The sequence below is a fragment of the Numida meleagris genome, chromosome 6 (assembly GCF_002078875.1).
Source record: "Numida meleagris isolate 19003 breed g44 Domestic line chromosome 6, NumMel1.0, whole genome shotgun sequence".
Taxonomy (NCBI): Eukaryota; Metazoa; Chordata; class Aves; order Galliformes; family Numididae; genus Numida; species Numida meleagris.
In genome coordinates this window covers 16,791,805-16,862,339 of record NC_034414.1, presented here as the reverse complement: position 1 = coordinate 16,862,339, position 70,535 = coordinate 16,791,805, and the positions used below count along the sequence as shown (strand labels likewise).

Genomic DNA, 70,535 nt, shown 5'->3' with positions numbered 1-70,535 from the left:
ACAAGTGGAAGTCCTTGTCTCCCTTGTCTTCAGAAACACCTCTCTAAGCAACTTGACGTAATGTGCTCTTTCTCTCTCTCTCAGCTCTTTGAAGAATTCAGGAGAACTCTGGCTTGATGCCTACCTCCACAAATAGGAAGACAAGGCTTGATGGTGCCATTCACAACCTGCCATATCTTTGCATCCCCAGCAAGACTAAGAGCAGGGACAATGAAGAACTCTAAGGAAAAATAAAAAGGATAAGAACAGAAGAATCACATTCCAATAGATATGAAGTTATCTCAATTTTTCTTCTGGTCTTTCCAGGTATTTTGGTTCAGATATGTTACAAGTGAGTAAGGCCAGCAGGAGCTGGATTGCTATATCAGGGAGGAATGTTTTGTAACTGTCTGAGTAAACATGGCCAAGAAGCAATTCTGAGCATGTGTTCAAGTCAGATTATGGAACAGTGCAACTGCACATACTTAAGTTCATGACAGAATCTCCTCTGAACAGTTGTTTGTTTTTTTTTTAAGATTCTCCTCTTGTGTATGATTTAATGCTTAGTATAATGCTTCCTTATTTGAAGTTATTGGAAATTGCACAGGATTTTGGGTTAGCTCAGTGCTGTCAACAATGCACTCGAATAATAATAATCTACGAATTATGCCTGGAATATAGTAGCTGTAATATAAAGTTGAATAACATCTTAGATGTTTCTCCCATCATTGCTCTCTAGAGTATTCTCTTTGTTACAACACCAGGCATCCTCAGATGCCAGGAAAAAAATACCTCTCAGTCTCACTGCTCTTTTCAATGTTTCTTTATTCACTGATTGGCTTGTGTACTTTGTGTAGTGATGAGCCACGTATAAACTTCCTTTGCTGAGTTGTTTAGTATTTGTAATATGCATCTCTAATCATATATTGTCCTCACTTCCATTCCTGAGAAGTCAGCTGAGAGTTTCTTGTAGTGAATAAGCAGTGGAAATGTGCACTGTACATCATAAAAGTCTATAAATGAACTGTACATTTAGAATAGAGTCATCGCCTTCCACTCAGCTTTCCTTGTAACAATGAAGATAAGAGGTTCTGCGCTACAAACAAGGGACTTGGAAGAAAAGATGAGGTACAGAGATAATCTCCTACTCACCAATCCCACCGCTGCTCTGAAGGTGTGTGGAGGTTCTGAAGGGGGCACAAAAAGGCACTCTGAGGGCCCTGGGGCATGTGGGAGGATATGCAGGTGTACTGATAAGCAAAATGATCGCTCTGGCTTAGATCAGCAGGTAAAACAAGGACTCTGGAGGAGCCAATAAAATAAGAACATTCTTGGATCCTAACTCCAGACTTAGCTGAGCCTTGGCTGACACACACAGTGATAGCATAGGGAAAAATCTTTGGGATGGAATTTTTTTGCAGCCTGGCAGGCAGCAGTGGAACCCCTAGGATTTGCCATTCTTCCACCCCTAACCCTTGGCCTCAGCTGAGCCTTGGCATTAATTCTTGTTAATGAGGAGGAGGATAGGGTAGAGTGCATTCTCAGTACATTTACAAATAACATAAAATGGAGGATTGGCTGACTCACCATAGAGCTGTGCTGCTATCCAGAGGGACCTTGACAGACTGGAGAGGTTAGGCTTTGTAGTTGAAGGCTAGGGTTAATGCCCAGAACATTACTGAAAATCTTGGTGTGCATCAGAAAGCACTCATAGACATGTCTAGAGCACAGAAAATCCCTCCAAGTCCGTAGGTGCACATCACAAGACTCATGTTGACTGTAGAGGAGAATCAAAATGGATGCAGGTGCACCTGGTGCACTTCACAGCTCTCTCAGATTCAGGTGAAGCGCACCAAAAGCACCTGGCCACTGTTCTCATCAGAAGGCACGTGAAAATTACTAGAAATAGGTCAGTTTCTTGGTGACAGGTAGGTTTAGATTTGGGTTTTGGACATGAAGGGTTAGGGTTTCATTAATAATTTGGACATTTTTAAGGTTGGGATAAATAATAGGAAGTGGGATTGGCATTCTGAGGTGCTTGGGGTCTACCAAAAACACTTCCACTTTCTTATATGTCAACAAAAGACACACAGAGTTCTCCTCTGGTATCCAAACTGCATTCAGAGTTCTGGTTTGCCCATAAAGTCACTTGAGATTCAGGTGTGCACCAAAATTCATTCACAGACCTTCCCGGAGCGCAGTAAATCTAACCCAGGCTCACGGTGTCCACCAGAGGGCTCTCCTTGACAAATTCAGAGAGCCCAAATGCATACAGATGTCCCCGATGCTTCCCCTGAAGCACACCTGAAAGCATTCAGAGTGAGTCAGCATCTGGATTAGGGTTAGGTTAGGAGTTTAGAAGTAGTTTGGTATTTGGGTCTCCTTCAGGATTAGGGCTAGAGTTAGGGTAATGATTACAGATAGGGCCAGGGATTAGCATTCCAAGGCACCTGACTTTGGTTTAGAGTTTACCATTAGAGTTGGTGTTTTGGATTAGGGTAAATTTTAAGGTCAGGGAAGGTTTAGGATAATTGTCTGGAATAGGCTTAGCACCGAGGGAACACTTCAAGGTATTTTTCATCCAACAAAAGTACACCAAAAGGTGCTTGGAAGGCCACTGTACTCATCAGAAGGCACTGGAAGACAAGTGGAGCTGCTGCAGGTAAGAGTGAAGGGAACCTCAGCAGTTTCCCACAGCTGAGCTCTCTGGGTAGGAAAGTAGGAATCCAGTTGTAATTTCAAAAGGAATTCACCGGCAGGTTCTTCTGTCTCCAAAGACAATAATTTTCAGCAGTCTAATTTTTTTTTTATATTGGTATATGTCCCTGTGAATTGAAGTGACCTCAGCCCCTCAATCTATTACAGCTCATTATGATGGCTTCAATGTATCACCAGGAGTATATAAGTGCTATTATCTCTAGCTCGGGCCTTAAGGGATTGTTGCACCTTGGGACAAGGAGCTGGGGATCCAGATCTAGTCAGTCTGTATGGATTTTGTGTTGTTTGTTTTTTTTTTTGTTTTTTTGTTTTTTTTTCAATGAGCCAACAAGGAAAGATTGGGGTAATTACTTGGTCCTGACGTACTTTTCCTTTCCTCACTGAAGCCTGGGGGTGAGAATGGCATGGAGAATTGAGGATGTAATTGATTTATCCATCATCCTGTCTTCTTTTTGTATTCTCTTTTTCTATTTTAATTGCTTGTATGTTTTTTCCCATGGGGTAGGTATCCCATCTGTTCTGTCTTTTGGGACTCTAGACCAGAGTAAAGATATGAACACAACTTTCTGGTAACTTTCTTCTGTGGTTTATTCACAAATCATAATATTCTCTCCTTCCTTTCAGCTTGTTATTCTTTCAACTGTGTTTAATGCCAGAATTGCATCACTAACTTATTTTGTCTGGACAGTTTCCAGGATCATTATGACATCTCCTATAAGATTAAAAGGTGCCCTAGATGACAGTCTGGATTGTAAAGTAAATACCTCTAAATTGGGCTTAGTGGAAGAGTTGCAAATACCTTTTCAATAGCTGAATCTCTCAAATGATGCCCCTCTATATGTATACTTCCACGTCACCATTCTACCATTTCAATCAAATGGGTAGGGTTGCTCTATGGTCCCCCACAACCACTCCCAAAGAGATTAAATCAATTTTCCATTTGCCTGTTCCACTTTTAAGCATTGAGTCACCACTGGATATTGGGAAATCATTTCCAGATGCATCACTTCTTGGGGATTCAGTTGTATCCAATCCATTCCTTGGTCCGACACAAATGGTAGTCATTCTTCTAATCTTTCCCCAGGCCTCTGCCAGTACAAATCAGCCACATTCTGCAGCTCAGTCTGAGTGTAATCTTGCATTGACATTGTATGTTGGAGCAGACATTTTTATACTTAGACGCTCCTGTCCATTTATCAGAGAAATCCCAGCTACCTCCATCCCCAAATTCACTTGGTTATTGAAGTACTTGCCCCCTATGCCCCCATTGCCCAGTGTAGTTCCTGAGTGTGAGTACTTGTAGCTCCAGCATGTCCCTCAGTTTCTGGGCTTTGAGTTTAGATAAATTCAATCAGTTCTTCAACATTTCTAATTTTGCCTGAAATTCTCTTGCTTTCTGTGCTCATTTTCTAGGGTACAAACACATCCAGGTGCCTAGATTTTCTAGTTATGCACATGATTCCCATGTTTTACTTAGCTCAAAGTCTAAGGTTACCCCCTTGCATTTAGACTTCAAATTTATTTGAGCACATCTAGGTCTTCATTTTTTCCTTTTCTTTCATTTGCTTTCTAAGGTCTCCCCCTGCTGCTGAAGGTAAGGTAACAACAACCAGACACAATTTAGATCTTGTTATCCTCTGCCCTGTTCTTCTCCTTGCTTCTCTAAATATCCTCAGGGGTGAAGCACTAGGTTAATTTCTTCTCAGATTCCCAAAGAACCAGGGCATGTAATAAATACTGTGAGACTGATCCCCACGCCTGTGTGCCACGCCGGCCTGGTGCTCTGACATATTCCTGCTCTCCACTCAAAATAGCATTTCGTATTGGAAGACTCCAAGTATCTGTCTTTGCTGCCTAGGGGTTCTCTGGGAAGCTTTCTAGGGCTGCTTCAGTGGAGTAGCTGGGCATGCAGCAAATAAATTTGAATATAAAATAAAATTGGAACAAGCTGCCCACAGAGGCGATGGGGTCACTGTCCCTGGAGCTGTTCAAGAACTGTGTGGATGTGGCACATAGGGATGTGGTCAGTGGGCATGGTGGGGGTGGGCTGGGGGTTGGATTAAGCGATCTTAGTGGTCTGTTCTAACCTTAATGGTTCTATGATTCTAAATCACAGCTGCTTGAGACTGCTACATGAGTTGGCTCTAGTGATTTGTTTCACATAGCAGTCTAGCTCTTCTCTATTTCAAAGCCTGCTGGTTTTGCCTTTAAACTGTTGGATTTTTCTGTTTTACAGTCAACTGAGTAGTTAAATGAACTAAATATTTCTGGGAACGTTTCGCTACTTTCAAGAAATAGATGTGCCACTGACTAACTACCCCTGTAGACCACAAGCACACCTTAGTTTAATAAGTCATTTACAGGTGATTCTTGCACAGTGTTGTGCCTTATGTGCTGGCTCTACGCCACTCAGCAATCTGTTCTGTAACTCATGGTGTGTTACTTCTTATCCTCATGCCTTAATAATACCTATTTTTGTGAAGATGATTGTCACAGTTTTTCTTCATAGAGGCTTATTTGATGCTGGGTTTTGGATTTTTGTTGAAACCAATGTTTTTGGTTGTTGCAGAGCAGTGCTTACACAGAGTCAAGGACTTTTCTGCTTCATGTGCTGCCCTGACAGCTAGGAGCTGGGGGTTGGACACAGCTAGGGCCGCTGACCAAAGGGATATTCTGTGCCGTGTGACATGCTCAGAAATAAAATCTAGGGTAAAGAGAGAGGAAGGGGAGGATGTTTGGATTCATGATGTTTGTCTTCCCAAGAAGCTGTCATGTGGGATGAGCCTTGCTTTCCTGGGAGTGGCTGAAGTAGCAGAGAATTCCTTGTTTTGCTTTGCTTATGCACGTAGCTTTTGCTTGAACTGGTAAGCTGATTTTTATCTCAGCCCATGAGGTCTCACACTTCTACCTCTCCAATTCTCCCCTGCATCCCAGAGGGTGAGCAAGTGGCTGTGTGGTACTTCACTGCTTGCCAGGTTTAAACCATAACAAAGTATTTTGGAAGATTATCAGGTGGAAGCATCGATCAGAGAAGGGTATATCAAATACCACAACTGCTCCAAAAATATACATTCTTGTACCTTTCTGTCTCATTTGTCGCTCCTGCTTTGGTCATCTTGGAGATTAAGTCCCAGATCCCATTAGATGTTTTTGTGGTAGACTCTAAAACCTAGAAACAAATTTTAATATAAGAACTACTACTGAATGCAGTTGTTTAATAAGTTATTTGATTTCATTTGGGTAAATCTGGAAACTGTCATTGGATGGACAACCTGAAAAATCTTAAAAGTGAGGAGTACAAGTACAAGATTTTGTATTAAAGCTGCTCTAGCTGTTAGGGATTATACTTGGTATTGTTCCCAGTGGCTATCAAGGTATAGGTTTAACTTTAAGTGCATGAACACTGTCACTTAATGCATATGGAATTGGTGTCTTTTTGTGGGTTGGAGCCAGGTACTCAACCTCTCACAGAACTGACCTCTCTTTAGAATGGGAAAAATCCATCATTGTAAATGGTGGAGTGGTGCCTCAGAAGTCAGGTATATATTCATTTAAATGTAAACAAGATACAGGTGCAGTAAGGATAACTAGTAATTTTAATGAAATGCTGCAGATTCTTTAGGCTGTGTATGCGCTACATGTTGTAATCCTAAAGGAACATGGATGGGTTTGAATGAACTTCTTGGGATACGCAAGGCAATCGGCTGTAAGAGCCGGAAGTTCAGCAAGCTAAATAGCAGTCTTGCAATGCCGGCTTATGTCCTCTTGGGGCATCTTCACTCATGAAGCCAATGCCATTCAGACGGTGACTCACGATAAAAGTTCACCGTAGGCTCTCGTGCATCTCCATACCGTGAAGTAAAGTGAACTGAGTAGGATTTCAAAGGAGATTCCATCAAAGTGCAGGCATTTCTTTGGAAACTCTGTCATTGTAATAAGATTGAGGTTGAAATGAGTCACGGCAACTTTATTGCTACAATAAGGTAAAATGTTTTGCTTTCAAGTTAATGTTTCACACCTCTTTCTCTTGAAATTAAATGCCTCATTCTTCCAGTAGCTACATAGATACAGCATGGACTATAGCCAGAGGTTCATGTGTGTGACTATCTTCCACAGCCTGACACATCCTTGACAGTGCATGAAGTGGGGCTAACTTATGGTCCTGTGCTCACTGGAGGACTGAGCAGTCAGTATTTGGCCATAAATGAGTATCATTGGACCAACTTGTTTGTGGTGGAATCTCTCATTTAATTTTAGATGTCTGAGAATTAACTACATAAGTGTAAAATAGCGTTGCAGGCTCTCCACTTAGCCCCGAGAGTGATGGCAAAACTTGCAGACTAAACTCCAGCTGCCTCTAAGAGGATCTGTTGCCACTGAGGGACTTGGGATTAGACTTAGTGAACCAACAGAGAACCACTGTGTACATGAAACCATCAGTGTCCTGCTTAAACAGTGCAGACTGTGGTCATGCAGGAAACCTGCACTATCCTGGGAAACCCTACAGCTGGGGCAGCAATGCTTTCTATTTACTAGCCACGCGTGTTGCTTGGTTTTCTTTTTATGTTGACTTGTGTAAACCACTTCTGACCGGTTGGTATTTGGTGGCATTCTGTTGAACAAGAAATGATTGAGTCTCACTTGCCCACCCCATCTGTCAGAAGGCTGGAATGTAAACATCAGAGTAGGTGATAGTGTCCTAGCACTGGTATTTACAGAAGGAGAGATAAATACATTGCTAAACCTTGAACCATATGTCTTGTCCAGTTCAAGAGTCCATTCTGGGCAAGGGTACCAAGTGTTTTTGTACCTGTGTCCTTTTCCAAAAGAACAGACTGTTTGAAAAAGAATTCTTCCCTCTGTTTGTCCTTACCATTTGTATTTAAGGGCAGACTCAAAGGATCCACCATTGCTTGACTGGAGAAGCAAGTCTGGTAGGGAGGAGCAGGAATGGGAAATACTCCTAAGTTTTCCCAGTGAAGTCAGATCCTCCTGTCACATACCTAATATTTACCCTACACATACACTGCCTTATTTATATTGCACACGCACCATGCCACATGTGTTGTTTAACATCCTTCCCTCAGCTAAGGTTTGTGGACCACTAACAGCACCCTATGCACATAACTGCAGGCAAGAAGAGCCTTACTGGGTGATTGCCCTCCATGCAATGCTGGCATTTCATTCCACTACTGCAGTTTGCAGGTCCACTGTGGGAAGGCCAGTGGTGCATTCACAGGGCTGATAGTGTTCTCTGTGTAGCCACTTCATTAGAGGAGGATTGTGGAAGTATGTGCTCTGTGGAAGGAAAACAGATTGTATAAGCTCATCTGTGGTGCATTACGAGTATAGCCACTGAGAAGTAGTGATGGATATGGGCAGGATCCCCTTCACAATGTCTAGTGAAATGTAGGGCTGGGTCGTCTAGACAAAGGCCAGGGCATGACAAGTCACAGCTGATTCAAAGGGAATGATAAAAATGTGCAACCTGTGCCTTGGGAATGCCCATCCCTAGTAGTTATGTTGGATCAAATCCTGAAGCATAAATTTCCCAAAGCCTTTTTTTATCAATAGCCACATGAGGGCAGTAAGCCCTATTTTCTATTGAAGAAAGGCTTTTTATTCCCCTCCTCCCTTTTGATTACTGAACATGTTGCAAGAAATCCTTGTTCAGTAACATATGCAACTGTTACCATGGTATTTTAAAACCAGTATTCTTAGAACATGAAATTTTCCCATTTCCCAAATTCTCATTAATACTTTGCTACAAATATTAAGCTTGTATTAAGACTCCCTGATAAATACTGTTCTACTGTTTTCATATACTTTAGTAGAAAGCAGTAATTCCTTGTCTTCTGTGTTGCTTAGAAATATTACTTTTCTCCACTATTTGTCACTGAATATCATTCTAAAAGGTATACTTTTTGGAGGAGAGGTTCAGTTTCAGCCCCTTCTCTGAACAATTCAATTGCACTGTCATATCAGAGAACACCAAGACTTATTGGCACTCTGCGCTTTTAATAATTCCCCACACCAATACCTTTCTAATCTTAGTGACTTTTTCCCTTGATACTTCTGTTCTCTCATTAAGCTGCAGGAACGCATTTATGTGTGGTGATATTCTAGTCATCCAGCCCATCATCTGTGCAGTCCTTAAACTGATTAGCTTCCCAGGCCCAAATGCAAACAAAACTAATTTTCTCATAGACACAGAGAGTGCCAAGGCTCCAGCATGCAGAGTCCATGTCTTTGCAAGAGTAATTCCCTGGCAGTGAGTATTTTGAAAAGCTGCCAGGCAGATATGGCTTGCCTAGGAAGTTGACCAGCCTACAGGTCAACAAACAGCCTTCAAAGTCAAGTATGTTATTTTTCTTTGGATTCTGAAAAGCTTGTTTACAAAACCAGATGATGATCTGTGCTTTTGTTCACCTTCTCTTACTGTTCTCAGCTCTTTCAGTGATCTAGGTGTATGTTTTAGATACGTATGGGTAGAGTTTGTCCTTGGTGCGTGACCAGAAAACTGAGCAGATCTACTTTAAATTGAAAAATTCAGTCACAAATATGGGCAAAGTCCACTGGATGCTTACCTCACTCCAAAAAGTTAGCCAAACAGCACAGGAGTGCTTGTGGACTCCTGTTTACTCTATGTTGCCCATCTTGATAGGAGCTGAAGCTGATGTTTGTAAATAGGTCAGTCTTACATTTTGCTTTCTCTAAGTTTTTATTACTTATCAGGATGGTTTGAGAAACACAAGAAGACTGTAAAACATGATGAAATACTGAAATTCCTCCAGAAATAAATAAATAAATATATTATGGTGCTTTTATAGCTGTTTACCTACAAAGCCAATATTTCACATGCCTTTATTTAAGTGAAGAGTACCATAAATATCACTGGATCCTGCAAGTATAAAGCATTTTTTCCAGACTTACTTTGCTTATATATCCAGATAGATTAGTGCGCTCAGGAAGCATTAATTAGAAAAAAATGTATTTTTTTTTTTAGTTAAATGAAGTACAAGGACCAACATGACAAATTGCTTCTTCTGGAAAAGGCTCCCTCATGCATGAAAGATGATAAATACAGATAGCAGAACAGAAGACTTTAGAATAAAACATCTCGCAAACTTCTGAACCTCCAGCCTTCCTAGTAAGAATAGTAAGACATTAGTAATTCTGGCAATGTTTGCTCTCCTTTTAAATGAACAGATATCCTCTCTTCCAAGTAACATAAATCAGTGCCCTCTGGGTCTGGCTGTTCAGTCCGTTTTCGATCCACCTTAATCTGTTCATCCAGTCCATGCTCCAACTGCTTCTCTTTGAACATCTTTTGGGGCAGTGTCAAAGGCCTTCCGGAAGTCCAGATAGACAATATCCACTGCTCCCCACTCATCCATCAGGCTGGTGATTTCATTACAGGAGCTTATCAGGATGGTCAGGCATGACTTCCCCTTGGTGGATCCATGCTGACTACTACTGATGATTTTTTTTCCTTCCTGTGCCTGGAAATGGTTTCCAGAATGAGATGTTCCATCACCTTCCCAGGGATCAAAGGTGAGGCTGACTGGCCCGTAGCGGGCAAGAAGTCCTTCTTCTTGAAGACAGTAGTGACATCTACATTCCTCCAGTCTTTGGGCACTTCTCTCAGTGGCCACAATCAATCAAGGATTATTGAGAGTGTCCTTGCAGTGACATCTGCCAGCTCCTTCAGCACCCAGGGGTGCACCCCATCAGGGCCCATGCACTGTCAAGTTTGGTCAAGTATTCCCTGACCTGATCCTGACCTGGAAGCCATCAAGGGTGCATCTTCCTTGCTCCAGCTTTACACCCTTGGCTTGATTAGCACCCTGAATCCACAAAAGTAGTTGTGATATTTGCTTCCACAAGCACACGAGGCAACCAGAACAGCTGTGGCCCAACAGTCGTGGCAGAGTCGCACCATCGTGAGACCTGCTCCCAGCAGCAGCCTCCACACCACTGCTGAAACCTGGATGTACAATATAACTATGCAGGGAGTTTCTAAACTTCTTTAGTTTCAATGCAAACAAGACTCATGTTTAGCTTCACCATAGTTTCTGTTTCTCTGCTTCATTTCCTTGGAGGCTTCTCCCTTCTGGGGCTCCCAGGGGTACCTCCCTGGAAAGCTGAAAGCTGTGCTGATGAAACAGTTGTTCTCCCTTCTGTGTGCTGTCTGACACTTTCTTTCTCTCATCTTCCTCCAATTACTGGAGGTCTTTTCTCCCTTCTTACTACTCAGCACTCTGCTTTGCTTGAGTTGGTGGTACTATGGAGGTTAAAGGAAGCAAACGGCAAATAAATGATGTTTTATTATGGCTGCAGATATAGAAAGATAAGGAACTTCAATAGAAAAGGTACAAAGGTAGATTTTATTTGAATGTGTGCACTCAGCCTTGACTGAAGATGAGACTTGTACACATTGTAAATCTACAGGGCCTTAAAATGTCTTGGTTATGCATTATACATCTGAAACAAAGTCTGCAGAATTGAGCTCATATTGCAGCCTGTTTACAGAAATCTACCTGTGCAGTAAGTGAGCAACTTCAGCACAGCTAGTTTTCCCGTTGGTATGGACACTATAAAGAGAAGGAGCTCTCTTTTGGGACTTTGTGTGGTTAGAACACCCTTTTCTTTCCTGAGTGGTTGAGGAAAAGTGCTTGTAAAGAACAGCACTGTGGATCTTAGTTTGATGGCTGTGATAATGGTATTCAGTACTGGATAGCACTGGCACTGGTAATAGATGCTAAGAGGGGCTTGACAGGGGCCAGGTTGGTCTTATCCAGATTTCCTTTATATTCTGGGAGGTATTCTGTAATGCTGAGCAATAATATCACAGAGCAATAGGCAGAATGGTAGAACGTGTCCTCTCTACTGATCACTAAAGAAGGCATACCTGAGTTATTATGATAATTAATAAGGAAAACGCCATAATAAATTGTACATGAACTGTAACCATTTGAAGGGAGAAGACACTGACAAAGCCATGCTATGTAACAAATAGAGATCTAGTGAGAGTTGCAATGCTTTTTCATTTTGTTTTATGCGTTCAAAAGCTATGAACAAAGTGGAAAGATAATCTTCTGATCCATTCACCTGGAGTTAAGTAGTTAAGTAGTCTTCCGCATTTTTTGATGCTGTCTAAAATGGCACGATCATGTGAAATAAAGGAAAGGCTTTCCTCCCTCCTCCCCAGCTGCACAGATTGTAGGTTTTTTTTTTTTACATGACCTTCCCATGGCTCTGCTTAGCATGAGTTATGAATAACACTGAGGAACTCAGCTGATGTGCTTTGTCCCTAAAGTTCATAACGCAGCAAGGAATTGAACTCTCTTCCTTTGTTTTAGGCTGGGTCTCTAGGACTCCAAGCAGCAGATCAATCTTTGTCAGTTTCTGGATACGGTCTGGAAATTACTGCAAGGCATATAATTGGTATACAAAAAAATGAAGTAAATATTCACAAATACTTGACAATGAGATTGTCTTCCCATAAGTTCCTGCCAGATTCTTCAACTGGAACAAATAAACCTCTAAATAATATTCTGAATAACCACTAAACAAACCTCTACCTTTAGCTAGAAATGATGGTGTGCATTTTCAGGCAAGAAGGTTCTTCTTCTCAAAGTTTTGTAGAGTTTAGAGAGTATTCCAAACACAACCATTATTAGGTTGTAACATTCACTATAGCTTTTGCTAATTAACATAGAGGGACCTTCAGTATTGTATTTTTGACTTTTCCCTTACTTTAGAAAACACCCACTACATAGTTTCCTTTCAAAGCTTGGCCAGGCTCCATTTTTCTACTGTCAATATAACCTTAGGCATGTGTTGTAAGGCTGTCGGTAATGCCCTTAATACCTGGAATGCCATCTATCTTCTCACATCTGAGATGGTATCGGGATATCTATATTCCTCAGCCAATGTGAATGCGAAAGACAAAGCCAGGAGTCACAAATACTCTGAGTAAGGGAATAGAGTTGAAACACCAGGAGGAAAGAGAGAGAATTTAAAATGTTCTGTTTTTTATATGTTCAAAAGTCTGAAGATCTGTTATTTGCTGTGGATGTTCCTTCCAAATGGACTGTAGCTATTTTTTCTGTGCTGAGGAATCCCTGTGAGCTCTTCCAAAAGGGTTGTCTCACTGTATGCTAGAGCAGTGCTGTTCATTTTACTTTTACTGTTCAATATGTATTAAAAATATATTAGTGAGACAGTGCACTGCTTGGAATGTGATGTTTGAAGCATGCAGATATCGTTTATTTTCTTTTGGACTCTGCCAGATATCCTCAAATACTCTTGAAAATTCTCAGTAGGGTCTATCATGGTTACTTGATTAAAATTTAACCCTTTCTGAGAAACTCAGCTACCTGCCAAGTTTACGGACAGTTTGGTCAGCGTTACATTAGACTCACATTTATCCACTTCTCGGTGGGTATTGATTAGTGTTTCTGTTCCCTTGGCCTAGGTCATATCTTTGGAGGTAATGTTACAATAGGTAAGAATACCTCAGATGTACAAAATAGTAAGTCCAGACACCAAAAGTGATTTATCAGGTCTAACAATGGTATTAGAAGAAGAGCGCATCTGTTTTCCTAAGACATGTTTCTAGAGTTGAAGTGACGGAGGCACGTATGCCTTCTTCTAGGTCGGAATGCCACAGGATAGGCTGACATCCCTGTTGACAATGCAGTCAAGCAAAATTAATGGTATCCATTATATCTAGTTAAAAATAAAGCAGAGCAAGACATGACAACTCACCCTGTTCTGTTTAAATATCGTTTGGACCAATATTATATTCTCATATAGTATATGAGAAAATATTTAAGAATGAAGGAAGATCAAGCCAGATCAAAATCTCTCTTTCCTGAGACATCACTGTGCTGGCAGAATTTGGTGTTAGTATTAACAGCAGTAGCTGAGATGGTTGACTCATAGCAGTAAGGGCTTGGGAGTCAGGAGTGGTCTGAAACATGTAAGGAAAGGAGTATGTGGTGAGACACTGGCATTACTAGTGGTGTGTGAAATCACTCAGTGATTTTCACTAGTCAGTAAATGGGCAGTATGCAGCTTTACAGTGGCATCATATCTGATTCTTGACATAAAATTCTATATGTTTTGGACACTGCGTTTTGTAAATATCTCCACTTTTCCCGCATCATCTCACACATAAACATGGCTATTCTGTGAATGTGTACATGTATATGTGTGTAAACTGTTTCGCCAGAGGATTTGTAAGGGGCCTAAGTGGGGGTCCCTGCTTTTAAGTAGCTTTTAAGCTGAGGCTTTTGTCCTTGAAGCCCTGGCCTTGTAGCCAGGCCGCACTCGCTGTTGATCTGGACCCTGACCCTGACTCAGTTTTCCAGCTTAACAACCTTGGACTTCCTCATTGCTGCGGACGTGTCAAACGATCTGCCTGACCCTGTTTACTGTCACTGGATCTGTTCTGCTCGCCTTGCTCAGGTGCTGTGGGATAGTGCCCTTGACAGGGGGGGCACTGCCTGCCTTGCTCTCATCCTTGACTCCTGGCATACAAACATACATACACTTACCTGTCTACGAAATCTGTATTTCAGAGCTGTTCTTCAGCTTACTATCAATGTGTTTTGCCACACAGATTATCAGCTGTAAATTGCTATGGGTCACTGAGTTACTATGTCCTAACTATGAAATGTTCCTGTTTAGACATTACAAGAGATAAGAGAGGGGGAAAAAATAATTTTGGTCTTGTTTAAAATGAAAATAGCAAGCAAACTGGGAAAATATCTGTTTAAGCAACTGAGATTGCACACAATAATTTTGTGTGCTGAATATCTTGAATGATTCAATTCCAATGAGCAGAATAATTCAGCTTCAAGGTAATTAAAAAAAAAAAAAAAAAGAGAGAATTGCTTGTTTATTCTAAAACTGGTTGACTTGAGCAACTTATAAAACTCAGTTAACTTAAAAAAATACACCAAAGCAGAAAAATGCAAAACCATATTGGGGATAATCAGTTTGCATTGGGGATAATCATTTTCCAAACCAGATCCAGGCTTAAGGTCTAGTGATATGACATCATTAAAATCTGGCAAAAAAATAGACAAAAGTAAAAACACTAAACAGTAGCTGTGCTGGATAAGAAAAGCTGCTGCAAATAAGCCAAGGTGCATGTACAGAAGCCAAGAGGTCTTGAAGGACTGGGATAAGCTGACCACGGATACACAACTATCATGATGTGTTGAAACTATTTCAGCCCACCTGGGCACAGATAACTGTTACCAGTCACTGATTATTTTCATTTCTTTGGATGGCAAGAATCAGAGTTAACTACTAGGGTGCTTACAGCACCAAGCACATGCTGTCTGTGCTGCACTCATGTTTTTAGAAATTAAATATATGTCAGTTAGGGGGGAAAAATGACTTTGCTGAGCCGTGAAAGGTTACGACAGAAGTCCAGGCCATGCTGCAGGCATGCAGGCGACTACAGTCCCAGTCATGAGAAGCACAACCGCTTTGTGTTCTTACAGAAGAGAAAATATAGTGAGCAGAGGAGATGGAGCACTTCAGCAGCGTGTGTTGCTCCAGTAAGAGATGGACTATGTTCTGAATAGGACAGCCCTACCCCAGGAAGTATCCAACTTGCTTTATCTGGGTTAATGGGTGAGTAGAGCCTGACCCAAGCGATAGTGGCAGTTCCACTGGCAACAAATCACGGGACTATCCGTAATGCTAGGTTTACAGCTGCCAGATAAATAGAGCCAAGTCTGGTTTGACTAAGTCACAATCACACAGCTTCATGTAATGCAATACTTTTCGTATATGGGACTTAGCGCCATGATAAAGTAAGCGCTTCATCTGAGTGCTCCCTTACTCATGACTGCTTGCACAGGTTTTTGGAGAACGAGACAAACAACAGCAACATCTGCTCCCAGCTGACTGATTCCTTCCTCATCACTGTGTAGATGAAAGCGTTGGCTCAGGACTAAGACATGAGGAAACACCAAGCAGAAGGAGAGAAAGCAGGCTTGTGGTTTTGTTTGTTTTAATGTTTCAAAGGTAAAAAGCATCTGGAAGGAAAAAATGGCAACAACAAAAAAAACCAAACAAAAATAACAACTCGTGATATTTTAGGTTGGTTTTATACATAATGAAAAATATGCTCCTTGCAGAACACATGGATGTCAAAGGGACAAAAGTTATCACGTTCAAATTATATTAGTACTTGTTATAGGTAAATACATGCAGATATGGGCGCTGTTGAATTTGGAGGGGTTTTTAGAGATTTCTTTTTCCTTTTTTCCCCTTCTCCTTTTACTAATACTTAAATCCCTCTTCTTTCTCCTCTTGTTTTCTTCTGGGCCTTATGTTTCCTCCTGGAATAATAACATCATCTTCAAACTGCATCATTGGGCACAGAACGCTGGAAGGGGAAATCCCGACCAGCAGCGTAGTGTTTTATTGGTGTTGCATGAGCTTAAGGGTAAAGGAGAGGCTCAGACTGTTGTGTCCGTACATCTGGGTTTCATCACGTCTGTATGCTTTGGCACCCTCAGGCATACAGAAATCGCAGCTGGCAGGAGCGTGGCTGGGTGGATCTGCCCACGAGGGAAAGATTATGGATCCCAACTTGCGCTGCTTCAGAGCCTCCGTGCTGGCAGCGGTGCAGCCCAACAGGTCGTGCCCTCATCCTGGAAGGGACAGATAGCCTTCCTGCTGTAATCACACTGGGACCAAACACATCGTCAGAGATACTCAAGCTCTGACCTCGTATTCAAACTGTTTCTGCCAAGGGACCCGCGAGCCCGCAGCCACCTCCCCACGACCCCACCTGAGCTACAACCTCACACCCACCCCGCAGGCCGCCATAGCGGCTCCCTCACGCCCAACCCACGCGCTCCCCACCAATCACAGCGCGCAAGCCGCCCCCCTCAGCCTATCGCCGTCCGCTTCCCTTCCCGCCTCCGCCCCGCGGCCCCCTTCTCATACCCCTTCGCGTTGGGCCCGCCCCCCTGCCGCCGGCAGCCAATGGGAAAGCGGGCGGCAAGCGCGGCTCTGGCAGGGTGTGTGAGGGGAGCGGCCGCGGTTCCCACTCGCTCTCTCCCGGCGTCGCCGCTCGCTTCTGCTCGGCCGCGTCTGGGTCGTCAAGCACCAGAGCCGGTGAGCGGCGGTACCCACCGTTCCCTCAGCGGGCGGGCGGAGGCCTGGCGGGCGGCAGCGGGCCCCGTGGCGGCGCTGCAGGTGGATGCGGGACTCCGGCTCTCCTCCTGCGGGCGGTGGGCTCCGGCGGCCGCGGGGGGAGGGCGGCGCTGCGGGCCGCGCCCGTCGGGTCGGGGAGCTCTGCGGGGATCCGAGAGCCGCAGCCCGGCCTCGGCCGCTGGGAAGCCGGAGCCCGGCGGCGGGCGGTGCGTGACCTACATGCGGAGTGCGTGCGCGGGGCCGGGGCGTTTTATTCCGTGCTTTTGGGACGCGGCTCCTGCCGTCCGCGCTTTGCTGCGGGGCGGCGGTGCCCGCTGAACTTGCTGCTAAAGGTACGCCGAGGTTTTGCCGCATCTTCCATCTCCGCCTCTCGCTCGGGTGCGTTGCGCTACGTCGTCAGGTTCAGACGGCAGGATCGACCCGGAGCGCGAGCGGCGTTATTTATAGCCCGGCGGAGCTGCCGCAGGGAGCGCCCTTCTCGGCCGGGGAAAAGCGCAGCGTAGGGTCGGGGTACGGGGTCCCTTCCTTCTGCCGGCGCGCTCAGCGGCCGCGAACGGCTGAGCGCGCCGGCAGAAGGAAGGGGCCCCGTGCCCCGACCCTACGCTGCCCGCAGCCTGCGGGTCACGGCTCCCTTCCGCCTCGCGTGTCGCTCCTCGCGGGCTGTAATAGAAACTGAACGTTACGCAGGCAAAGCACGTCGCTTTCCCCTCCTGCCTTTGAGATAGAGTCCGCTTCCCTCTCTTGGGTAACTTCTATCCGGCGCTGGCAGCGCCCGGGGTGCGCTGGCGCGGCGCTGCGGCGGCGCGACCTTTCCCCTACTTCCCGACTGCGGTCACGTGGGCGGGCCTGGCTCGCGGGGGCGCGCCCGACCGGGGCCTGGCTCGCGGGGACGCGCCCGGCTGAGCTGCCCGTCCTCGGGCACCGGGCGAGCCGGGACGGAGCTCCGCCGGCCGGGAGGCGCCCTGCGGATCGAATAATAAACACGTGGCAGCGTCCAGGGTGATGGGAGGGGGCCGATACGCGCTTGGTGGAGAGGATGTTTGCGTTCGCTGCGTGCACGCGCGGTTGGAGAGCTGCGACCGGAGCATGATTGCGTGAGTGGCTTTGGAAAACATTCTGTGAAGGTGACTCAAGTGGAAGCTTGTGTTTAAAATAAAGAAAAAAGTGCGTCTTCTTATATTTCAGAGCCGTTGACTTTTTCCCACGGTGTGCTGTAATACAGTCCCAAATTCCACCTGCTCAGAAAAACAGCATCTACATGACTAAAAAGCATTCCTCTCTTCTGTGCCTGAGTTAATGTTATTTGAACAGTCGATTCAAATATTAGTAAAATGTTCCGAGCTGGCTCTGCAGTATTCCACTCTTGGAATGATCATCAAGAGCAATTCATTCCATTTGTCTTTAGTCACTGGACGTGGTGGTCACCTTTTAGGACTTCTGAGGTGCTGGAAGCTGGGCGTTTTGCAGGGCTGCTGAAAGTGAAGCCATTCTAGAAATATTCGCTACCATCAGGAGGCTAAACACAACTCTTCACTGCACGACCACAGAAACTAATTAGTGCAAAGGAGAGAGAAGTGGGGAAAAAAAAACTGCAGTGGTCTAAATGCCTGGGTAATGTCTTTTATGGCAGCTTTTTTTAAAAAATACCCAGAACCTGGAGGTTAGCTTTTGAGGGTGTGGGAGGCTTCTGCATAGGGCAATAGCTGAGCAGCATTTTGCTTTTTTGTGTTCCTCTCTTACTCAGCAAGATGATTGTGAGTTTTGAGAAGGTTAGAAGAGGTGACTTGCTGGGATGTGTGCAGTCTAACGTGTGTTGCAGCGAAGACTAGAATGAACTAAAAGGCTTAGGAGCAGTTCAGTGTGTCCTACTGCACGTAGAAAAAAAAAAAATGTAAATAGAGACAACTGTAGGAGTTTCAGTTTTAATTGCAGCTGTGGAGCGTTTCAGTGTTGTTGTTGTTATATGTTTGGTTTTGATGGAGCGTACCTCATGGAACCATCCAGTACAGCAGTATGATATTCAGGAAGATGAAAGAGGCCATATGATCCATAAACTGTAGAGATTAAAATTCCTTAGTGTTAGCCTAGTAATTAACATGTTGTCTGCTATAACCGGTCTTCTCTCTACTTTTTACCTGACTGTCATCAGTTTCTACAGCTGGGAAGACACCTTCCTACCTATCATTTCTTTTCTGCTGGAGGTGCTGGTGAGAGCAGTCTGTTCTGTGAACGTGTCTCCAGGAACTCTTAATGGGATCAAGGCTGAGTTTAATGGGAGTTTAAAGCCTGCAGGACAGAACTTGCATTTGGATGTCTTAAACTGCACGATGAAACTAGCCTTTGGGTCTGGCCCCTTAGATCACCTTGCTTGTTGCACAAGCCAGCAACTGCTAATTTCAGCCCTCGGAAATAATGAAGAGCGTAGCAAGGTAGTGGGTGAACTCTCATTCACCATCTCAGGCCTGCTAAATACAACCAGATTAATCCAACATATTCATGCAGCGTAGTGGAAAACGGTCTCAAACTACTCTTTGTGACAGTTCTCTCCTTTGGCATCAGTTTTACTTGAATGCTTCCGGTCTGATCCAGTCCCTCTGAGCCACTGAAATGCATGAATCAAAGCTCAAACTGTTTTTCTCGACTTTCCATTTCAGAGCTACGACTGACCGTTTGCTGTTGCTGTAGCTTAATGGCTATTAGCAGCTAAGAGCACTGGAATGAATCTAGCTCTGAGCGTGTCCTGACCTACTCGAGATCCCAGCTGCTGTGTTTGCGGGACAGAAGACTTCTGTGTGACGAGCAGATCGCAAGTTCCTTGTTGAGGAAGACAGAGCTGTTCAGGTACGTTCTCGTTTCATTCCTTGGTCTGTTTGTTTGTCTGTGGGTGTTTGGTTTTCTTACTGTCCTTCCACATATGCTTGCCACCCCAGTTTAGCCTTTAGGAAGGGGATAAGGAAATTGGAAAATCATTTAAACATTGCAATTTCAAGGGACTACAGCCCTCAGCCACAGGAGAGGCTGAGAGATGGAAGCCAATGATCAGCAATAGCAACAAAAAAACCCCTTAAAATTTACACTAAAAAGCTCCTATCTCTTTCATCGCTTTGCTTAAGTCATTTCAATCGCTGGCCTCGTAATCCTATTTTGGGATCCCTTTGAGAGAACTCCCATGTGAATAATCATGTTCTGCTTTTGGGGAGACTTAAACTGATTGTGGCTCCCTTCAGGTACAGGTAGCCTGGCATGAGAGAACTTGTCAGGTTAACGTAGCATTCAGTCAGTTATCATTTAATGGAAGTTTTAAAGGAGAGCGATCGTTTGGCTTGTGTTTTATTTCTGTCCCATAGTTATTAGGCTCACCCGAGGAGACCTGCTGAATTGAATCCACGTGGTTGTTTATCGCACAGAAAAAAACTTGGCTTTACTCCTCTTGGATTTCTCTTAATGGCTTTGTGTCTGCGGTCCCGTTGGAGTATAATTAATCATTGTAAAGTAAATTGTTGGTAAAACTTGGGCATGTAAAGTAGCCGATGATAACTGCTGCTCGAGCATGATTAGTTATTACTGAAGGTTAGTACATGAGCAAGCTATTTTGAAATAGAAATTCTGAACTGAATAACAGCGTTGGTTAATCTGTATAGTAAGTTCAGAAGTCGTCTACTTGCAAAATATCACATGGTTTATGGATAAGCTCTCTACTCTTTCTGAGGTATCTTGTTACCTTTTTGCAGGACTCAAAAACTCTTATTATGTGCCACAAGAAAGTGGCATTAACTGGTACAAACAGCTTTTTGGTCATGATGAAATATTATATTTCATACTGCATACTGATCATAATTACAGATAAAAAAATTATTTTCCTTTGAGAGGCATCATAGCAACCTTTTTTGGAAAATTATATGTAAGTAAAATTAGACAACTTTGATCTTCTAATTTCTGTTGAATTGGATGCTTGAGCTTTAGTTCTAACTTTGTTCAGCTGCTCATCAGAGGAGCACCAGATGGTTGTGAGTAAAACTGTTATAGGCATCTTCTGGTTAACTGCCTGCCTTACCAAAATTCTGTTAGAGGGTGGATTGTCAGGTGGTGGTGAGGAGGCACTCGTGTAACAGCAGATGTGACTTCGACCACATCCATGCTGATGCTGCTGTACAGCATAGACTTCAGTGACTGAATCTTCTGCAGTTATAGCAAACTCTCTGAAAGCACTTCACTGAAGTCACAGGGCCACAAGTGGATAAGAACAGTCACTGTTTTCCTTTCCAACGTATACACATGTGACGTTAAGTTTCAAGGACTTTTTACTAGGAGTTTGTATTGCTTCCCACCGTGTACATCACTAGCACTTAAGGTCAGCTCCAGAAAGCTACCTGCTACCTTTGAACCAGCCAGCTCTCATTATAGCAGCGTTTAAAATGCCTACATCTATCTGTAAAGTTCATACAACAATGCCTGTGTTTAAATTCTATTGCGGAATCCAACTTTCTGTCCTCCAGATTAACCGTACACTTCTGTCAGTTGCAGAAAACTCTTCTTGAATGTTTGACTGGTGCCAGTTTGTCTTCTAAGATGTGATAGTCTTTCAAAAAAAAATTGAACTGTTTATACATACGATTTCTTCATCAGACCTATTTTTTTTTTTAATCGCATCTACTATTAAAGACTTCTACATTAAATTTCAAAGAGAATCTCTGCTAGGTGATCAGTTAAAACCCTGCTTTTCAGAAAGCTATTGTATTTATATACAACATGAGTGGCACTAATGATGAATTGGGAGTTTTGTTCCGCTGAGTACAGGCCCTGGTGCAAGTGGGATGCTACAGATGCTGACTGCTGGAGTTTGAATGCTTTGTGTTACACTCAGGCCATCCAGAGGAGTCTTTCTACGTCATCAGAGGAACTACGAACTTATCGTTATTTGTTTGAGAACTTTGGCTTTTTTACTATATTATTTTTTTCTTCTGAAGTCAGCATTGAAGAATTGACTTTATCATTTTTATGCCCTGCCTTTTATTCCATGCCATTCCTGGAATGTTACGCTCGGTCCATGTATAGTACATACCTGGAGTATTAAAAAGCAGTAAGATTAAACAAAAGGAAAACGTGCTGTCTGTAAGGCACTTTCTGCAATTTCTTTTTTTTTTTTTTTCTGTTCTGCTTTATATGTAGTGCTTGTTTTCTTCTGGTTCTGTCCTCTTTACACTCTCCCTTTAGGTATTTATAGACATTGATAAGATCCCCCGAGGCTGCTCTTCTCCAGGCCGACCAGCCCCAGCTCTCTGAGCCTCTCCTCACAGGAGAGATGTTCCAAGTGCTTAATCCTCTTAAAGGCTTTTCACTAGACTCTCTGGTAGCTTCATCTCTCTTTTGTACTGGGAAGCCCGGAACTGGAGACCGGTCTCAGCAGAGCTAAGGAGAGGGGAAGGATCACCTCCCTTGACTTGCTAGCAGTACTACTCCTAATGCACCTCGGGACTCTGTTAACCTTTGCTTCAAGGGCACCTTGCTGGCTGCTGTGCAACTTGCAGCAGGCTGGCTTTCCAGCTGGTCTCCATGCTTACACGCTTCAATGCTGGGAATTATCATACCAGGTACTGAACTAAAAGCAGTCTGTTTTAGTGTTTTCATACAGATCCTTATTTGATTATGTCTGTCCTCAGATGTGGAATTTAGTGACCTATCCTAAAATGACAAAATAAGGTAACAAATGAATTTTTGGGGGGATGACCATTTCTTCCAAAAACTGCAGCAAGCTCATCTCCTGAAGGAAACTTTAATTGTTTTTATTCCTTAGAAGAGATGTGTGCACCTGCATGAGGCTATAAGGGCTTCCAGGTGCTTCTGAATCCAGCAGCATATTTAAGCTCTGAGCACAAGGGTGTGTAATGCTTCAAGTCCACCGCCAAAGAGCAGTCTGTGGTCAGGGTGTCAGAGATGTCTGTTTAGGAACTCGGGCAGCATTAAACCTAGTGTGGGGTCCTGTGTGGGGATGTTCTCAGTGAAAGAGTGTAGCAGTCACTGCTCTTCCCAGAAAATTCTCAACCTTTGATCGTCAGGGTAGGATAATTGGAGGGATTTGCTTTGTAAGCTGAGTTTGATTACTGACAGATGTGTGCTCCACATATAAAAGCTAATGTACAAATAGATGTCAAAATATCATGAAGAGAGCTTCAAATTGAATTGTTGAGCTTGCTTGCAAGCATGAGTCATAGAATTAAGTCTTAAACCAAGATTTTGGCAGTTCTGGGCCATATGAATAAGATTTCTCTCCATTTTACCCTGCATTTGTTGATTTGCGTCCTCTGTAGGAAAAGGAGCGACAGATGTGAAAACTATATTTAAATAATGTCTCTTCCCAGTGGATGTTTGGCCTTTATCCAAGGCAAAACGGCAGGGTTTTCCCTTCTCTGAGAGGAACAGGAATTGGAGAAAAATGTATTGGATACGCGAAGCAGCTAAGATGGTTTCTGAGATAAGAGGCAACACAGCTGTCTCATTAAAGGGAGAGGAGTTGCTTTTTGAGATGTGAGTGTGGTGACTTTGTAAAATCATTTTATCTGTACAAAGCCTATGAAATCTATGGAAATATACAAAGGTTCGTATTTGTTTCCAAAAGTAACTGTTTTGAGAATGGGTTGCTTGTTTCCTGCCATGCATTCAGTAATACCTTTGACTTTTTGCATGGTATTTGTTTTTCAAGACGTACATGAAAATTCTTTTGCTGTCTTTTTAGACATTGAATTTTGTACTGTACATCTCTGGGTATTACCACCCCGAGGTGACTTCTTGTGTATCTGACTAAATAGAAGTGTCCTGGATGTGGGATTTCTTGTAGCTTCAGATTTCCTGGAGCTGAGACCCTCGTCTCCTTCAGTGGGTACAGGAACCCGTAGGCTGTAATGCAGAGTGGACTCTTTGGTGTCTGCACCCTGAAATCATTGAGTCTATGGGCAGGAGGAGCTAAAAAGTTAAACCTTGGTAATTGTAGCATCGATATCCAGAAAGTGCAGCAATAGCTGCCAGTGAAGAGGCTTTATGCGTAGCAGACATAGCAGTACAGATTTTGAGTCGTAGCATTCTTGGACCATGATGCCTATCAGGACTGGAACTTGATTTGTATTTTCTCAATTGAAAAGCTTGCTTCCAACCTACTAACGTTTGTTTATAACAGTAGGAAGATTGTGGCAAGCTTTGGTTGGCTCAAGCTGAGGTATGAAAAGGGAGAAGGAGAAGCATTGGTGGCTCATACAGCGTGTTTGAATTGAACTGAAACCAGAAAAGAACAAGGAACCGGCAGCTTTCTCCTTTAATGTTGCTTGATTTTGTTAAGGAGCAGGCATGTTTTGAAGATACGTTAATACCATGAAAAAAAACACTCAGAGGATGAAAATAGCCATTAAGATTGATTGTGAACACATGTGTTCATTTTTCTCTTTTCCTTTAAGTAAGATTGTACAAACTGCTACGCTCTTGTCTGCGGCTCGCTGGTGGGAAAGAGGTTCATCTGCATTAGGACAGAAATATTTTGCTGACCAAGACGCCTGAAGTTAGGGGAAGTCATTGTTTCAGTGTTAGCAAGCCGATGGATGTGGGCGCTGCCTTGCTAACATTGGCAAGTCAAACTGAAAATGCAGCGCATGCTCCTCCGGCCCGTGCCCTTTTCCCTACTTTGTTAGCAAGCACGTGACAGCGGAGGAATGCAAAGGAGGGGAAGTGTACGGCAGCTTATGATTGAATTGGCCTGTGCGAACTAAAAGAAGCGTTCAGAGAAGGGCTCTACAGGAAGTCTTTCTGCTGCTCAGCCATCGTAATTCAGAACAAACAGTAGTGCGGGCGACTTTGTTTTTCTTGAGTAAAGGAAGAGGATGTGAAAAGGAGCAAGCTGTTTGATGGTTTCATATCTTTCAGGATCAAGCAATGCGATTCTATAACTAACCTTGTCTTTGTTTTCTGTTCTTTGTTACTTGATGCAGGATTAGTTCTTGCTGGTTTCACGTTCTTTCGTTTGTACTTTGGCAGTAAGGAATGTCTTCCTTATTGAAGCTTATTTAAGTTTAGCATGACCATTAAATTAAATTTAGTAAAGTAGAAGGCTGACTGTTTACGATTATTGTTACTTTTAATCTTTTCCTACCTTGGACAATAGAAATGCATGTACCTAAGAGGGAGGGTTTCCTGAAATTCTTTCTCTTCAGAAACAGGAGGAGGATGGTTATAAATTCACAGGCTGAGAAGACGTGGGGGACGTGAAAGGCAGTGGAAACTAGCTGACCTTGTACTTAGGCAATGGCATCCCAGAACGTAAAACTCCAGGAGTGAACTGGAGAACCAGCTGGCCCTTCATGAGGCAAATCTGGGAGCCTGCTTTTGCACGTGGGGAGATGGTTGGGTTTATTTTATTATTTTTTTTAAACTGTCTTAACAGCGCTAGACACATGATGAATTCTTTAATTGCTCTGTGCTTTTGCAAAGCCTGTTGAGTCCAGGGTGTACCATGTATTAACTGTTGCCTGTCTCTGCTTTATTGCTCATGCAGTTTTGGTCTTAGTGTAGAGCTGATGGTGTGCAATTCACATGAATGAATACACCGCTGACTTAGACTTCCTGGTACTTGCCTTCAGTAAGGCCATTGTAAAGAAGCAGTTGTTAGTGACTGAGTCATGGAGTGCTACAAATTGCGGTTGTTACCAGGAGGGCGTACAGTGCTTGTCTTGGAACTTGTGTTCAAAACCAATTTTGTTTCTTTGCTGTCCTAATGAAATACTGTACATGTGTGGATCACATTGCGTTCTGTCACGGTATTGTGAGCTTTAGCTACTCTTCTGGAGGCCCAGAAGCCTGATTAACCAAGATTTGAGCCTCTGCCTCACTGCCCAGTGACTGATGGATTTGGGAGGTCTTTGAATTACCATCAGCTCTTCTAGGAGCAGTTGTATTTGTGGAGGCTGATCATTGGAGGCTGTTCTAGAGATAGGTACTTTTATAAATATTGCATTACCCGTTGGTCAGTTACCTTACTAGATATTTTGCAACAGCATTTATCTTGTTCATCTCTCCCTAATGCTCTTTCTACATTGTGTATTTATTTCCTAGTCCTGTTAATACGGCATTCCCAGTGTTTACATTTCTTAACTGTATATTCATACATGAAACTTTGCATCCCTTCTCCCACATTCCAGATGATTTTGACATTGTAGAATACTTAAAGCAAAGAGGAGCGGGACTAAAGTCATAATAGACTGCTTTTGAAGTGCCCTGCTAAACTCCACTTGGTAGCTCTAACGTGCTGTTTAACAAGGGGATGGAGCTCAACTGGAACTTCCTTTTTTATTAAGAAGTCTAAACTTGAGATTTGCAAAAGAAATGTAAACTTCAGCCTTCAGAATTTAAAAGGCATAAAGCAGTTGTTCTTCTATGGTTATAGAAAAATGCCAGTGCCACCCTAGTTCAAGTGGTGTCAATTACGTTATGCTTTATACTGGGCTAGATTCTAGTACCTTTGAAGAGTGTTGAATTTTTCTTTTTTCTTTAACAGAACTCTCTCCCAAAATGGCGGAAGCTCATCAAGCGGTAGCATTTCAATTTACAGTAACTCCCGAGGGGATTGACTTGCGAATGAGCCATGAGGCGCTCAAACAAATTTACCTGTCTGGTGTCCATTCATGGAAGAAAAAGTTCATCCGATTCAAGGTACTTAAAACTAGTCAAGCCTACCAAACTTGAGGGTTATTTAGGTTCTCATAGATACGTGGAAGTTTTGTTTAAGCAAAACTTAATTTTTAGGCCTCTGTGGCATATAAAGTTCCTTACAGCGAATGACTTGTGTGAATTTTAGTTAACAGGGGATGGTAAGGAAGCATCAGCACTGGCTGATGCCGTGTTAAAATTACAGTGTTGAGACTGAAAGGATACTTCTGTTTGGTCTCTTCTATGGAAACAAAATGAAGCAAGTGTTAGAAATTTATAATTATTTCATTTTCTTCATAATAGCTCATATAATTATATAATGTCTATTTGCATAGATCAAAAATATAATTGTGACTTTTAAAATCATGTCACTTGAAGAGGTACAAAACTACGCTCTTGATTTGCGTGTACTTTACCAAAAATAAATTTCCAAATTAGGAAAAAATGTTTATTTTCAATTTCAGTATCTCTTTCAAAAACATACTTTTTAAAAGTAGCCTTAATAAAAACATGTCACAACTTTGAGAAGGACTGTTTAAGTGACAAGTTTCTGTGTCTTGTTCAGTAGAATATCTCTTGCCAGGTATCTGTTTAGGGAGGCCTAATAATGGAATTATAATTGGAAATGTCATTTATTCCAAAGAGCTTTGCTGATTTCAGTGTTTTTACTAAAACTTGTGGCACAATCTATATAGTCTATGAAGTAATTATTGGTAGTGTTGTGAGAATTTCTGGTAGCAATCAAACTTTGTTAAAATCCGTGAAAGAAAATGCTGGATAATCTTGTTTAAAATGAAATGACTTAAATGTATTGATTTTTTGTTTCTTTCCATGGTAATATGAAGTCAACCACTTTGGTATGAAAAAATTATGTGAAGGCTTTTCTTTCCAGAATGGAATTATCACTGGTGTTTACCCTGCTAGCCCCTCTAGCTGGCTTATTGTAGTTGTGGGTGTGATGTCAACAATGTATGCCAAAATTGATCCTTCTTTAGGAATAATAGCTAAAATCAACCGAACCCTTGATACAACGTAAGTAGTCTAAAAACTTACTGTTCTCTAAACCAAATCAGTTTTATGTGTAACTGCTTTTCATTTAAATCCTGTTAAAGTATACCAGTCTTTGAACAGTATGTTTGTGATAGAGTAAGTCTTAATGCATAAAGCCATTAAATGTGTAGGTGGTTTTACCAGTATTACGTCATTGTTGTGTACATGTTTGGGAAGTGCATTTGGCAAGTTCTGTTGCCTTTGTTCTGGCTGTAGGAGAGGATGTTTGGAAAGGAGTTCAATGAGAAGGGGCAAACAGGTGTAAAACTTGTGTAATGCCTGCCTTTGGTACCACGGAATGTAGGTTTGCAATATGAAGTTCTCTTTAAAACTTAAACTGACGTTAACTGACTAATACTGCCTTTTGTTTTAAATAGTGGCTATATGTCAAACCAAACCCAGAACATTGTGAGTGGAATACTTTTTGGCACAGGGCTTTGGGTTGCCCTTATCGTCACAATGCGGTACTCCCTGAAAATGCTGCTTTCCTATCATGGCTGGATGTTTGGTGAACACGGCAAACTTTCTGCAAGCACCAAGCTGTGGATGGTAAGGATATACTGTCTTCCTCTTCTATCTCGGTGTGTATGTAATCTGCTCTCAAAGCCCTAAAGTAGATAATTTTGTAGATATTTTTCTGTCTTGCTTGGGTTTTCTGTGTCATGGAACAAGGGCTGTTAGATATTTTTGCTAATTACTATCATCCTTTTGATGCTATAATTAAACTATTCAATGTGGCCTTGTGGAAGGAAGAGCAAGCGCTTTAAGAATAACATCTAAATTTCCCAGCACCTTGGGACTGTGTGACTCAAATGCCTACTTCCCTGTGTGCAACCACAGCTTAAACTCAGGCTATGGAACAACAACAAAAAAATCTTGTTCTCTCCGGAAAGCGCTACTCTAATTCTTTCTTAAAGTAGAAATGTTGGTATTTTTAGTCATCCTTTCTAAACTTAACCTTACGTTTAAAGTAAATAACAGTATGTCCCTTCAAATGATTTTAGTGGTAGGACTCCAAAAAGAGGTGGGTAGCTTGTTATGTGATTTACCCTTGAGGGTAAGACTGGAATGATGTGGCCTCTCTTGATAATTAAGATGCTTTGGAAAAGGGTTTAGGAGGCTGCCATCTCCCTGAAAGGCTGTTATAGGTGTAGGGAATATATGTATAGGTACTCTGAAAGGTGGAGTGGATTTTTATTATTCAGGCTCAGTTATTGAAACTCTTTCCAGTGTTGATGTAGAAATAATTCAAGTGCTCTCCTACAATAAAATCAGTTTCTGCAGCCTTAAAAAGCAGATGTGTTTAACATGTAATGATGTATTATGGAAGATGCTCGACAACAGATATCCAGAATATACATTACAGTTTAATATTAGTTTGTTACAAATGAAATTTCTAATCAATAGTTTCTCCTGGAAGCAGTGTCAAGAGCCTCATGACTTGAATTTGTACAGTACAGGCTCTGAATGGTAAGGCTTTCTGTCAATTGCTTGAAGCTCTCTGTCTGGGTTTTCAGCATGTCCTACCAAACAGATATGTTAAAGCTGTTAATCTTAGCTTATAACACTAGCCTTAAAGAGTATGAACTGAAGTGCTACTTACCATGCTCTGTTGCATATTATATTTATATACTTCGGTATATGATATGCTGCATATATTCTTTTCTGTTTTGCTGTGTATTACATATGGTTGAAAAACAGGCTACTATATGGGTGTGTGCCCAGCAGTATCTCATCTCTGCTTAATATAAACCTTTATTTAATTCCTTGCTTTTTTTAGGTAGTTCCAACAAAAAAGAAGACTGATTTCCCTCTAAAACAGTACCAAGCACCTTGCCTTTCTAAACCTTTCTTATCCAGGAGGGATTTTCCCGTGCATGTGGTGTTGTTTTTTTCTCCAGCTGTTTTTCATGCTGATTAACAGCATAATAATATACTCACCATATTTTTCTTTCTTCAAATAGTCATGCAGACAGAAAACCTGTGCTGCGATTTCAGTTGCAGCAGAAATTGATTGGCAGGCTAATTGGAAGTCTGGTGGCTCAGCTAATGAAAATATTTCAGTTTCTAAGTAATCAAATTGTCTGATGGGTATTAGGATATGAAATCAGAAGTAATTAAGGATGTGTGTCTGTCAGATCGCTTGAATGATCTCAGATTCTTAAGTAAAGGTGTAGTTGAGAATTTAAGAGAGAAATACTGTGGAGTGTGTTTGTTTTTGTCAGTTAAATAGGTACTCTCTGTCTGAAGAAAACCTCTGCCTTACCTGGCTGAAGAGTTCTGGAATAAAATAGTCTCTAAGTATGAGAAGTAGATTTTTCTTATGAAAAGCTAAGGTGTTTTTTTCCCACCTGGCTTTAAACTTGTCTTATCCGTGCAGTGCAGTCAGATTTCATTGGGCTGATCACGCTGATGCATCCAGCAGATCTCTGTTGCAGGGAGCTCTTTTTTTGCTAGTAACGCTCTGCAATTGTTAATGGCTTTGCTGCATGGAACAACTTCCTGTAGCTGTGCTGACCAAGGAAATGGAGAGGGAGGAGATTGTTTTCGTAAGTAGTGTTTCAGTTGTTTGTAATTTGGGTGAAGAGAGCCAGTTCTAGCAATTCAGTAGTGAAAGGACATCCTCAGTTTTCTTCCGTCTTCAGCCTATTGGAACGTAGTATATTGAACTTTATGCAATATTCTCTGTAGGACGTTGAGCCGAGATTGTACTTGAATCGTTGGTTTAATACTTTTATTTGATTTTACTTTCATGCTGAAAAGGGGTGATTAATATTAATATCCTTCCATGTATAGTCTAGAAGTTGCCTGATCAAGAGTTTGAGCTTAGTGCATGTCACAAGTGAGAAGTATTCAGAGATAGAAGCAGCATTTCTATCTTCGGTCTCGTGGAGAATATGGGATGCTATAAAATCTGAAGCTGAGTTTGGAACTGTTGTCTTTGATTTTTTGTTTTCTGTTTGTTGGTTTTTGATAACACAAGGACTGTGTATAACATTGGCATGATTGCACAACTTGATGTGTTCAAATAGTGCAGTTGATTATCTGGCACAGGCTTGTTCTTAAAGAAACTCCCTGTAAATCTGTACTATTGATGCTGAGCTATAACTTTGAAAAATATCAAAACATGATTCCAAAGCATAATTATTAATGATGGCTATTGTTATCTGGGATCCTTGACTGAACAATTCCTGTTTTAGAATACAGTTGGGGTGGGTTTTTCTATTGGCTATAAGTAAAATGTCAGTGGTTACATTTGCTTTTTAATCTTTGTAGAGGAAAATGAATGAAGAAGTGCACTAAGTAACTGCCTCTATTTTCTGTTGAGATCAAGGTGTGTCATAGATGAACAATATTGCTTAATGACCAGAAGATTGTTTGGGAAGTCAGGAAGTCTCCATGACGCTCTTTTTCTTCAAATGATGTGTTGTGTAACCTTTGGAATATAGTTTGTCATTGCCTTTTTGCCTTTGTTAAACAATGATAAAGGTGATAGTTGGCTAAATTTGGTATAGTATTGCTTACTGGGGAAGGGAACTCCCAGCTATATTATTCCTTATTACCCTGTCATTTTCCTTTGTGGAACATAATAAGTTGAAGCGTATATTTTGGTTTTGTTTTTCTCCAGACTCTTGTAAAACTCTTCTCAGGACGTAAGCCCATGTTGTACAGTTTCCAGACGTCTTTACCACGATTGCCAGTTCCAGCTGTTAAAGATACAGTCAACAGGGTGTGTGGAATTTAATTCATTTTCTTTGGTAACCTTGAATCCCTGTTTAGATGCCTTTGTATTTATGTTGGAGTGTTTTGTTTTTGTTTTTTGCCACGTTTTAAAATCATTACGTGGTGGTATCGATATTATCTTGTGCATTAAAACTTAACACATAGAAATTAAGGGCTGAGACAAACCACTGAGCCTGATGACAGTTTGAAGCTGCCTTGCTTCATGTTGGATGATGTGGTGTCTGATGTAATGCTTTCCAGTGAAGTATGACTTCCGGGGCTTTCAGTGCATCTTGTATTTGTTATATTCGCTAGCATGCATGTAAGCATGTGCTTTCTGACAGAAAATCTTGCAGCAAAGTGTATAAGTAGGACTGCACATCACAGGAGCTGAAGGTTTGAAGGAAACTGAAGGAGAAAGGAAATGGCTTAAAGCTGAAAAGTTGAGTCCTTTTGATAATGGTAAATACGTTCTTTAAAATGCTTTCTTCTCTTGAGAGGAAAATGCACTTTTAGGAAAGTGACCTTTTCCACTTGTGATTTGTTAGCAAAGTTCTGGAAAAGGTCTCATTTTTATAGTTTGCAGGAAAGTGTTTACAAGGGTTTTAACAACACAGCATTTTGCGGCCTTATGAATTGAATCTGAATACTCTCTCTACTGTTCTAATAGTTTCTGTTGAAATGATGAGAAGCTACACATCTGTGAGTACACTGATGCTGATTCTCTTCCTGTATTCTAGTATCTGGAATCAGTCCGGCCACTTATGAATGATGAAGAGTTCAAAAGAATGGATGGTCTTGCAAAAGATTTTGCATTTAATTTAGGACCAAGGCTTCAGTGGTACTTAAAGCTGAAATCGTGGTGGGCCACAAACTATGTGAGTAGATCAGTGGGAAACTTAAACATTCAACAGATGTAATTTGATTTGTTCCCTGTTGCATTTTTTTCTTAATGTTCGTTCTGTCTTAAATGGAGAAGAAAGGAATTGAAACTTGTGCAAAGTGCATTGGAGACCACTTGATTTGCACAGAAATAATTTAATGTGTGATTTTTAAAAACAGAAAGTTGGGTAAATGGAACTTGAAAGAGCACGTCTTTGTTTTGTTCTGTGTTCATCATTCTGGAGCCAGTGATCTACTTGTTACAACTTCTCTTAGGCTGTTTATCCCTGTTAAGATTTATAACTAGACCCTGGATGTAGCTGTCCAGGTAGCTTAGATAGAGGAGTGATTTAGGAAAACTTTTTTTTTTTATGTAGAACAGGTAAAGCAAATGGTAGAGAAATAAACAATTACAACAAATGTTTTTCACCAAAAAGAAAATCCAGATTTCAATATCATAGTGAGAATTGTGTAATACAATTAGAACCATAGAATGGCTTGTGTTAGAAAGGACCTTAAAGATCATCTAGTTTCAACCTCCCTGCAGTAGATAGGGTTGCCAGCCACTAGTTCAACTTGCTTCCAACCCGGCCTCAAACACAGTCGTGGATGGGGCATCCACAGCTTCTTTGGGAAACTTGTTCCAGTGCCTCACCACCCTCATAATGAAGTATTTCTTCCTCATATCTAGTCAAAATCTCCCCTCTTTTATTTTAAAGTCATTACTCCACTTCTATTGTTTTATGCCTTTTCACAGTGTCCCTCTCCAGCTTTCCTGTAGGCCCCCTTTGGGTACTGGAAGGTTGCAATGAGTTTTCCTCAGAGCCTTTTCTTCTCCAGGCTGAACAACCTCAAGGCTGCCCTTGAGCTTGCTGATGTAGTACCTAAAATCTAGCTCTACGTGTTAACTGTAGTTCTTTTAGGTTACCCCAGCATTTGGGATTTCTGATGTGTTTTAAATGTTATATGAAGATGACAACTTCTTCAGAAACTTACTATTACAAGAATTGAATTCTCTCATTTTCTTTTGTTTTCCCTAAATATTAACAGAAATCAATGGAGGAATTTTGTTTGTTTGTATGCTTTTAAGTGGAGGGACAAGCTGACTGCTTCCTTTCTATTTCTGTATGGAGCGTTGTATTGTGGAATTATTAACACAGCAGGTATCAACTATAGAAATGATGAACTTTTACTCATTTTCTTTCATGCTACAGGTGAGCGATTGGTGGGAAGAGTATATCTACCTTAGAGGACGTGGACCAATTATGGTTAACAGTAACTATTTTGCAATGGTAGGTAAATGCTTTAAATACCTTATGGGTCGAAGAAGCATTGTAAAATTTCTGCCATGGATCTTATTTTATTTTTCTTTAGTATCTTCCTTTTTAGACCTCCGTTGCCACTGAGTATATGGCTTTCATTTTTCTTTCTTGAGTATAAACTGAAACGAATGTCTTCTACAGCGCTATCTTCGTAATAAACTTAGCCCATCTGTCAGTCAGGCAGACTTACGCAGTAATGGCTTCTCTTACAGTTTTGTACTTACTGCAACAAGCAATCTTCAAAAAGATCGATGTAAAAAAACCTCATGTGTAGCCCAGTTGTGTGTTCTCATATTTGTAAATGCCTGTACAGGAAGTAAAATTGTGGAAGGCCCTGAGGTTCAAAACCACAATATTTCCTACTTGTGTTTTTAATTCAAATTTTAAGTAGCATTATATGGGGATGACTAACAGCTGTCCTGTAGGTGTTCAGGCTGGTGCTGTTTAAGGTAATTGTGACTATTGAACAAATGGAATTGAACTGAAGCCATCAACTCACTGTACTAGTGTACTTCACGTATTTTAAAGCCTTTTCTTTATTGGCCAGAATAAAGCTTAAAGAAAAAGAGAAGTACTGAGTATATTTCTCAGTGTAATATGATAATAGCTAACTTAAAATTCTTATGTACTTTGCAGGACTTCCTTTATTTATTTCCCACAACCATACAGGCAGCCAGAGCTGGTAATGTTATCCATGCCATCCTGCTCTACCGGAAAAAACTGGACAGACAAGAAATCAAGCCAGTATGTATATCAGTTTAAGTAGCTTTGGTCTTTTCCAGCACGGTTTGTAAGAAGTTGATCCGTTTTTAGAACAGGAGAGGAATGTGTTGTGCCAGACTGATATGTGAGATGCAGCTGAACTTGTGCTCTCAAACATCTTTGTTGTCACCCAAATTGCACATGAGCACAAACTACTATCTATCAGATACAAGCTTCTGTTACACCAGCTAACTGCAGCATTTGAAACGAACATATCTATTTGCCCAAAAGAGAAATAAGATCTTGTGTTTGCATATGTTAAGTATATCACCTAACAAATTATTGATATGTACCAAGCGTGTAATGGTACTTTTGAACTAATGAGTTCTGAAAATCCCAGTAGGAAAATGTTTTCCTAGTTACTGCTAAAACTGACTCTAAAGATGAATTTTAAATTGAGTAGCATACGAAGTAGGTTGTATGCTGAACTTTAAGCTACAATTGAATGCGTACTGATTGCTGTATTTTCATGGTGTTCTTTCTGACTTCTGCTTACAGTTGCTTTGCTTAGTGAATTTGCCAAATGCAGTGAATTTATTTACTTCCTATATCAAGGTGGAAAACAAACTGCAGTATATTGCTGATTTTACTTGTTTTTTAACCTGATGTAATAATAAAGCTGGACAACTTTTTTCTTTTTGTAAAGTTACATTTATCTGAAAAGAAATGTAGAAACGCTTGATTTACACTCAGTATGTGACCTCACGCTTCCTCAGGACACTACGTTTCCAGAAAACTTAAGTATCTTTCAAACAGACGTTGTTTGAATGTTAGATTTGTTTCTATTTCATATTTTATTCAAGAAAGCATCATAACCCCCAGCCCATGTACTTACTCTGTGATGATTCGGTAGATACAGCTTGTTCCTAGCGTTGTGCAAAGAAATACTAAGAAATGTTTACTGAACTGTAGTTTTTCTTCAAAGCATGTGTCCTAGTGAAGTCTTTCTACTGTCTTGATTGTGTGGATGTTACCCAGATAATTGGAACGAATACACAGTTTGTCTAAGAAATCCTATTTGTCAGGCAGAACACTGCATTCAAAAACATCTGGACTTCAGAGAGATTTAGATCCTGATGTGAACATAGTAGTTGTAAGAAAATCTGCTTGAAAGCAAAGGACAGCATTGGAAGAGTGCAGTTGAGTAGCTGTTACTGTTGCTGTAGAAGGTGTTTTAAGCAAAGGTTGTCCTTGTACTTGATGTTGTGAATTCTCCTGCACACTGGCTTCACTGTGTAGTTCTTCAAATATTTGGGCTTTGATAGAAGGGAGAGAAACAAAGTAAATAAGAAAGGGTAGGAGGACTGTTCTTTCTAGTTGTATTGGGTTTTTGATGTCGTTTCATAGGTAGATTAACCAGGAACAAAAGAAGAAATCAAGGGGTATGCTGCATGTGTATGTTTTGCATCCAGACTGACCGTAGAGCACACTGTATTTCTGATGCTAGCTATCTTCAGTGCTTGCTTCTGAAGGGTGAGCTTTGATAAGAGGAAAAAAAAAAAACAACAATGCTGGAATGTCAGTGAAATCTTCCACGTGTAGTTCAAGGGAAAACAAAGAACAGAATAAAATGATGCATTATTGTTCTACAGCCTCTGTTTAACCAGACTGTTTTTTTTCTTTTTAACTTACTAATGATATATGCAAATTTACAATTTAATTTACATATTTTGTATAGATTCTTCTGATGGGATCTACTGTTCCACTTTGCTCAGCTCAGTGGGAGCGGATGTTTAATACCTCCCGCATCCCAGGAGAAGAATCAGGTAAGCAGGGATATCCAAGGAGGAAAAAAAACCATCCTAATGGAATTCACAATATGGGGAATATTTTCTGCTAGAATCCCACTTTCCCAGTTCATGATGGTTGAAAGACACCAAGGCACCAATGCTGCTGTTTCTCAGGAGGTAATGAATTGCCATTGAGCGCATAGATGGTTTTTCCTGTTAAGAATGACTTTGAAACTTCAGTGTTTGTCTCTTCTCTTAAAAGCTGATTTCAGGAAATTGTCTCCCCCATGTTTTTAATTTATACATAACCTTTACTTTTTTTCTATTCTACTCTTTCAGGTTTCTTTTGATATACATGACTTTTCTTTGTGAAGATTGAGTTCTCTCATCTAAGTCATTTTAAAATCTGTCCTGTTTTGACTTTTTTCTTTCAGTTTATAATTTACAACAGTGTCTTAATGTATTCTTCTTGATATGAATGTATGTTCAACCCTGTTGCTTACCTAGGTTAAAGGCAGGTACAATCTTAATCCTGGCAGGCTTTTCTCAGTGCCAGTGTTATCTTGATGTTTTGTATGCACTGTAGGATACCAGCTAAATGAAAGCTAAATGTAAGAAGGACAGTGTCCAAATCTTTCTCTGTAATGCATTAAGAAAATGTATGTTTTTTTATTAGTTCCTGCTTTAACTTCCAGCAATGACCTGATTATTTTAAGTTCTGAGTAGCTAAACTTTTTCATCTTAATGTTGAATAGAGGGAGGTACCTATTGAAGTACAACAGGATCATTTTTATGTGAATCTGTTCCTGCAACTTCTGTGGGACACAAAGAATGTGTTTACAAGTTCACAAGCAATCCTGTTAGCTCTGCGCAAAAAATAATTGTATCTGTAAGTCATAGTTCATCTGTACATTTTCACTGTAAATGTACATATACTCTTAATTCAGGCAACAGAAGATTAGTACATCTTGAAGGAAGGCACATGCATCCATTCATTAACATTACCTATAGATAGAAAAGCAGGGCCACCTTCCAGATACCTTCCCCTCCCCTTGCCTGGACAGATATTCCAGATTTTCCAACTGCTTCTCCTGTACTTCATTTACACTGGCGTGAGTCTTAGTACCTGCCACATTGAAGAGTTGTGTAGAGGCTTAACAAATACAGCGGTCTTGGTCAAGGTTCATTTGACTGTCACGTAGGCTTATGTAACCTGGTGGATTGGAGCTTGAATATCACTGCATCCTGAAGGTCCTAAAGAGCTTTGAGGTTTTGCAAACTTTAAAGGGCCTTATTTCCATCCAGGGATTCAGTTTGGTCCTGACAAACATTTGGTAACTTGTTTGCTGTACTTCAATGTGACAGTCAGTGCATCAGCTTTGAGAATGAGGAACATCCATGTTCTTGAGGCAAATTCTTCTCCGTGTGGTGGTATTTTTTTTTACAGTGACAGAATAGGAGGCAGATCATCTAGAAATACTAACATAAGTAGCCAAGAGATGAAAGAAAATGTTGCTATCCATTTTTCTCATTTTTTGAGAAGCAAACCCTGTACTAATTTCGCAGCAGCAATTTCAGTTGCTGTTGAGACGCTTCCTCCAAAAGCTTGAGCTTTATGTAGGCTAGCCAAAGGTGCCATAAGTATAAAACTGCTTCTGATCAATGGATGGAGCATATATCCCAACACTTTATGGATAGCTCAGAGCACTCGAAGTAGAGAACTCTTTCCTGGTATTATGTTTCTCAGAATAAAGAATTTTAGGCTTTGCCTTTGACATCATCTTTCTCCACCATCTCATCAACTGGTCTCAGATTTATAGGAATGCCAACTGTCCTTTGGAGCAACGAAAGAACTGAATTAGTGGTTTTTGTCAAATGAGTTTACCTAGCTGCTTAGAAAGCTTCACTCTGTGTTTGACACAAAGCCTTCATGACATAAGTTTAGGCTCATTCCAGTTTACCTTCTATTTGTAAACAAAGTGAGCATAAATTTGTTTAAATGAGCTGCGGCTAATTGGTAGTACACGCAGTAGGCATTTGACGTTATATAATGTATTATTAGTATTTTGAGGCTTCAGCTTTGTTTTCACGAAAACAATTTAAAATTCTAGATACTATCCAGCACGTGAAAGACAGCAAACACATTGTTGTCTATCACAAGGGGCGTTACTTCAAAGTGTGGCTGTACCACGATGGTAGACTGTTGAAACCTCGAGAAATTGAACAGCAGATACAGAGAATTCTTGATGATGATTCAGAGCCTCAGGCTGGTGAAGAGAAATTAGCAGCTCTTACTGCAGGAGATAGGTATGGCTATTATCATTTCTTCAATTAATTTTATTATTTGGAAGTGTATTGCTGACATGTTACTGCTGTGCTGTCCTTTGTAATGATGATGTGGAGTTAAAAATAATTTTGCAATAGCAGCTGTGTATGCAGACTCCCCATACTTAGCTGGAGAGTAGGGGAAATTTGCTTCATTTGTGGTAAGAACAGTAATTTGAGGCTTTGCAGTATTAAGCATGTTAAACTCAGAGAAAATTTAAAGCTTCACTGGCATTTTAAAGAATATACTCAAACTTGAGAATGTAAATTCAGTAACTGCTACTACAGAATGGAGCAGTACTTATTCTCTTGCCTCTCATTGAGGCAGTCTCGTTCTCGTTCAGTCTATTTTGACAAATTTCAGTCTTGTCTGATTGTTTCTGGACACTGGAGAGAAAGAGCTATGGGTTTTAATATACTTCCTAAGAGATATTTTAAACTTGGTACTCTAAAACATTTTTTCATTGGAAAAACTTGTAAACTTATAAATAAATGTGGCACTGCTGTATAGAAATTCCTTTGTTCATTAACTTTAGATCTGTTTCGGGCATTTACCATGGTAAGTTTTCATGGAAATTGTCCAGATGCTTATAGTGAAGTGTTACAGCAATGGATATTTATCTGTGAATTGTTTTCATTTTTATTACTGTTTTCTTCCACGTAACAGATGTCTTCTTTTGTTCAGTTATTAAATGTAGATGATCAATATTACATACATTGTGTGCAGCAGAAATCTTGAACTTCTGAAGAATAATGCTTTATGCCTTGCATTTGTGTTATGATATGATAACAGTATTGAATAGTTTGGGTTGGAAGGGACCTGAGAGTTCATTTAGTTCCAGCCCCTCTGCCATGGATGGGGTTATTTTCCACTAGACCAGGCTGCTCAAAGCCCCTCTAGCCTGGCCTTGAGCACTTGCAGGGATGCAGCATCCACAGCCTCTCTGGGCAGTCTGTTCCAGTGCCTCACCACCACCGTGGTGAAGAATTTCTTCCTGATGTCTAATCTAAATCTACCTTCTTTTAGTTTAAAGCCATTTCTCACTACGCTCCCTGATAAAGAGTCCCTCCCCAGCTTTATTGAGGAGGTCCCCTGTAGATACTGAATTAATGCTGAATTGTTTCCTAGTATTGTATGTTTAGAACTTTCCTGTGCTGATATAGTTTAAATGAATGCAAGTAGTAGCTTTAAATTTGATAGAAGTAGTAGGAATGTCTCACAGTGATATTAAGGATGATAAAATATGCACTAATCCGTGTAATCTGGCTGTAAACCAAATTCTTTCTGCAGGATACCATGGGCTAAGGCTCGACAGGCTTATTTTAGCCGTGGAAAGAACAAACAGTCCCTAGATGCTGTTGAAAAAGCAGCATTTTTTGTGACATTGGATGACAACGAGGAAGGGTACAGGGAAGAAGAACCAGTGAGGTCACTAGATGCATATGCAAAATCCTTAATACACGGCAGATGTTATGACAGGTACAGTATTGACTCTGTGAAAAGACCCTTCTCACTTTCAGAGTTTTGCTAATTCGTGTGGCTAATGCATATGAGTAAGTGACTTACAAGCATATAAATTCGTCCATTTTGGACAAAAAAAGTTGTGTGTTTGAATCTAATCTCTTTTTGACAGGCGTGAAGTTAGAGTATAAAAACGTTTTTGAAATATAAAAATTCATAAGGAAACTTAATTTTTTTTGTAGGTGGTTTGATAAAACGTTTACTCTTATAGTATTCAAAAATGGTAAAATGGGCCTGAATGCAGAGCACTCTTGGGCAGATGCTCCTATTGTTGGACACATGTGGGAGGTAAGTGTTAATGTAGAATACAGTGTTAGATGGTTCATGCAACAGCTCTGAATAACGTCAGGTTCCTTTCCAGTCCCTTACAGTTGTGTTGCTGATGAGTGATTATGGACGCGTTTAGTCTTCTATGTTGTCAGCAGAGTTACAAACAAGCAAAACTTGCTAAAAAAAAAAAAGTTGCATTGCCTTAAATTAAAGGTCTTAATTAAAATTTAATGACAGCAGATGTGTTTATAGAAAAGTGATATGTCACCCTATCTAGCTTGTTTATAATATTCTAAATCAATAAACTGTTGCCTGTTTGACACAGCATTTTATTGTGTATATGTACGTGCTCCTGAAATGCTTAAACTTCCTTGTGCAATAAAATCCCATGCCTATTTTTAAAATATAAAAGTTATACTCTGTAGCATTTATTTCCTCTCAGCTATTTTTATGAGTTCCAGATTGGTATGTTACTTAAATTAGCTCTTGTGTTCACTGCCATGAATGGTATAAATGCAATTCTTCTCAGATTTGTTCATCGTGAACATAGTTTATTGCTTGAAATCCTTTCTGAATATTTTTTCTCTTTCAAGCTTAGACCTATAAACAGTTATGACTCCATCACTCAAAATTATTTCAGAAACATTAGCTAATTCTGATTTCATTATGCATCTGTGCAGGTGGAACTCTAGTCCAGCTGATGCCCCAAGTCATGTCCTGATTTTATTATCTGAGTATCCATTTGTATAGGAAGAGAAAGTCCTAACTGCATTCTCTAAATGGGAGAAAGTCAAAACTCATTTGAGGTTGACAGACCAGTCTAGTTCAGACTGGCTGTTCTGGGCAGTGGAAAAGAATTACTCTCTTTTATTTCAGAGAATCACTTGATATGCTTAGTTCATATCACTGTACTTACTGTTAGTTGGTCCCTTGTCTGCTAAGAGTTAGCAAGCCTGAAATAAAGTAAAATTCAGTTTCCTAGGAAATTCTGGAAATTTCATAGTTGGGGAGTTCAGTCCACTAATTGAGAAAGTTAAATTTAGAGATCAGAAATATGTATGCATGTATAACAGATTTTTTTTCAAGCTTTTTATTTCTGTGTTGAACAGATTGACATCCTCAAGATCAAAAACCCCAGTATTTCATTTGAAATCTTGTAAGGCAGAATCTGTCATTTAGCTTGCATTGTCCATCTTGAAAACTAGCCCAAGAGGTCTAGTGTGCACATAAAATGTACTGAAGCACTGAGTGGCGTGCAAATATTAAAAAGAATTAAATATTTCTGATTCATTTTTTTGCAAGAATATGCACTTAATCTGCAATAAACTGTTTTTTGATGAACTGGTTTTGTCAGATAACAGACAGAAATTCTCTAGAATCAAAATTGAACAAAGGTTCAAGCCTTTTTAGGGGGAGGTTTAATTAAAGCCTTTTGTACCACTGTAGTCGACTTTTTTATGTAGATTTGATATTCTCCTGCTTAGAAATGAAAATGCCTTAAAGTAATAGGCAACATTTGAAAATAGATTGTATTTCACTGAGTATTGAAAATGTGTTATCCTAAATGCCTTAGGACTTCAAAATTACATTGTTGTGGAATTAGGATTTAATGTGTTTGCAATTCTGATAATGTATCTTTCTTTACAGAATGTAATGGCAACTGAGTATCTTGATCTGGGCTATTCAGAGGATGGACACTGCAAAGGAGATACCAATCAAAATATTCCCATCCCTACCAAACTACAGTGGGAAATTCCAGAAGAAGTAAGTACACAGCAGATGGTGACTGGGGAAGGGAGCTCTTCTTTTCCTGAACAGTCAAGTCACATCATTATTTACTGAAGACCTTATAAATAGCTTTAATTTCCTTAAGCCCTGTAAAATATGTGTTTCACTTCTGCATGTTACCCAGTTTACTTAAAAAGGCAGAGTTTTTATCACCACTTTTTAAAAATTCTGTTCAGGAAATAGCAGCTTCTTACTAGAAATTTTTTTTAGCTTAGCAACTTGTCAAAAATAAATGGCCATCCGTTGTAAACAAGAACAGTACTACAGTGAAGTTGAAGTTGCTGCTGTGTTCTTATTATGCTTGTGTAATGTTTCCTTGAGATTAGCTGTCTTATATGTGTCAAGAATTCTGTCTATATGTTAATAATGTTTTTTCTTTTTTTCTCCCTGAGTTCAAGATGAACTACCGTGATCCTAATTCATAGGCTGGTGGTGTAGTGGCTGGTGATACGCTTACTGTCCTAGTGATCTGAACAATCTTAATGTTTTTTGTTTTAAGAGCATTTTTGGACTCCAAATGTGTATTGGCTTAAGACTTTTTTTAAAGCTATTTGAATCTTAACTCTCACACAGTTATAGCTTCTTTTTCTCCAAAGGAAGAATATGAAGACAGTGATGTTAATGGCCTATAAAAAGGGGCCACTTAATTCGCATCAGTTAAAAATGCGTGCACTTCTTCTGCATTTCTTTTGGATGCCTTTAAATGCTTGTGCTTGGATATATTTGCATGTAGATAAGTAATTTACTTGTGTATTTCAGTGCCAAGATGTGATCGAGAGGTCTCTGAGCACTGCTAGAGCTCTGGCAGATGATGTGGACTTCTGTTCATTTTGCTTTGATGCTTTTGGGAAGGGGCTAATAAAGAAAGCAAAAACCAGCCCTGATGCCTTCGTTCAACTTGCCCTGCAGCTTGCTCACTATCGAGTAAGAAGAACAGGCTTTATGACTTATAGAATCTTATTAAATTGGCTATAGTATGTTTCTGTACTTGTGATTAGAACACGTGATTGTGTGAAGTACGCTGTACTTTCAAGTAACTTTGCACTGCTTGTGTGAGGTTATTGAAGACATTCGGTGGAAGTTAGAACAAATGCTAAACAGATTACCAGTTGGAAATTCATTGTCCAAAGGCTGACTTGCTGTGTTAGTTAAGAAGCCACTGAACTTTCTAATAAGCTTTTGATAGTTTTTTAATTGAGTTCTCTTTATGACAAACTGAAGAAGAGTAAATATAAAATGTATAGTGTAATCCTTGCTAGTTTGGTCGTTCTAAAAGCATTTATCAAATCTCATTATTAGTTTTATTAATTTCTTATCTGTAAGCAAGATTGCTAACAGTGGGCAACTAATAACTTAAAATGTTGCTTAATTTGTGGAGTGATTCATATCCTGTGTGTTTACTTTGAATGTTACTATTGATTAAGAAAGAGAGGCAAGTCTGACTAAGCCACTAAGTCCTTATTTTCCAACTTTCAAGGACATGGGAAAATTTTCTTTGACATACGAAGCCTCTATGACACGCTTGTTCAGAGAAGGCAGAACTGAGACTGTCCGTTCCTGTACCGTTGAATCGTGTAATTTTGTTCAAACCATGGAAGACCCAAGTGAAAGCGTAAGTTGACTGTTGATCTCTAATACAATCAATACAGCATGTGGCTAGCACTTCTTATTCACTTAAGTTTCTGAATAGTTTTTAATATTTAAAGAAAGAGTGATGCCTTGTTTTGAGAATGGAAGTGTAGCAGTAGAACTGTCTTTTGTCAGTATGGCAGGAATTGAAAGCTACACCAAAAGAGAATAGCTAGTCAGTCATAACCAAATAAGCCAACTTTTATGGATCTCAAATTTCAGAAAACTGATGATATTTATGAATTTCTTGTTAAGTGTGAAGCAAGGAATGTCGTGCCAAACTCTCAATTGCCAGTACAGAACTTTTTTGGGGTATGAGATCTGGCTCTCTTGAATTGCTGCTGTGGAGTTGATAAGCACATTCTGTTAAATCAAATTTAACTTTAACATTCAGCGAGGCTTTATTCTAAGATATTTCTAGAAATATCTTAGAATAAAATTTTAAACAGACACACTTTAGTCTTAATATGGTATTTAACTGGGATTCTGACCTGCCATTATGAAACTGTTGAATTTTATAGAAACGTGGACACTTCCTAACATGCATATACATACAACCATCCCCCTGAATATACTATTTTTGCATTTTTGATGCATAGCTTATTCACATGGGCTGGAAAGCCACGTGGGTAGATACCTTTGCTAGTATACTCAGATTTGAATTTGGTCTTTTTAAATGCTCACTTCCTTTTACTGCTTGCTTCTTATCAGTGTGTTTTTGCATAGAATTTGCATCCTCCATGGACTATCCACAAAGCTTTACTCCAGAATGCCAGTAGTAGGCATGCTTAGCATGACTACCAGTGATTTACAAGTTTTCATCCTGGAGACAAATACGCTGTTCACATCATCCTAAAAATGTGGCATAAAGTAAAGTGATGCTGGCCCTAAGTGACAGGTTACCATATTTTCAGCGTTGCATTTGATATTATAAAATCTTAACAAAATAGAATCATAGAATGGCTTGGGTTGAAAAGGACCTCAAAGATCATCGAGTCTCAACCCCCCTGCCAAGTGCAGGGTCGCCAACCACTAGACCAGGCTGCCCAGAGCCACGTCCAGTCTGGCCTTGAATGCCTCCAGGGACGAGGCATCCACAACCTCCCTGGGCAACCTGTTCCAGTGCGTCACCACCCTCTGTGTGAAAAACTTCCTCCTAATATCTAACCTAAATCTCCCCTGTCTCAGCTTAAAACCATTCCCCCTTGTCCTATCACTATACACCCTCACAAACAATCGATCCCCCTCCTGTTTATACGCTCCCTTCAAGTATTGGAAGACCACAATGAGGTCTCCCCGGAGCCTTCTCTTCTCCAAAATAGATATCTAAAAGTGAGTTTGAGACTGAAATTTTCTTTCAGACCTTGCATTACGTTCATATGCTGTCATTTTGCCTTCTGAAATGGCTCTTGCAGTTCCTGCCTTTCTTTAACTACACTGAGCCTTGGTGTTCTATAGCTTTCTAAGAAACTAGATAGGATTCACTTAACAGGTTTTTTTCACTTTCTTTCATTGTTAGAATGAAAATAAGCAGAAGTTATTCCGGCTTGCTGCTACCAAACACCAGCACTTATATCGCCTTGCCATGACTGGTGCTGGCATTGACCGCCATCTGTTCTGCCTTTATGTCGTTTCCAAGTACCTTTCTGTAGATTCTCCTTTCCTCAAGGAAGTAAGTGATCGTTACTGATTGGTTACAATAAGTAATCGTTTGTTTATTTAGTGTTTTCTGGTATCTGCTTACATATTAATAGAACTCCAATTTTCCTCAGAAAGAAGATAAGAGTATAGATAGCATGGCTTAACATCTTACAGCTTGTTTTTTTTTTTAAATATACACTTACTAATAGACTTTCAGTAACGCCATATTAAAGTTTGCAAGATGTAATCAGTATTACAAAAAAATACTGGCTCTTAGCACATATTCACCACAGGCGACCATGCACTTTCTCTCAGGAATATTCTTTTGGAACTGTAACAGAATTATTTGTTATAATTTAATATGAGCTATGGGAGCCTTATATTGTAACTTTTGTTTTTTACAGTGTGCTGCAGTGACAAGCTTTATTAAACCGTATTTTAAAATTGTGATTTGTGAAATAAAACGTGTGTTCCTGCTTTAAGAATCAAACAACCTTGTGCAGCTTCTGCAGCCTTCCAAGAAACCTCTGTATTGTGCAGATTTTACAAACTTCTAACTTACTGTAGTATTTAACTGGGATTTGTGTGCCACCATTTGTGGTCTTATTAACAAGACCTATTATGCAAAGTTTACCAGCTTATGGACAATTTTAATCTATTTCGAAATAACATTTCTACTCTAAGGAATCTTATTAGTTTTTAGAAATTAACATCAAGATCTCATATGTTGATGGTTTATATATTAGAACAAATTCAGTTGTTTCTGCTAACGCTCTCTTATTCATTCAATTGACATGTGAATTGGAGTTATCTTTTAATAATGCTTTATTGAATATATTCTAAGTTATTATTTCTTGAGAGAGTTGCATATTCTTAAACAACATGTTGTACTTGACTGTATCTTTTTTACATCTAATAAAGGTTTTGTCTGAGCCTTGGAGACTGTCAACGAGTCAGACACCACAGCAACACATTGATCTGAGGAAGAACCCTGAGATGTTAGCTTCTGGTGGTGGATTTGGACCTGTATGTTTACTAAATACAAGTATTTCTTTTTAAAACAGTTTATTTCAGACCCGTAGTACCATAAAGTTGCACATTAAAAGTGCAATATATGCTTTAAATATATGTGTTTAATGTTTTCCAATTATATGAACATGCTCAGAAAAACCAGCATCACCTTTTTCCCTTGTCCCACTAAAAAATGGATCATCGTTAAGGAAATATGCAGTTACCAAATGTGGCATAGGGTTCCACAGCAAGGAGTTCTAATAAACTGGGGGCTTCTATCGCAGTACCTATGCCTGGAGATGTAGTACGTTAAACTATTATTACAGTGACAAGCACCTTATTACTTAAACCAGATTCTAAGGTTGGGATTAGTAGAAAGTAATTATTTCACTGTTTTGTGTTTTTTATTAATAATTCAAAATTAATTAATTTTAAAAAATAATAGTTGCACACGCTTTCCTCTAAATTAAGCTACTCAGATTGGTCTGCTTGTCTTCCTAAATGTGAGTTGTGGCTAGAATAAGAATAGAATGGTTTCCTGTAGCTTTCATGGACTTTCAAGGAGCTAGCGTACTGTTAGAGTTTTAATGAGCTTCTTACTTGCTATAGTATTTTACCAAGATTTGAATATGGAAATTGATAATATTCTTGTTAACTCCGTTAGGCTGACTTTTCCATGCGGTAGACAAGATTCATCTGTTTCAAAAAGCATTTCTATTAAAAGAACAGTGAGAGATGACAGGATTTCTCTTTAGCACTCAGAAATCAGGATAACTGTGTATTTCAGTTGGCTTATCAAGCTGAAATCTGGTTTTGTAGGTGTTAGTTGGTTTGGAAACTTCAGGGACTGTGTAGAACATGAAGGAAAAGTAAGTTTAAAACTTGTTTTTGTAATTTCTCTTCCCTTAGGTGGCTGATGATGGTTATGGTGTTTCTTACATTATCTTGGGTGAAAACTCCATCCATTTCCATGTCTCTAGCAAATTCTCTTGTTCTGAAACGGTAAGAGCCAATCCTTTCCTGTTCTGATATCTGCTTGTAAAACTCTTCCACTCACTGTCTACTAAAAACGTAGTAGGACTTGCAATATACAGTTATACTCTGCTTTTTCTTTGTCAGCGTATGCTGTATATTAATGTTTTTCTCAGCTTCTATAAATTTAGTGACTTTGTGAACCAAGGAAACAATGTAATACTTCACCTTCCTATCAGATGTGAAAACAAGGCCTGAGGTCATGTTTGTGCACTTGTAGTTCCCCAGAACTCATCTGAAATGACTCGTATCTGTCCCGAAGGAGTAAGATGGGTGTCTCTTGGTTTTTATTATTACAGTTTAGCTTTGATTTGCCTCTGGCTGCAGTGGTAAAGATAATAGAGTGGTATGCTCTTTATTCTTTAAATCTCCTTGGTCTAAATAGTTCTGACAGAAGTTGATGAATAAATTTTAATCTGTGCTTGGGAAACTTAATTATCATAATTTATCAGAATCACACCCATCTATTGAAATGTAGTGATGTCATCCATCAATATCCTTCTGTTGTAGAGGTCAGCATTGAGTGAGCTTCAGTTTGTCCTTCCCCTTTGTTTTATGACTAACAAACACACTCAGTTTTGGCAGGATTACATAGGCCTTAACTTGTATGATAGATCTTGGTGCGTCTTGTTAATCATTAAATATTAGAAAATATGACTTTGTTCGTGTGTGGTTCAAATTGTTCTTAGATGCTTCTTAGTTTATACATTAAATTTCCCTGCACTCTTACTTATCAGTCAAGGCAAAAGTCCATACAGAGACAGCAGCACTTATGTGCTTGTCCTTGATATTACTAGGGTTTCCCTGTAGTAGATTTTATAATGTAGCTAATGATTTATATTTGTAATCTTTATTTCTTTCCTGTACCATTCATCTATCTCTTGGAGCAGTTTCTTAATGATTTAAGTAGTTGTGATTTTCATTTTCCATACTTGATGTAGTTCTTCTAATAGATTTGGGATTCCAATAGGAACTCAAATGCAATTTTTTTTTTTTGCTTTTTCAGTATTTCTGGATTGTGTTTTACACTTTCTGGGCACTCTTTTTTTCTTGTGAGAACTGGCTTAGATAAAATCATCTTGTATGAAATAGATGTTTTAGTTTTGTTTTTTTTAAGTAATAATACAAAGGTATAGGCACATTTGATTTCAAAAGGAGATTCTCCAGTTCTGTGTGTAGAGACATAAATGCATAATGTAGAATTTACCAGTCACTAATAGCATAAACATGGATTAATTTATATAGCACTAGAATTTTTGTAGTTTAAATATTCTGTTTTATGGTAATATACGTGATCTAAATCTTTGAGTTCCAAAGTTACAAAATGTTGAAATTCTTTCTTTTGCTTAAAAGATAACTGTTACCAGACAGCACAGCTCATTGTATTTTTATTTATTTATTAAGGATTCTCATCGCTTTGGAAAGAACATCCAGAAAGCAATGGTTGACATCATGGGTTTGTTTCAACCTATTAAAAACTGTACCAAATGATTTGTGTTATTGCCACGAAGCAACCTCACATTGCTGGGATGGGAACACTTCTGAGCAGTGAATGAAAGCAAGGTTTGCGGAAACACTAGCTGGTGAAGAAACTGAGTCACAATTCTATTGATCATCTGTGAAAACCTTAGCCATGGTTTGAATGTTTCATGATTTTTTTTTCAGTAGTTTGGAAAAATTTAGTTCCACAAAGGGCGACTTTTGAAATCTTCTGTTTCTAGGGATGAAGTATACCACTATTGCATGAAGGCATGTATATTCTAACTCCTGCAGTTTTCTCTTAGTTTTTTTCTTTTTCTTAAAATTGAATCTACTTGTGTTCCAGAATGGAAGGGATAAAACATATCAAGTCTTAAACTCAAAGCCTTCAAAAGATTTGATTTGGTATGCACTGATAGCAGAATGTTCTTCAGAGTATCTGCTGCTTTATTTCAACAAATGACAACACTTCTGGCAGTTTACCTTCATTAACTTCTTTGAAGGTAATTTCTTCATAAGATTAAAAGGAAAAACAACAAACATCATCATAACCCAGTGCAACACATCAACTAGTGAGATTCTTTTCTTTTTGGAAAGAAGTATGTGCTACAGTGAGTAGTAAAATATTATGCAAATTAGAAGGTATCAGACTTTTCTTATTACTTACTATGAACATGTTTGCCACATGATTGATTTTATATCCATATGAATGAACATGTGTGCTTCTTCATGCCAGTGCCTTAGTAAAAGAAATATCCTAAACACAGGAGAAAAGCTTATGCTGGGAGTTGTTTTTACATTATTTTTGTGGAGGGGAAATAGTAATGCAGATCTAGTTTTGAAATTATAAACTAGGTGGCTATGATATAAGTAGACTTGAATTTGTTCTGTATGGTGCAGCTAGGTTCAAAGCTATAATGACATGATCTCATATTAAATTGCAAAGACCATTCTCTAGGAAGTGCAGGCATAACTTTCCAGAGCTACAGATGCTCATGATCTCATTTATCTGAATGGTATTAGTGATTTGCTGAGAGAAGAGTTTCTGGGTCCCGGGGAATGTAAATATATTTAAACTCAAGCCTGTTGGATAATCTATGAATCAAGGCTGCATGTAGAGACTGAGCAATTGCAGTTTGCCAGCTTTCAGCCTGGAAGGACCAGAACTATGTGGTCAGCTCTCTACATGAAACAGACTGTGATGGCAATGGAAAATAGCTCCAGAATGGGGAAATTATGGCCTTCTCAAACCTCTGCTGGGAGAGGCCTTTTGTGTCAAGCAGTTTCTGAAGGATGCAACAAAAATGGGGGTGGGAATAGGGCAGACAATTTCACTGAAAAAGGGGCATATTTGTAAATGCAGAAGTAAGAAGTAAAATGAGTACTGCAAAACTGAAGTAACTTGGTGTGATGCTACTCTTCCTCAAACTTTATCGATATCATTATTTTTTTTGGATCACACGATACAGTGCACCCATTAGGGCAAACTTGTTTTTCTGGGAGTAGAAGGTACACAATATTTAGTAATACAGTAAATGCTGCTCCAGAGCTATGCTGATTTTGAGAGCTCTCTGGGCATGCTGTTAAACTGCTCATTAGATTTTTAGATATTTTTTCTGGCCAGTATTCCTAACTTTATATGCCTCTTCATGATGTTTTTTTCACTCTGATCTAGCTATTAAAACACTTGTTATGTGTATGAGGTGGAAAACCTCAGCAAAGATCCTTAATACATACATAAGCAAATACATGCTTACATAAATGTAGGTTCCCCCATAGGGATTGGCCAAAGACACTCATTATTTGATTGGATGAAGTTTGTAGGAAAGGAGACTTTAAAATAAGCCTTACTGCAGCTAACATTTACCAAATTAGTGCAACAATGTTGTAGTGGTGGTTTTGTGGGTTTTTTTTGGAGCTGCAGAAATAATGCACTGTTTTTGTATTGACCACTGACCAGTCTGTGCTTAAATTAACATAGGGCTTCTAGCATTTTCCAAAAAAAAAAAGTTTAGATTTGACTCTCAGGTTTTAAATGTTTCATGTCTAATTGTATTTAGTGCAGTTATCAATGCAATTTTACATTCTTAGAGTAAGTATAATTGGCACAGAAAGTTGTTTTTTATTGTAAATGTTTAAAAGAGTGGTGTTAAATGTATCTTTTTTCTTTACTTTTTTTTTGAGTTAGATCATAATTCCTAAACAGATAGGATTTTATTTCATTCTTTGAAATGCCAACAGCGTGTAAATAAAATCTGCTTTTTGGATGTAAATCTTAGATATCCACCATGAATGTAGGCTGTTAATAACTAATTAATTTAAAACTTGATGTTCAATATCGTGTACATACAGTAAAACTACTTGCTTTTTTGCTCAAAAGCCATAGGAATGTAATTGAAATTACTTAGAATTGAATTACCTTTCTAGGACAGTGTACCTTATTGTTAATGTCTGTATTTTAGAAAAACTGTTCATCCATAACTAAACCTTGAGTCGCTTGTTCTCAATTAGTGAAAAGAGCTCTAAGTGAGGGATGGCTAGGTAGTAAAAGTCAGGTCGGATAATAATAAATTAACCTGTTTGTTAAACACCAGTGTGGAATTGATTGAATCCTTTGAAATATGAATTTGCGGAATTTATTTCAGCTATTTAATGTGATGGAATAGCAGAAATTTGGTGCTTTTTGAGGCTGCCATTGTTTGGGACTAAGGCTATTCCAAACTGAATATTCTTTTAAGGGTTGGGCTTCTAAAGGACTATGAAGGTGTGCAAGCCTGACCTTGAAAATCATGGTTCTAGTTCTGCCTTTGTACCAATTGCTTTCTTGTATAAAATGTATTACTTTAAGCTTTTTCTTATCTTGTTCACATACTCCTGTGGTTGGTTATTTACATTCAGTAGTCTGTCTCAATGTTCTACCCTCTTCTGTGACTTCAAAAAATAAAGTTTTGCAATTATCACTACTAAGTAGAATGTTTAATGTCTTTCGTATTTTCTTTCCAGCTCCCTTGCTGTTGCTGGACTTGTGAAATCATTGTAGTTAAATCCAGTTGGGAACTGTAGCAGGACACTTCAGCTTATGTAAGAGGTGTTTTACATGTAGATACTTTGCTAGTTAACAGAGAGCATTCTAATGAACAGTTTTTCACATTCAGTAGAAACAGCTTAAGTCTTTAGCTATTTTAAGAGGTGGAAATAGCTGCTGGAAAGTTTCTGTGAAACTCCCTGCCTATAGACTAGTAATCAGCGCTGGTTTTAACTTGACAGTGAACGATCTATAAAATCTGAAAAGCAAGGCAGTGGGAAAGTAATTCAGGCCTGGGAAGTTCAAATTAATAACATTTTATTTGCTTGACCTGAAGATTCCTAGTACCTGTACACTCGTTTGAAATTGTATTAATAATGGGGACTACTTTGAGACAGGGTGGTTGTTGTTCAAAAATATATTAAAATTGACAGAGCACTTTCAGAGATGGTTTGGCATTGTGCTTTTATGGGTGTTGCAGCCTCCCTGCATGGAAGAACACAGCATCTTACACTCAGGTAGGTAATGTTGCTGCCGCTGTCTAGCTGGTGCACGGGATTAATCAGCTCATACTGAGATGAATGCACTGTTGGGGTGCCCTGGAGTAGAGAAGACTGGTGGCACTGTTTTGGTGTTGTTACTTGTTGTATGGGCATGTTTTGTTACGCACACAAACCCCATTTCTTCGACACGCTATTTAGTGCCTAAATTTACGTGTAGGACTTGGAGCCTATTGAATGTATCTGCTGAACTCATCCAAAGCGAACGCCTGAAAACAACGGGGTGCCGCTTTATTAAAAACTACCATGACCTGTTATGCAGCTGAAACGCTTTATTTACCAGCATTATTTAAACTGCCGCGGGGGCGCGTGCCCGCTGCTCCCCGTGAGGAGCGCGCCGCCACCCCCGGGGCGCGAGCCGAGCCCGCGGGGGCTCGGCCGTTACAGCGCACGCGCAGCGCCCGATAACGGTCGGGCACGCGGCGGTTTCTTCACCTTCTCTCTGAGTGGGGGGGAAGGCGTGGGTACACCCGCTGCCGTGCTGTGCTCGGGGTGGGGCTGCTAGGAGGTAGGGTGAGGAAGGAGGGCTGGTTTCTTGTCGTGACCCTGAGCCTCCTGCTGTTAGCGTAGCCAAAATCCGGGAATGGCAGTGATAGTAGCACAGATGGGTCTCGGCTGGTGTCGTACTGCAGGCGCTGTAGAGCACGGAGAGCAGGGGAGCGATTTGTCTGCATCTGACGATAGCGACACGGGGAGTATAGGTGATCTGGGTTTACGATGCTGCTCAGCTGTATGAAACTGAGAGTGTAATTACTGCTCTTCAAGCTCTGTGCTTATGTTTGGGTTTTTTTGACTGCTAAAAGCAAGTAGCTAAATTCTATTTTAAGCCCAAATGCCGTGAACGTTGCAACATGAAAAGTTGCGAAGAACTTGTTCTTGCACTAGAAGCAGCTGTTTGTGTTGGTGTGGTGGCTTTTCTGGGCGCTAACAACTGCTTCGAGTGTTGTATTTTTCAGTTTAGTGTTAATTGAGTTAATCGTCAGTACTGTATGCTCTTGTTTAGTTAAGACTATTTCATTGCCTTTTAGATATCTTGAAGCATACTGTGATAGAAAAATTAATGATCTTCAAGTAAATAATTAAGATGCACCTGACTGCCTCTGACTATGGAGAATCAGATATTGTTTGACATAAGATCAGCTATAGATGATGGATTTGTAAATGAAATATTAAATCAGAGTACTCCTGATAGTTCTGGAAACTTCAGTCTGGAAACTGCAGCAATTAATAATCCTGTTGAAGAAGGATTGTCATCTAGTCAAGGCAATCAGTTATACACTATAAATGTGGGAGAGGCTTTGTTGGATCACTTTGAGTATCCTCTTCCCACTGAAAATCAGAATACAATAGCGAAAGTTGAAATACATCCACACGGAAACAGCAGCTGTGACAATGAAGATCTTGAAAAATTCAAAGAATTGAATCTTCCAGAAGAAGCTGAATATACTCATTCACCTTATCTGCCTTCAGATGGTGTCCGTTTCCTTTCTTCTGTAGTGACACAGCATAAAAATTGCAGTGTTCCTACTTCAAGTGTTCTCTCTTCAGAAGGAGCAGTCAATCAAAATGTTGGAACCATACCCGTAAGATATGTGAAATAAGAATTTCTGTGTGTGCTTGTTTGTAATTTAAATGTGGAGGATCACCACATTAAAACTTAAGATGGGATCCAAACAATGTTTGAAGTAATGTCCTAAATTTTGTATTAGAACAAACTTAGTAGTAAACACAGAAATAAATTAATTTCCTATTCCCATAAATAACATGCAGCGAACATACAGTTCTGTTTGCTGTTCTTTTTTGCCCGTGTTTGGAGCCCTATTTTCAAATGGCTGGTATTTTGCTTATTAAGAAAAAATGTTACCTTACAATACCCTCTTCAGTTTTATTTATTACTGTTGGCATTAACAACTATCAGGTAGTTGTACAAAGTAGAAACATTATATTAACTTTTGTTCTTTAGTTCTACAGGTGACACACTTGTCACCTTAGAATGTGTAGTCCAAATGAGTTTGAAATTAATTTATTTGCAATGGTAAACCACAGCCTTTATTGTTAAACATCTGTAGAGGAAGTAGTGTTGTAAGTGGTGTTCTTTGAAGGTAACATCTTCTATGTTGGACTAATTACTGTCTATAAAGATGTGCAGCATTTAACTTTTAGTGATGGTCACAGGACCAAATCCATCTGCTTAATGCAGACTATTCAAATTGAAGATACTTAGATGTGTCTTTCTTTATGATTGTAGAATATCTTCTGGAGAAAGACATTCAGCATTTGCTCTGTGGGCAGCTTCTAGGGGAACACCATGTTTCCTTTGGGAAGCTATTTTGAAATAACTAAGCGTACCAGTTGACATTTCTTTTCAATGTAGATATTTTAACAACTGTTGCTACTCTAAGGTTCAGAAATTCAAAAAGGCATCAAAACCCACCCGAAACTAACAAAAAATCACGTGGTTGAGAATGCGTCTGATTTTTTTTTCTTGCAGTATTCTACCAAGGTGCCAGACTGAAAGTCGGGTGGCAGCTGTGGGGCTGTCTGTGCAAGAAACCTGCTGTCACAGAAATCATTGCTTATGCTGCCTAGCCCACTGCATTTCCCAGGGCCATTTCATCTGGAGATGCTTGAAGTCTACTTTGACATTAACCTTACGTGTTTTAGCTTGCTTTCTGATTTCAGGTTATGGTTTACAAGGATCTCTAGCTTCAGAGATTCTTTACATGCATGTGCAATATTATCAGTAGTTCTTTAATAATCAAAATCTTCAATCTTTGAAACTATTAATAAGTTTCGAGCCTCTCAAGAATATATATGATTAAGGCTTAATAGTTCCTTTCTTCAAAGTCAAGCTGCAGGGAAATGTGTTGGTTCGCCTCTTTTATACAAGGGTCTAAAAATGAGATTTAGAATCTTTCTGACCATCTCTCTTCCTGGTATCCTTACAGTTTACCACACTGAATCAGTTTCCTTCATCTGCTCTGTTTCCTGTAATTATTATATTAGAACAAAATTATAATCACATTATGAATACTAATTTTACTGAATTAAAGCTGATTGGCTGTTTCTATACTGCTTGCTTATTCCCCTAAATTACTATCTTTATTAAGCAGAGAAAGCAGGGAACGTAGATATGGAAAGAAGTTTGTCTGGTTCAGACAATCTCAGTTCTAATTTGAAACTACAGAATAGTTGGTTTCTACTTGTTCCATTTCTGTTTATTTGCTTTATTATTGAAAATTGAAATGTAGATTTCAGGTATGATGCTCTTATAGTTAAAAACATATTAGATCTAAACTGTAACTGCATGTTGAACAGAAGAAGGAAAAGTGATATTCACCTGTCAATAGTACCTGGTAATGCTGGTTACTCTGCAGCATTTATGTGCTTAATTATAATTTGGAAATCTAAATAATTTCCACTGTCGAAGTTCACTATAAACCAGTTTCTGTTTATCTGTATGCCTTTTTTTGTGAAGGAAACAGGTAATATAGAAAATAGTTATAAATAAAACATTCTTTCCTCCAGGTGTTCAGGTCATTAATACCTCCAGTTGCAGGTGAGAATAACTGCATTTGTTATGATCAGTTTAAAGGAATCCAAAACAGTTCTATGCAGTCAAAAAACTTGCCAGATTGCTTTAACGGTAAGTGCTACAAGCGACTAAGTTTGATTTTTTTTTCTAATTTATGAAATTAATTTATTTTAGCTCCTCTTACATTCTTAGAAAAGGATATCTAAATAAAATAATTTCTGGATTTGGGAAGTTGCAGTATGAGCCTCTTCTGATCACGTTAATAGAGCTAAGGAAGTCTGAAGGGAGAAAGTTTTGAAACAGATCAGTGTTTGTTCGTGTATATTCTTGTTGCTTCAACCATGAAGTTCAGGCTTACTTTCAATTTTCTCTTGTTCTTTATAATTCATTAAGTCTCCCAGTTAACCTTCGTATGATAGCAGTATACAGTCTTTCCAGTGGAAGCTGATGTACATATCAGCCTTGCTAAAACTAACGTAATGCCATTGGTAAATGATTTTAACCAGTTGGTCAGGGTAAACCTTTTAGAGACATCAAACACAAATGGAAGCCTGTTTTTCTGAAGTCTGTTACAAGAGAATATTAAGTATTAATAAGACTGTAATGCTGTAGAGACATCAGAATTTCCTTGATACTATGAGTGAGTTCCTGGGATTAAAAACAAACAAAAGCAAACAGATGTCTTAATAAACAAAACTTTATTTTATTTACAAGAATGCTCCGGTGCTATCTATGGCTTGCCTCAGACTAGTGCTTCTGTCTATGATGAAATAGTAAGTATGCATTTGATTTTTAAATTCATGGTGTGTGCCTGGAATTCAATGAAGATTTTAAGGAGTGCCTGTTAAGGTATAATACTTGTTTTTTTCAGGCCGAAGTAAGAGATGCAATTAGAAATGTTACGGAGAATCATGGAGATGGAGCAGTTTTTCAGAGTTCAAACATTGATGAGTCTAACTGCGAGTTACTAGCATTGCATGGTGTAGCAGAGGAACCCAGATATTTACACAGAAATGATTCCAGCCCTCTGGTAATTTATGTCTGGTAATTGATAAAAGAACTCTATACTAAAGGAAATGTTAACTTACTTGTACCCCATGGGCACCAAAAATCCCATGTAGTAAGTTCTGTGTCAAGACTGATTAGACAATGCTTTTCTCAAACTCAGAGACTAAATTTTAATTAGTTGCAGCACTATTTTATGTATAAAATGTTATTTTCTATTTCAAGGCTACATACGGTAATATGAAGATTATTTCACAAAGGAGCGGTCTTGATTTACAGTCACATCTGAATAAATGACATGAAACATTGAAGTGAAATGAGGTTTGTTCTGGATAGGGAACTGAATGTTAGGCCAGCATATTAGAAAACTAGCTAGAACATGTTATGCAAAACCCTATGGAACAGTTTAGAGAACCAGGAGTGCATCCCACCCTAGGCTGAGCAGCTACAGTATTACAGCTGCTTCCAAAACCAAACAAACTGAAAGGGTCAAAAAGCAAACATCTTTGTGTACAATAATCCATTTGTCTGAGAGACTCCAGCCTGTGGTGATACAGATTTATGAAGCACATTGCTCTTAAGAAAACCATTTTGTCTATATGCTTAGAATTACAGCTTCTTAGATAGAAGGTTATCGTTATTTATTTATTCCAGATGATCTGCCAATTGGAAGGAGGTACTCAAATACTCTGTGTAAAGGATTGTGGCATGCAGGATCTAAAAACAATTCATCTAATTCCACAGTATGAAGACCAGCATAATTATCTTCAATCTGGTAAAATCAGAGTTAAAGTCATCTCTAGCATGTCAGATAGCAGATCATAGTTAAAGTGCAACTGCATGTGTTTATTTTCTTAAGCTGCAATGAGGAGAGATGAGCCAAAGCTAGTATAGCTATCATAAGTTATTTTACTTTATTTTGTAATAATTTAAAAAATTACGTATTTAATTGTTATGCAAATGATGTAATGGACAGGTTGAATGTAATTAAATTTTTTAGTATACAGATTAACTTCCTTCGTGAAGGAGCCTGGTTAGCATAAAGCACTTGTTTATAGTTGCATTTACCCTCGCATACCACAAAGTGTCACTGTTTCACTATAAATGAGGAGCATCATTGAGGGCTGCTGGGTGTGCTTTAGCTTTGGGATTCAAAATGTCCCACAAATAATTCTATCATTCAGTGAAGTTGAAATTCCAGCCGTTTTTAAAGAAGATGGTTTCTGAGGTCTCCAAGTTAATTGTTTAGCTATTCAGATGTTTAGTGGAACAATACGTTTTCATCTTAGAAGCAACACTTCTTAAGAGAAGTTTAGGTTTATTTAAATATTTCTTTACCCAAATATAGCTTCCACAGAAACATAAACATTATTTCTTCACTTAGCAATATCTTCTTATTTCAGTGGCGTGTTTCAACCTTGTTGTGAAACCAAAGCCTTTTATTACTAGGCACCATACATGCACCATTCTTGGTGTCAGTAGACGCTGAGTGTTTGAATCTCAGCAGGTGCTCTAGTTATGGAGTGTGTTTGTTTATATTTATCAGAAGAGTAAACCAGGCACATTCAAGTTGAAGATAATGTGGCTATTAAAAAAATTCAAGCTCTTGTTAATTTGCTTCAACATTAGGGAAGAAAAATCTGAGGAGAGCACTGACTTTTTGTTTGTTTTAGTTTTTATTTGTCCAAGCTTTCTTTCATTTTACTGTAAGTAAAAGATGTAGGCCCAGAATCTGTATCTAAAAAGTTTCTTTAAATGTAGGATTAATATTGTAATCTCAGTAAGACTAATGGAGTAGTGCTTACTTTTTTTCTACATCACCTAAGATACTTATTTTCTTAAATGCAGTGCCTCACAGGGACTTGCTCAAAACCTAAGTCTTACAGCCATGGATTTCTTCATAGATTTTTCAGTTGTTGCTTTTTTGTTGTTTGTTTTTTAATAAGCTAAGGACTTCCATTCCAGATACTCTGTCAGAATTCTGGAAATTCATAAAAGAGGAGCTCAGGATAAACCTGTGTTTTGGTTGTTTTTCATATCAAAATATTACATCTATGCTGTTTCTAATTAAGTATACTTGATGTCATAGAGTAAAAACATCTGCCCACATTCCTAGCTGAAATACTGGTGAAGAGTTGAGTTCTTCTGTAAAGGAGTATTTTTGTATTGTCAGCGTTCCTTTCTAACTGAGAAAAACTTTTCTGAAGAATGAACTTCTAGGTCCTTCTTTGATACAAGTGTAGAGTAGGTTTGCTCTCCAAACTAAATTGTAGCAGATAGTGCAGACAAATGAGGGACACTGTCAGGAAATGTTGTAGGTTGTTTTTTTATTTTTTATTAATATAAAAAGTCAAAACTACACATTTGCCTGTTCGCTTAATTCAAAAAGTTTTATGCATAAATTAAGCTTTATACATTGTGAGTAGTCAAATGTCATCTTTCCAGATGTGGGCAACCCTGTATCAGCTGTACTGGGGCAGTTTTTGCCTGATTCAGGTAATCTGGATTCAAACAAACAAGAGGTAAAGAAGCTTTACTCTTGTCATGTATTAAGCAGAGTATAAACCTTCCTTTTCTTAAAATAGATTCTTGTGTCTAATGTCAGGAAGTAACAATTGTATGCGTTTTCTAAAGACATTTTAGCTAGTTTAGACAGGTTAGTTTTACATTCCAGTATACTTTCTGCGTACAAAGGCTTTTGATTTGAGAATTTTCTTTAAATAATAATAGAATTAAAAATGCACTTTTCCGTGAGAAAAATAAATTCCAATTTTGCAAACTTGAATTTGGTATTTATATAACTTACATTATTTCTGAGAACCATTCTACCTCTCTTTTGAGAGGTGAAGGAAAACACATTGACTTTTACCAGGAGAATATTTTCTTCCAGTAGGATTCCTTACAACTGTACTTCTTGATTAGGACTTAATAGTCAGTAAACCTTTATAATTTTCTCAATTATTATTTGCTAATGGAGCAGTAGAACTGTACTTCAATTTCTTTTAAAAAATGAAACAGAAGACAAAATCTCTGCAGATGTTTGATTTCTCTTGTCACTTCCAACAGAGCTGGCAGCAAAAATGATAGCAAATGTTTACCTGTTAACTTCTGATTTGTGTTAAATGAATGTAATGTCAGTACAAACACAGCAGATGGTTTGTGGGTAACAGCCACCCTCGCAAAAGAGGAAATTAAGAACCCAAGGGCCAGATGGAGAAATGAACTACAGAGTCTTTCTTCACTAAAAGTAGTGTACTGACAAATTGGTGCCTAAACATTCTGGTGGTGTAGACAGGATTGCAGTTCTTTCTCTAATTTTATCCCCAGCCTGTTGTTCCCTAGATTTCTTCTCTTACTTTAAATATATTGATTTTCTTCCTCATTGGCAGCTAGATTCATCACCAATTAAAATAAGTGTGATTTACAAGTACTCACAGCACTTCCTTGTGACTGTTTTACTAGGCTATTGTATGTCTGAAGAGAAAAAATCCGCGGTCTGTTTTGTTGAACTGTAAGCTAATACATTTTTTTTAATTTGCTTAGTCTTCAACCAATTAGATGCCGTACTGCAGCTGAACGTAATATACATCATCAAGCCACTAGCCAGTTTTAGTTGACTACTGGAATTAAAAGCAACTGAACTTAGAATTATCAGTACATTGAAAACAGTGTGCAAATACTGCAGCACTGGCAACTCTTCTTGATGCTTTGCATTGGAAGAAATGGGTATCCTGACATACTGAGCAGTTTCGAAGAGGAAATGCATGCAGTTTTCACAGCTTTGTACTTCCATGAGTTTTATCACTATGCATGGCAAACAGAGCATCCTCAGAGCATTTTTTTTTGTGTTACTTTTTTAACTCACAGGAGTCTGTTTTTAAAATTTCATATGAACAAGCTATATGTGTTTTATCTTGAACAGTTTGAACACGAATACTTACAATCAGTAGCTAGCACTTCCCCTTTCCAACCAGAATCAAATCTACAAGTGAAAATGACCTCAACTGGGTAAGATGCTTGCAACAATTAATCCATTATGAATTTTGAATTTTATGCTGTCAAAGACTCCTAGTCATCTTTGTGTTACAGAGCTGCTTCTCATGCAATTTTGTAAGTGATTTGTGTATATATCATGGTAGCCATTATTCCGTTTACTGGTGGTCGAGGCTTCCAAGGTTTCATAGGATCAGTGCAATTGTGCTGTAAATGTGTCTGAAAAACATTTAATTTTCTGAGTTAACTGATATGTTTCAAAATATAATTAACGTGTTTAGCTCATATTTCTAACGCTAATGGGATTCTTTTAATAAACCTTAATTGCAGATCATTTTTAAATACAAGGCAGATGCAAGCCCAGTGTGACGGATGAGAGTGCTTTGCAGTTGCACTGCAGTTACTGGGCTCTGACTGGTTGCTGACCTGCCCCCAGTAGTGTCAACTGGTGGATAGCAGGAGATTGTCTTCTCTTTTTGTCACTTGTTCTGTGACTCCACAGTCTGTTAAATAGCACTGCAATTGGTGCAAAAAAAAAAAAAGTATCAAAGTTTCAAAAGAAAAGACCAATTTTTGATTTGTATATATATATATATATATATTTATTTATTTTCTTCCTCTTTCAATCTGTGTAGCCTACCTTTTGGTTCAGGGATTACAAAGTCTAAGAAACCATGCAGCTGCACAAAATCTCAGTGTCTTAAATTGTAAGTAATAGCTTATCATCATTTACTAAATATTAATAGCAGTGTATGTTTGAAAGAATAAGCATACAATAAATGTATTCTAATGAACAAGCCATATGGGGCAAAGATTGCTCATCTGATCTTTAGTTAAAGATCAACAGTTTATGTCAACCAGTATCACACAAATTCACAATTCAGGGTGGAGTTGTGGACCACTCATATAATTAAAAATATGGAAAATATAAAGAGAACCTAGAAGGCATTGTTCAGAGTGTATCTAGAAAATTGTTTATAGAATGTAAATGCTGTATATTGAAGTATCATTTCTCTATCTCAATTCTCTACATAATCTCGACATAACTATTATGCAGAGTGTTATTATGTATTTACATGCATGCATAAATAAAATGCAGAGATGTGTACATGACGATTAAAATTTGATTCATTTATGGAGTAGGTGTATTTTACAGAATGTGAAAATGAATAAGAGAGAGAGAAGGTCTCTGTAAATTGGATATGTTTAAATAACAGAGGAGGGGTAGGAACAGTAAATTCTGCCTTGAAGTAAAACAACATTTAAAACCAGCTAATATTTTCATTTCTTAAGTTGCGTTTATATATTGATTGTAGATATTGTGAGTGCTTTGCCAGTGGTGACTTTTGCAACAACTGCAACTGCAATAATTGTTACAACAATCCACTTCATGAAATTGAACGATTTAAAGCCATTAAGGTAAGAAAATAAAAGTTAAAAAAAGAGTATATATCAATATCAGCTTTGTGTATGAAAAATACACTAGTATGTTTTTTCTCTAGTTAGTCTTTGAAATATGTTTTTTTTTACAAAATATTACCAATTATTGCTGCTATATTTTTCTTACATAATTAAAAAATTTTTTGTTCTCTTAAATTTACTTTTAAGGAGCCTTTGATAGTTTCGATTAAAACTAGTGGTATATGAATGGAATGATAATTTTCATTCTTGCAACAAAATGTGCAACTCCAAATTAAAGTTCAGAAAATGTTTTCACTTGAAGGAAAGCTTGTGTCTCAAAGTCAGAATTAGGTTGATGTCAGCTGATGAAAGACTCAACATGAGCCGACAATGTGCACTTGCAGCCCTGAAGGCCAACCATATCCCGGGTTGCATCTAGAGAAGTGGGTCAAGGGGGAGGTGATTCTGCCCCTCTACTCTGCTCTCGTGAGATCCCGCCTGAAGTATTGCTTCTGGTTCTGGGTCCTGCAACAGAAGAAGGACATGGAGCTGTTGAAGAGGGTACGGAGGAGTGCCATGAAGATGATCAGAGGGCTGGAGCACCTCCCATGTGAAGACAGGCTGAGAGAGGAGAGCTGGGGCTTTTCAGCCTGGAGAAGAGAAGGTCTGGGGGGACCTTATATAGCTGCCTTCCAGTACCTGAAGGGGGCCTGTAGGAAAGCTGGGGAGGGACTTTTTGTAAGAGCATGTAGTGACAGGATGAGGGGAAATGATTTAAAACTGGAAGAGTGTAGATTTAGACTAGATATTAGGAAGAAATTCTTTACTGTGAGGGTGGTGAGACGCTGGAACAGGTTGCGCAGTGAGGCTGTGAATGCCCCCTCCCTGGAAGCATTCAAGGCCAGGCTGGATGGAGCTGTGAGCAACCTGGTCTAGAGGGAGGCGTCCCTGCCTATAGCAGGGGGTTGGAACTAGGTGATCTTAAAGGTCCCTTCCAACCCAAACCGTTCTATGAAATTATCATTATCCAAATTATTATTTTAATTCACAGATCTCTTGTAGTTGTCTGTGCTAGTCTTTCTGGTTGACTAAGCAGCAATGCAAAGCTTATGCTCATCACAACGGCACTGAACCCTTTACTTCTGAGAAGCAGTGACCCTCTACATTAGGAAACTCTGATTTTATTCATGGAATATTGAACAGTATGGGGGCTAACTTTTGTAGGTTATCAAACTGCACGATCTGGGCAATAATTTATTTTATACAAATACATATCTGTTATGTAAGGTTTAAAGTGAAAATGAAACATCTTAATCTACTGACACTTTAAAATAAGGATATGTTGGTGGGTTTGTGTTTCTTGTATGCAGCTCTCCAGATCTCTTTTGTATCATTCAGATCATCTCTGGAACGTACAAGAAGTTGATTTAATTAGAATTTTGCCAAATCCAACTGGGCAAAGCCACAGTAGTTTTTGGTATCAATATGCTACAACATGCTACAACTAGGTTTTGAATTCAGATGCTCTTCAGTGGTTGAACTGGTGACTTCGTAGCAGTCTTAAGCACTCCTTTCTGCCGCAGATAGCATCATGGTAGAGCATAAGAGATCTTGTTTGTCCTTGAGAAAAGCATACAAGTTTCTGTGCCACTCTTAAATATCGTACGTAAAGTGCATAGAATCTCCTTAATCTGACTTATATGGCATGACAGAGTGAGATACTAGGACCTGAAAAAAGCTACTGTCCAGTGGAATAGCCAGTGCTGATTTCTGTGTATCAACTTTGTATTGGACCGTTATATGGTTAATAATTCTGAGATGTGCAAAGCTATATGTGCATGGGTTTATTTTTCACTGACAACTTTTTGTTTCTGGTGAAAGTAGTATCAGCAGAGAGACAAGAAGAGCCCCAGAAGAGTAACAGATGGGTGGGTCATTTAGGATATTCCATAAAATTATAGATCCCACTTAACTCAGTATTCTGGAATCTTTGAATTGCTGCTTTCACATGCTTTGGAAAACTTACATATGTTCCTCATATCACCAAGTGAAAATAAGAATTTCTTTGTTAAATATTGGATATTGCTCAGATGTTATAGAAACAGCCTTTGAATCCTCTTAATCTAACACTTTTTATTTTAGGTCTGTCTTGATAGAAATCCAGAAGCTTTCCTGCCAAAGATTGGACAAAGCAAACTGGGAGACATTAAACCTTACCATAACAAAGGATGTAACTGCAAGCGTTCAGGATGTCTGAAGAATTATTGCGAGTGCTTTGAGGTGAGTCTGTCGGATTTTCCTGTCAGTGGTTATTACATTAACATTGATTGTATTCTGTAAACAGTAGTCTCTAAAAAGAATCACTTATTTCTTTGAATAGTTCATCAGAAAATTTTTGTGAACATAAGGGAAGCAGTCTCTCTCTTGTCATGTCTTGTCATGACTTCAAATAATTAATTCTAGCTGAAGTTGATCAGTTAAAATGTTCAGTATCATGAGCTCTCAGACAGTGCTGTGCTCCAGGTGAAAAGAGGAATGGATTTCTGCCAGCTCACATAGTCTTTGCACAAACCACAAATTTGTGGGGGTGTTGATTTGTCCAATATACAGAGCAAAGAGAATCATCATCCTCCAAAAAGAATCCCTGGAAGGAATAGACGTGCTTCCTTACATTGATACTGATGGTCTCGCTCTGGGTGTATCCAAGACAAGCACATCTAGAATAAGTCCTGGAGATATAACTCCAGTGGTTGCTCAGGTGAATGTTTAATTCAAGCTTTACACATTTTTATTCTAAATATTCTATATTTGCCAGGCTAAGATTGTGTGTTCCTCTATTTGCAAATGCATTGGTTGCAAAAATTATGAAGAAAGTCCAGATAAAAAAAACCATCTGACCATGCTAAACTACATGGACATTGGAAATAATGACGAAAATAACCCGTTTTTGACAACGTTTGAAATTTTACCAAAATTGGAGAAAGACAGGTGAATATTTGGAGACATAATAGATAATGCATTGATCTGACTTCATTATTTTTTCATGTAGCCATTACTTATAGAATCGTAGAGTCACAGAATTGCTCAGGTTGGAAAAGACCTTCAAGATCATCAAGTCCAACTGCAACCTAACCATACTACCCTAACAACCCACTGCTAAATCATGTCCCTGAGTACCACTTCCAAACAGATTTTAATTTGTAATGGATTATTATTAATGGATTTTTATTGTATTTACCTAAGAATGGTGACTAAAATGACAGATGGTTTATATAGAAGAAATCATACAGTTTTTGCCCTCCTACGTAAATAAAAAATATCTAAAGGGAAGGCTGTTCCTGTCCTTTAGGAATATAATATGAACAGTTCAGGGATATGAGTTCTGCTTAAAAAACAGCACTTATTTTTGTACTGATCACATACTCAGTTATCTTCATTCCCTGCCTCCCATTTATTTCTTACGAAACTTGCCCCTAGAAGTATGTTAATATGTTTGTGGATTTCAATTAATGAGCATGTTTGTACCACTTTTCTTCTCCTCTCATCTCTTCTTCCTTTGTCTCACTGCTGGTCAATTTTATTTTGGCAATTTGCTTGTAAAATCTTTCAAGAAGGCTATGCTATCCTAATGTTATACTTGCTAATGCAGTTTAATTTTTTGATTGGTTGTTTGTAGTTATTGGCTTAAATAAAAATGCCTGTTAATAGCAATTCAAATTAATTAAAGCACCTTTTAATTGATTTTAGTGAGATTTAATCCAGGCTTTCAAATTATCAGTTTGCACACAGTATTTTCTTTTCATCAACCACTGCCTTGAAACTCTTTTGCTAATTCTGTTTTAAAAACATTCTGGTGATGTTTTGAAAATGTTTGAATAATTTCTGCTGTGGGTAATATATTGATTGAGTAGATGGTGCCAATAGAATGAGTGTTGTTATTAATGTAGCGGCAGGAGTTATGACGTTAACAACTGATAGTTTCAAGGGTTTTTTTCAAAGGAAAGTTGCTAAGGTGCCATTCAGGGAATCCTTGAGAGTCTTGATTCTACTTCCTTTAACAGCAGTAGTCTGATACAGATAATACCTCCTAGATTCTTATGAAGCCTTTTTAACATATTTCTTTGTATATGATGTAGGATCTGACTGTTGCTTGCATAAGGAAAAAGAGGCTTATTGTATAACCTTTCCCCATCTGCACTTATTGGGCGGCATTTGCATAGATCAACTCTGTCTTCCATGTGATTAATTAGAAAAACTCAGAAGCAAACCATTGGAAGTAAAAGCTATTGTGTGTAAAACTGAGATTTCTACAGGGATGTGTCTTACAGTAACAGTGCAGCTAGTCTGAGCTAGCTCTGTGCCTTACAACTCTTAGATAAGAGGTTTGCAGTTTGTCTTTTAAATTATTTTCTGTATTTAAAATGAAGATATTTTATACTAGTTTCTTTTTCCATGTCAGGGAACCAGCTGTATCTATATCTTGGGAAGATGTGAAAGCAACATGTGCTTGTCTCCTGGTGCAAGCTGAAGAAGCAGAAAAAGGAGGTTACTCTGTCTGTCTAGCTGAAAGCATGATCATGGAGGAATTTGGGAGGTGTTTATCCCAGATCCTACATGTGCAACTAAAATATAAAAGACTGAAAGTTGAATAATGTTCAACGTATTATAAAGTCAATGAATAGTAATACTGATATATTGTCATAGTTTAAATGATCTTACCTTGAATTTTCATAGGTCTAATTTCATTGACTTCAGCTGTATTCTTTCTGAATTATGCTGATGCAAGTGAAACTTGGGGTTTTCTGGGCCAATTGTTCAGTCTTTACATAGACTCTAGTTTAAAGTAAGTTTAGCTTAAAATGACTTCGTTGAATGTTTATGTGAGTGGAGAGCCAATAAGCACGGAGAAAGAAGTTGCTATCTTAGTTTGGTTGTTATGTGAATTGTGAAACAATTCAACTTCCAGTGATGGTAGGCAAATCTCCTAATTTAGCTTTGTGTCTTCTCTGATTTGGCAACTTATTTCTCTTATTGCTGCCATATTGTCATTTAAATGATTTGACAGATTATATAAAAATTAATGCTCCTTGGTTTTAGACGCTTTGTGCTAGTTTAATATTTGCTTGGGTATTTTCGGCTTTTATGCTTGAAAGAATAAAGATATTCTCTATGTGTGTTGATTCATACTTCTTGGTAGGATAGAAAAAATGATTGCATATTATTTAAAAACTTACTAAATAAGAGTTAGGGCTTTTTCAATGAGTGGTAGTTGATATATGAATGGATTGGATTTTATGTCTTTGTTTTGTAACAACAGCTGCTGGGGATTGCTGATGGTTGCTGGAGAAAATGGGTTCTCAAAGTGCCCCAAAAGGGATATGGTACCATCTCAATGTATCACTCCTTCTTTGATCCTTCACTTCCTAAGAGCATTTCCTTTTACTTTAGAATTAATACCTACATAAAGGCATTGTCTTAAAATATTTGTCCCCAGAGAGAGTTACTATGAGGTCATGAAGTCAGAAGAGCACTCACAGCTGTAGAGTCAATAGACTCTAAGTAAATAATAAGTAGAGAGTTAAAATATTTAAAGTGGGGGACGTGAAGGGTGGGGAAGGTAAGAAATTCTACAGCCAAACATAAAAGGTAGGAGTGCAAGCTGGGGAGCAATATGAATGAAGTGCAAATAGCAAAGTAGGGAAAATGAGTTAGAGAAGACTTGAGCTACAGCTTTCAGCAGCACCCTTAGGCAAGAGCAATCTCTGTATTTTTTTTAATATATTTTTTTAAAAAGAATGTGCAAGCCAGTGGGTTCATAACTCCATGAACTAATTATAGTTTAACCCTGCAGATAAAAAGAAGGCCAGATTTATTTGAAACTGCCAATGTGTCAGCCCCATCTGAAAATAGCAAGAAATCTTTGTGTTTTTTTTTTAAGATGGATGAAGTTGAGATTATTTTCATGAGTAAAACTGCAAACTTATTTAAAGCAAACATTCTCATCAAACATCTTTTTTCTATTTCAATTTTTAACAACGGATATATCAGAGTACTTCAAAGGCTTGGTAAACTGTTGTTCCAGTGCGGAGGCAAGGGGGGAGGGTGCAGTGCATTGCTAACTCATGTTATGGCAAATAAGTTTATGGATTTTGATACATTGACTAAACAGTCCTGTGAGCAGCAAAAAATATGCAGCCTTGCTTTCCATTTTGATAAAGGAATTTGAGAATAGGTTTCAAGATTGCAAGAAAAAATCATCAATTTTTTGGTTTATTTGCAACTCCATTCTCAGTTGACATAAATACAGTATTTGTGAATTTTCAAAAGGAATGTTTAGAGTTGCAATCCAAAATCTGATTTCGTCTCTTTACCAGACTTCTGCAAGCCCTCTTACCAGAGAGAAATATCCTTTGCTTTGCAATCATGCCTTATTCATGTCATTGCTTTTGGCATGTACATTTGTGAACAAATTTTTCAAGAATGAAGCACAGGAAGAGTGGGGAAAAAAAAAAAAGATTTTTCATCAAAACTCTGATGAACAGCTTGAGAACTCACTAAGAATTGCACCCACTGCCATCAAACCAGACTGATGCATTAGTTTTGTTGCCCTCTTTTTTTAATGTTTTAATTAAAAAAAAAATTAAAAGAAGTATTTTTACTTTATATGCATTAACCATATTATATATATTTTATGAAGACTGCACTGAAAGTAATGTCTCCTATTTTGCTATGTTGGCCCACAGCATCAGAGGAAGATGTTGGTGGTGTGGCAATAGAGGTTGAATCTTCCTGCCAAAATTCTGTTACATCTTGTTGCTGTAAGACAGATGCCAGCGGAGGGGCAGTCTGACAGAATGGCATCTGACACTGAAGTGTATGTGAAGCAAAGGTATGGAATTGATTTCCTCCACGTGGAAAAAGTTACACCCACTGGCAATCATCAATGCTTGCTGAATATCTATGGTGATGAAACAGCAGATGTGAGCCCAATTAGGTGGTGAATGGTGTGTTTCAGCAGTGGCAACAGCAGCATTGGGACATCTCTGCTGGTGCAGATTGTTACAAGTACAGCATGTAGGCTCTTATTCACCACTGGTGAAAATGCATACCTAATGGTGGTGACTGTATTGAAAAATAGTGCTTTGTAGCTGAGAATTCACTCTATTAAATAGTGTTATTGTACTCTTCACATCGATTGTAGTTTCCATGGAAATAATTAGGAGGAATTACTTTTGGAGCAACCTTTGCGGACATGGCCCTAGACAATTTGTCTTCATGAATGTGGCCCAGGCAAGCCAAAAAGACTGGACGCTCAAGATGTAATGGAATATCAGTGGGAAGATGGGCCAGCATTGCTTTTAGAGCAGCCCTTTTATGTGCAAATAATTGCATTGTTTAAGCGTATTTACTGAGGACAATAAATTAGGTGTGTGGCACAGGAGTTTGGGTATCTGTGTATTGGCATATTCAAGGGATTTTTGAAAGGAGAGACAGATTATGCTGTATTTGGCTTGCATTAATCTCATACTTTACAGGTTGTAGTAGTTGCCTACGGCACCCAGGAAAATATTTCTTCTCCTTGATGTGTCATTCTTAGAACCCCTCAATGCTTAACACTGCTACATGCTGAGGCAAGATGCAGACACAGCATATTCCCTTTCCCAGAGATATTAAATTCTCCTCTTTAATTGTGCATGCTTGAATTAATTGCTTTGATATTGTGAATGAATTTGCAGCTACATGAGATAGGGAATTCACAGGGATTTCTAAAAATTTTCTTTTATAATGTAGGTCTATGTAGGATCACCTGTGAGATTTTTTTTTGTGTTCTGCCAGTTCCAAAACTTATGTGATATTGTTGATGCTCTCAGTCTCTGACTCTTTCTGTATCACAGTTTTGTTTTGAATCTCTTGAATTGTGTGTGAAATGTAAAACAAAGTGCTGGGAAGTGTTTGGGGAATGTAAAGCAGATGTTCTGTGGGCCCTTCTAAACAGTACACATCATCAACAAGGGACTATGTTTGAAGATCCAGCTCTCTGTGCCTATGTGCGGCAATGTGCGTGGTATTTCAGCAAGAGCTCTTGGGACTAATAAAATGGTCCACTTGTTGCCAGACAAGTCTGTCATGATGAGGTAAATTCAAAGTCAAACCAGGAATTCAAATCAGTGAGCCAAGATCAACAGGGTGTATAGGCAGGCATAGGTATATCTGCGAAGTAGCTCAGGAAGGAGCAAAACCTGAGCTGAAGTGCACCTCTTGGGCGAAGGTGGAAG

The 70,535-nt window shown here is 39.0% G+C and overlaps 4 protein-coding genes across 15 annotated transcripts in view; 3 read left to right on the top strand and 1 right to left on the bottom strand.

Annotated features, from left to right (window-relative positions):
• The window catches only part of LOC110400732 (fatty acid desaturase 1-like), a 13,962-nt gene extending 12,581 nt beyond the window's left edge, over positions 1–1,381 (top strand). For 2 of the 3 annotated variants that reach the window (XM_021400870.1, XM_021400869.1), the window contains one exon: positions 85–1,381. In XM_021400870.1, the coding sequence (XP_021256545.1) occupies positions 85–136 (52 nt within the window). In that variant the 3' untranslated portion in view covers positions 137–1,381. The remainder of the gene's footprint in view (positions 1–84) is intronic. The other variant, XM_021400868.1, reaches the window with a different exon arrangement.
• LOC110401228 (translation initiation factor IF-2-like) lies at positions 15,426–17,392 on the bottom strand. 2 transcript variants are annotated; one of them, XM_021402085.1, is made up of 2 exons: positions 16,678–17,392; positions 15,426–16,379 (listed from the first exon to the last, which is right to left on the bottom strand). In XM_021402085.1, exons 1-2 carry the CDS (start codon positions 17,239–17,241, stop codon positions 16,329–16,331), a joined length of 615 nt encoding a protein of 204 aa, XP_021257760.1. In that variant the 5' UTR covers positions 17,242–17,392; the 3' UTR covers positions 15,426–16,328. The 2 variants fall into 2 exon arrangements, with proteins under 2 accessions (XP_021257760.1, XP_021257761.1); XM_021402086.1 differs by having other exon boundaries at positions 16,867–17,392.
• CPT1A (carnitine palmitoyltransferase 1A) lies at positions 16,710–51,707 on the top strand. Of its 6 annotated transcripts, none has more exons than XM_021402078.1 (20): positions 16,710–16,848; positions 19,542–19,728; positions 26,423–26,577; positions 27,467–27,606; positions 28,002–28,173; positions 31,253–31,354; positions 32,088–32,225; positions 33,444–33,521; positions 34,188–34,295; positions 35,992–36,079; positions 38,155–38,350; positions 39,660–39,848; positions 40,073–40,178; positions 41,808–41,924; positions 42,708–42,872; positions 43,426–43,560; positions 45,097–45,249; positions 46,140–46,244; positions 47,139–47,231; positions 48,666–51,707. In XM_021402078.1, the coding sequence occupies exons 3-20, from the start codon at positions 26,437–26,439 to the stop codon at positions 48,750–48,752; spliced, it is 2,313 nt and encodes a 770-aa protein (XP_021257753.1). In that variant the 5' UTR covers positions 16,710–16,848; positions 19,542–19,728; positions 26,423–26,436; the 3' UTR covers positions 48,753–51,707. The 6 variants fall into 6 exon arrangements, with proteins under 6 accessions (XP_021257753.1, XP_021257755.1, XP_021257756.1 ...); XM_021402080.1 differs by having other exon boundaries at positions 16,793–16,929; XM_021402081.1 differs by lacking the exon at positions 16,710–16,848 and adding an exon at positions 17,786–17,981.
• Positions 52,708–67,666, top strand: TESMIN (testis expressed metallothionein like protein). 4 transcript variants are annotated; one of them, XR_002440698.1, is made up of 13 exons: positions 52,708–52,833; positions 53,354–53,908; positions 55,854–55,971; positions 56,575–56,633; positions 56,732–56,890; positions 57,520–57,640; positions 59,311–59,387; positions 60,788–60,873; positions 61,494–61,565; positions 62,175–62,277; positions 64,402–64,539; positions 64,870–65,017; positions 66,719–66,802. XR_002440698.1 is itself a non-coding variant. In XM_021403488.1 (13 exons), the coding sequence occupies exons 2-13, from the start codon at positions 53,432–53,434 to the stop codon at positions 66,909–66,911; spliced, it is 1,776 nt and encodes a 591-aa protein (XP_021259163.1). In that variant the 5' UTR covers positions 52,708–52,833; positions 53,354–53,431; the 3' UTR covers positions 66,912–67,665. The 4 variants fall into 4 exon arrangements, 3 of the variants coding, with proteins under 3 accessions (XP_021259163.1, XP_021259165.1, XP_021259164.1); XM_021403488.1 differs by lacking the exon at positions 64,870–65,017 and adding an exon at positions 65,075–65,247 and having other exon boundaries at positions 66,719–67,665; XM_021403490.1 differs by lacking the exons at positions 53,354–53,908; positions 64,870–65,017 and adding an exon at positions 65,075–65,247 and having other exon boundaries at positions 66,719–67,666.

Coding starts and splice junctions, on each gene's coding strand:
- LOC110401228 (XM_021402085.1), bottom strand. CDS start 17,241: ATGCGGCAAAACCTCGGCGTACCTTTAGCAGCAAGTTCAGCGGGCACC. Junction 16,380..16,677: donor GGCGGGCCCAACGCGAAGGG/GTATGAGAAGGG, acceptor TGTCCCTTCCAG/GATGAGGGCACGACCTGTTG.
- CPT1A (XM_021402078.1), top strand. CDS start 26,437: ATGGCGGAAGCTCATCAAGCGGTAGCATTTCAATTTACAGTAACTCCC. Junction 27,607..28,001: donor AACCGAACCCTTGATACAAC/GTAAGTAGTCTA, acceptor TGTTTTAAATAG/TGGCTATATGTCAAACCAAA. Junction 43,561..45,096: donor TGGAAGACCCAAGTGAAAGC/GTAAGTTGACTG, acceptor TTTCATTGTTAG/AATGAAAATAAGCAGAAGTT.
- TESMIN (XM_021403488.1), top strand. CDS start 53,432: ATGGAGAATCAGATATTGTTTGACATAAGATCAGCTATAGATGATGGA. Junction 56,634..56,731: donor CTTCTGTCTATGATGAAATA/GTAAGTATGCAT, acceptor TGTTTTTTTCAG/GCCGAAGTAAGAGATGCAAT. Junction 61,566..62,174: donor AAATCTCAGTGTCTTAAATT/GTAAGTAATAGC, acceptor TATTGATTGTAG/ATATTGTGAGTGCTTTGCCA.